Below are 72,089 nucleotides of genomic sequence, written 5' to 3' on the forward strand. Positions count from 1 at the left end.
CTATGCGACGCGGACGCTATGTGCGTGCCTTGAGTGACGTTGACGTGGTGGGCGGGGTCTGTGCTGGACACCGGGAAGCCGTACACAGATACATTGGTAGAACCAATCCCGGTTCGCCGGCTCCATCTACTGGTCAATATGCGGTATAGCATTCTGAAATACCTTCCTGAGATAAATTACCGCATTTTGGCCACTAGATGGAGATAAGCACAGGGATTGTATATACACCAATGTGTTGGCCATTCAGGCAAAGAAAGCTTTCTAAATAGATCCCATAGTGAGGGAGGATGGCGGCCCATAGAGATTCATATAGAGTCCATAGTATGGAAGGTGGGAGGGGAGGCTATGCACAGTGATGGAACTACCAGGGTTGAACTTGTGTGTCTACAGAATAAGACCTGTTTGGAGAACAGGTCCAGATGCAATGACCTCCAACTATACGTGATCCTGAAACACATTAAATAATTCTGACAAATACAGTTGCTCCCAACCTAATGTAAATTGATAAGCAGAACTTCTCTCCTCTTTTTTCGGCAACTCAACCTTTTTCCAGTCAGAGTGCCCTTGAAAAGCATTTTCACTCACGAGGCATTCCTGTCCAAGGCTTGATTCATTTTACTCTCTGTTGTGGAAAACACACGCAAAATCACGCTCATTCCTGACACGCAGACAAATGCTCTGCGCCTTGGGGGTACCCCCATACATTGGCAAACACAGGTGTATTTCCTGTAGTGCAATTTTTAAAAAAAAAAGTGCCAGGATCAACTTTCCCTGCATTTCTACAGGTGAGGCAGACTATTGAAATGAAGGGGCTGCTCTATACACAGCCACTCAGATGTGAACCAAGGGCTTGTTCACCTGCAAGGTTGGAGGGCGGTACAATCACACCACTAAGCTGCTTTTACCACCCCAAATGCTCCTCCTTTAGCTGCAGAAGGTGTGAACATAGCTTGAAGTACACCTTCAGATGAATGGGGTTGAACTACAACCACTTCGCAATTGTGTGCACATTGCACACGGGTGTGGTGATGCTGCTTTTTACAGGGTTAAACCAGGTAGCGAGGAGGCAACATATTGCCTCTTTTCTTTACCACCTGTCAAATGCTTTTGAAAAGCAGTCTGAGCATGGAATGCTTTTCAGAGGAGCAGCAGTCCTTCCTGCAAATATGAACTCCTCCTAAAAAAGCAGTTCTGAAAGGACAGGAAAAGGGAGATGATGAACATACATGCACGCACCCCAAAAAAAAAGTTACAGTACATTGCCTCCCCCTAGAGTGCAGTACCAGGCTGTGTGAGGGAAGGTAGAGAGCACAGAAGACACCCCCCCTCCCTTTGCTCAGCAGGCTGATGGGTCCAAGTGCCAACGTACAGTGCGGCTGGGGATTTGGAGCTTGGGCTCAACCGACAGCCTTTCTCTACCAGAATGCCACAGCACCCCGGGTGAGAAAGGCTGGGTAATTAATGTGTTTCTTATTTTAATAAAAATAGTACTTGGAAAGTACGTTTCTGTGCACTATTCATCAAAGTGGTTCAGACACAGAAAAAAAACCCATAGCCAAACACTAGTAATTAATTCAAGTGAGATTTTTACCCAAACAGGACCCAGAATAATAAAGGTTCCCATAAGTCATAAAATATTGCTCTTGCTACAGGGTGAATAAACTCACTAGAACAGATTACTGGAGTTGTGATGTCACTTCATGCCTGGATTGCTTTGAAAAACTAAAGTGAACCCGTGCTCAGATTATGCACAATAAATGAACATATTCTGAACAAGCAGTAAAAGCACAATAAAAGAAGCCCTCATTCACTACTATAACTACAAGCATTGTGGAGAAATTACAAAGAGTTTACAACAAAGGAACTAAAATCAGTTTCATTACACTTTATTTTCCTTTGGTGTATAATCTTGCCAGCTTTGTAGTAATGAACACCAGGTGCCTGTAAACTGCTAGAAACCAAAAGGGGGGGGGGCAATTTGGGGTGTAACCCTACCTGCCCTTTCCATGCTTATTCCCTACTCTCCCTAACCCTCACCTGCTTGCTATACTCCTAAATCCCTTTTTCTTCCCCTTCTTTCTCTGGTGTTTCCCCTCAATACTTTGGGATACCCCAATAAAGAGATGTTCTTTATCAGCACCAAGTATACTAACAGGGCTCAAAGCAGCAGATAGGATGAGGGAGATTAATATTGGGGTGCTGATGTTCATCTTAAAGGATAAGTTCACCTTTGGGAACGTTACATGTTCCACCCACTTTTGGGGGGGGGGGGCATGCAACAAGTGACCACTCCTGCAGCCTCTCGCCGATAAACCCCCCCCCCCTCTCCAATTGTGACAGCGAGTCAGGGATCTTCTCCCTGCACGCGCTGTCACAATTTGAAAAGGCCTCTGCCCACATGGCCACGTCATGGATTCACAGAGATCAGTACCAACAGCCTTCAAGGCTGATGGCTTGTAATTCCCAAAGAACTACCAGGGTGCTAGTTAGCACTCTAGGCACTTCAAGTCTTTAGTGCCTTTATTATTTTTTTTATTTTATAAAGGTGAACTTAGCCTAGAAGTGCTTCAATGCTTAACATGATATCCCCAGTGTATCCTATAATGCCCATTCACACCTGAGGGCTGTAATGCTGCTTGTTGTGGCATTTAATCTTCAATAGTGCACCACAAGAGTACTAATAAAAAAAAAAAAAACCAACACACAAGTTTTCAGAAACAAGGATTCATGGTGAAAATATGCATTTTGCACACCTAGCATACATTTCTTAGTGCTTTCCTGCGCTAAGGCAGGAAGTGAATGGCTGTATGCAGCTGTTCTCTTGTAAAGGCTGATGCTTATGTGCCTCCAATGTATTTCTGGAATGCAGAAATAAATCTAGTTTTTGGAAAATACTCGAGACACGCAAGTGCAGGTAAACGCTGAGGAAGCATCAGCATTTACAAGAATATAGCTCTACACAGCCATTTACTTGTATGACAGACTGCACGTGGCACCTGCAGCTCCCTGGGTGCAGGAAAGTACTAGGAAATTTCTAAATTATATATAAAATGCCTATAAATGTCAGTGTGCATAACCCACAAAGCCTGGTTACATGAACATACAATGGACATGGACACAAGGTCTCTGCCAAAAGGAGAAAGGGAGATTACAATTCGGCATAGAACAAAAATGCTCAGTTCTGCCTCAATAATGATCTGCCCTTCTCACAGATACCATATGGCAAATATATATATTTTTTTTCCTTTTTTTTGTGTGAAATATCCTACAGACTTTGTTTACTTTAAGACAATAAGTTCACTTCCAACAGTGGTAAAGCAATTCCAATTTAATAAGTTTGAGATGGAAACCACGTTGGACTGATTAAAACAGTCACTGGTAATTATTAAGTGGCTCTGTAGGTTAGTGGTGGTGCTCTTTGTGGGATTTGGCTGCTACCACACTGGTATGACAAAGTCATTGCTTCAGCAGACATTACTTGAATGAAGGAGGAGCGCCAGCTGTCAGAAATACTGGGACTCTTAAGAGAATATGATTGCTTATTGAAAGTATAAAAACATATAGATCAAGCCCCTGCATCACACAAGCTGGCATTTGCCACTGCAAGAAAGTTCAGGTACCACACCTTGGAACCTACCAATCTATCAGCGATTGCACCCATGATAAAAGGGAAGGCAATTGCCCCGTAATGCATTGGCTTGACCTGTACTTCTTTATACTTTAAATAAGCAATCATATTCTCACATCAAGATTCGCAACATTCCGGACACTGGGTACTCCCCACTTTCTCATTCAAGTATGATAATAAGTGTGTTTTTTTTTTTTTTTTAAAGGCTCTGGGGTTACACAATATTGTCACAGTGTATAATGAAAAGCATGGTAGTCCAAGAGACAAAACAATGACAATAGGTTGGCATTTAAGATAACTATTTTCTCATATGCAGCTTCAACTACATTCTGAATACATGTTTTTTTTTTTAATCACAGATTGCAAGGTGCTTGAGGTTGCTGCTTCCAAACAAAATTGCAGAGAAAGTCAAAAACAACATACATCGTATTCATAAAACTGAAAGAAAGGCCAAAAAAAAATATCAGTCCATCTCATGGTAACGAGTACTTCTCCTCCCATGTCCTTGGAAAAGTGCGAGAAATCCCTACCAGTTATTCTTACACACAGAAAATAAAAAGCTAAAAAGGAACTACATGTCCACTGCGGTCACTCTTCGTCTGAAGAACTCTGGTCAAGAGTGTAAACCATAAACAGAACTTCTGGACGTGCTGGTACGCAGGGATGCCCAGGACGCACAATCTCAAAGCCCAAAAAGCTGAATGTCTTCAGAAGTGGACCTATGAAAAGAACAGAAAGTACAATGAGAAATAATGACGAGAAAGACCCCTAACATTACCCCTGCACTCTGTTAAATTCTCAACCCTTGAAGGGTTCAGAGTCTGCAGTACAGTACACAAGGAAATTATCAGGTGGCTCTTCAGTCACCCAAATCACTCACAAAAAAAAAAAAAAAAAAAAAAAGCTGGCAGCTAGAATTAAATTGGGTAAACAAACTCCACACTGCTATAGTGGCTGGGGTTCTGGTTACATGCCAGTGCTCCTGCCATTGTTACCACTATATTGGCATCAGCAATGGGGTTAAAATTACCAGGTAACAAACAAACAAAACTGCGCTTAAAGGAACGTGCCAAAGAATACAATTGGTGCTCAAATCATTGCTGCCACTTCTAATAAATCAATGTGACCAAAAAGGAATAACTTAGTAGTTCAGTAGCGCAAAATATCATAAAGTGAATGAAACAATAAAACTAAATATCAAAATATGACTTTTGATGTGAAAAAGTCCAAAATAAAGTCCTTAATAAACCCACAAAATCTTCAAGTTCTCCAAGAAAGTTCACCATGTGTACAAAATGAAATGTGCATTCACCAAATGAGTATGCCCCCCACTCTCATGGTTGGCCAAATCGCTTAAAGAAAACAATCACCATCTCCAATACACCAATGTCACTCTTCAAGATGCACAGGTATCATTCCATGATATCTACGTCCGCCGAGTGTCACAAAATGGCACCAATCACGTCACTTCCAGTTGCGGCACAGTCCTCACCCTATGAGGAAGTGGGAAGTGACGAAACACGTCAAGGCAGGACTGAGGGGCAACCGGAAGTGGCGGAACTGGAAGTGACATGATTGGTGCCACTTTGTGATACTCGGCGGTGATGAGAGCACTGCAGGGCTTCACATGGTTCAGTTGCACTATCTGCAGCATTTTTGAACTTGAATTTCTTTTAATTCTTGTAAGTGGCTATCTATTTGAGCCAATAAAGAAGGCATTTTGTACTGCACCATTTGGGTTTCTCTTTTGGGTTTTTCACTTACATGACCATTTGGGAGGTGATCACAGAGGAGGAAGAAGGGTGGCTGTGACCATTTTCAATGTCTTTATACCTATTACCAACCAATCCATGGAATACCTATGCATCCTAAACAGCGTGACATCTTGGTGTATGGGAGATGGTGATGGTTTTCTTTAAGCGATTTGGCCAACCATGAGAGTGGGGGGCATACTCATTTGGTGAGTGCACACCCGAAAGGGGGGACATTTCATTTTGAACACGTGCTGAACTTTCTTGGAGAACTTGAAGATTTTGTGGGTTTAAGGACTTTTTCACATCAAAAGTCATGTTTTGATATTTAGTTTTATTGTTTCATTCACTTTATATTTTGCGCTACTGAACCACTTTAAGTTGTTCCATTTTTGGTAAATTTACCAGGTATCCATCTTCATTTTCATTATTTTGCACAAACTGGCCTGATAACAGTCATTCAAAATGTACTGATTTTGTTTTGTTTGTTTTTTTCATGTACGGATATTATTATACAGGATTTATATAGCACCAACAGCTTGCTCAGCGCTTTACAAAATAAAGGAAGACAATACAGCAACCATACAGTTCAATACCAGAGGGTTAGGAGGGCCCTGCTCCTTGGAGCTTACAATCTAAGAGATAGAGTAGGGAGGGGATAAAACCCCAAAAGTATATTTTTTCCTGTGTCCTGTTGCAGAGATTTATGGTCAGTTCCTGTCCTGGAGAAGCACATTTTGGCTACACATACAAGATGAAATGAATACAAAATCTGAAGGTTTGCCATGTTAGAGAATATTTGGAAATGTTCTCTGAACATCTTTAGGTCTATAATTCTTCCTAAAATAATAGCAGTGCACTTTCTGGTATATGAGGGAGTCTAGTTACACCCCTGTCTACAGTGCTGCCGTCCGGCCGTTTATGTACATGGGCCGGACGGAAAGTGGTTAAAAAGAGTCCGGTACGGTTTTCACCTGTTTCAGGTGAGACTTCAAGTGTCATATACCTTGAAAATTCCACTCTGAAACGCACCTGAACCAGTAAACAAAACTGCACTGGACTCCATTGAAAAAATGTACTAAAACCAGCCCCACAAGTGAACCCAGTCTCAGTGTTGAGATTTCAAAGTACAAAACTAGAGTGTGACCCCTGCATGTCCAGATAAACCTGATGATATTAAAGTACACAAGAGAATTACTTTCAGAGGTAAGCCATCAAATCCCAAGGGTATTTATAGTCAATCAATTCCTGTAGCTGTACCCAGGTCATGGCATGTCAAGAGACTGTCAGATTAATTTACTATAAATGACAACAACCCATGTCTATAGGACTTTCATGTCATTCATGTCCAGCAGGTATGTCTTAAACACCATCACATTTCATTCATGTCAGCTTCACTAGTGATGCTGTACTGCAAAGCATATACGTACATGAAGTTCTTAAGGAGGACAAAAGTGTCTGCATATTAAAGTGGATCTTCACCCATTACAAGGAGCTTTTCTCTTTTAGTTCCTTCCCCCTCCCCATTACAAAACTGGAAAAATGTTTTTTATTATTATTCGTAAAGTACAGTGCAGTTTTTGTGCTGCAAGGCACCAATTCCTGCTTTCTCGCCTAGGTGAGGATTACATACATATCCCCACTGCCCCCTGGGATTGCCACATCATACATTCCCAGGAGGCAGTTTTACCGAGGGGGCATGCATGCTGCGAGATTCTGCACATGCACAAATACAACTGTGCTTTGTCAGGTATTGAGGACCCAGCAGAGCCCTGCGGTACCTCTCTGCATGCAGAGGGATTCTCACACACTTGTGCAGATTCCCTGCTTCTCTGCCATGTTCCAGACACCAGACATTAGTGGCATCTGTGCGTATGCGTAGTAATCCTGGCACATAGGTAGATGTAAACAGAAACAACCCCTGCGCTCCACGACTCAGCAAGGGTGGAAGGATGGAAAAGGAACTTGAGAAAATTCGACACAATTCGACCACCAATGCATAGAAGGTTGTGCGGCTCTAAACAAGGCTGGGGAAGCCCAACCAGTACTGTGAAGTGAAACAAAAAAAAAAAAAAAAAAAAACAAAAAGAAAAAGCGCACCAACCTTCGCATTACTCTCAGTAAATTGTGATTTTATTAAATAGAGAATAACAACAAAGCATAACAAGCATGTAAGGTCCACAAAGCAACCTGGGAGTATAGAGCCAATGCGAGTCACATCACGAGGCTAGACTCGTAAAGTAAAGGCTGACGCGTTTCGAAAGGGGTCCCTTCTGCATCAGAGCTCTGATGGAGGGACCCCCTTCGAAACGTGTCAGCCTTACTTTGAGAGTCTACCCTCGTGATGTGACTGCAGCACAAAAACTGTAGACTGTTAAAGTAATAAAATTACATTTTACTGAGGTAATGCGCAAGGTTGGTGCGCTTTTTCTTTTTGTTTCACATAGGTAGATGTGCAGCGGGGCTCTGCCAGGTCCTGAATACTTGTCAGACTCTGCGCATGCTTTTGATTTTTAAAAATGGCAGCATGGAAGAGTGGCAGGTGGAGGGTAACAAAGCGGGGTAAAGTTCTGCTTTAAAGACCTTTCCAGCTAAGCGACATCAACTTTCCCAGCTAGATGTCAAAGTAATAGCAAAAATATGCATGTCTATCACTTGCACTGGGGAAAGTTTATGAATTGAAGCTCCAAATAACGGAAGGTAGGAACAAAACAAAGTCTATACATTTGCCTGATACCTCTCAAGAACAGCAAAATTACTTGCAATGAACAAAAAAGGCAAACAGTCTCTGCTTTGCTTTATCGGAGAGAATGTAGGATGAATTATACCAAGCCGTAATATTGATACTTGGTCACCCCATTAAAACTAAAAAAGTGGAAAATGCTGCAATCCATTCCTTGGCGTAAACCTATTACAATAGAAATAAAATAGAAGCCAGTGTGTACCATTGATTTAATTTGGTCCCTGCAGGTTCCTTGTTTAAGAAAAGTAGCTAAATAACCACTAGAGAGTATGATTTCTTTGCAGAGTTCACTACACATACCTCTGTCTTCCCGAGTCTTTCTGAAGCAGATAAAGACGTATCTGACTTTTATCTTTTCTTCTGCATACTCAAGAAGAGCCAGCAACCTGGAGACAGCAGACATTTCACTGATCAGTACTGACCAAGAAACACATGTTGCTGAAGAAAACAAAAGCCCTGCCACACGGGCCCTTACCTTTTGTTAAATAATCCTTTCATGGCGTATCAATATTTTAAAACATTTCTTTCTGTACATAAAATGTAATAAGATTTGTACATGGGGCAGCCATACAAACTCATTATATATGCAGTCTCTGCTTCCTGTTTAGTTGTACTGCACAAGTGTGTTTCAATGGTAATCTCAATAGAAGTCTATAGGTCAGGCTAGAACTCATTGTATATGTTTGACCACTAGAGGGCACAACTCTAATATACACTGATCAGCCATAACATTATGACCACTCACCAAAACCTGTCTAGGTATGGACTCCACTAGACCTCTGAAGGAATGCTGTGATATCTGGCAGCAGCAGATCCTTTAAAAGATCAGTTCACCTTTGGAATAGGTTACATGTTCCACCCATTTTTAGGGTGAAACGTAACATGTCCCCATAGCTGCAGCTGTGCCCGCTGCCCCCGTCTCTCTGACAGATAGCTAGTACAGGGAAACTTCTCCACATACTATTTGTCAAATTTGAAAACAGCGTGGCCATGTGGGGCTTCACCCACACGGCCACGTCATTCATTCACGGACTGAACTGCGAGTCCCAGCAGCCTTAGCGGCTGAGGGCTTGTAGTTTTCAATTAATTATCACAGTGCTGTGGACCACCGTGGTAGTTCATTGAAGCTTCCTGTTAGAACATCTGCTTGATCATACATCCCGTACAGCAAGCAGAAACTCTGACAGGTCTGCAGGAGACCTGCATGGCATCAGTGATCTACTGATTGCTGGTACAATGCCTTCCAGGCTCCTTTGGACAAAAATAATAAATGCACATTTGTTTACCTGCAAAAAAAAGTGCATAAATTATTTTTATCCAAAAGTTGTGTCGAGGTGAGACAGTCCAATCAAGCACCCTACAGAAATCTGGAAAATTGGTGGCCAAGTCCGCACCTCAAGCTTATTTTGGCATTCCTTAAACCATTCTTGAATTCACCAGACCACCTTCTTCCATGGCTTAGTGGTCCAGTTCTGATGCTCGTGCCCATTGTAGGACTACACGGCCAGCCTTCAATCCCCACAGGCATCAATGAACCTTGGCCATGCATAACGCTCTCGCCAATTTTCCTTCCTTGGACCACTTCTGGTAGGTCCTGACCACTGCAGAGTGGGAACATCCCATAAGAATGAGTTTTGGAGATGCTCTAACACAGTTATCTAGCCATTACAACTTGGCCCATGTCAACACCACTCAAGTCCTTACACTTGCCAATTTTTCTGCTTTCAACACATCAACTTAATGGAAAAAGCATTCTCTTGCTGCCTATATACCACTTTCAGATGTCATTGTAACAAGATAATCAATGTTATTCACTCTACCGGTCAGTGGTCATAATAAATTGGCTGATCAGTGTATATTTCCAGGTAGAAACTACATTTATTTGAAATGTGTGGTCAACCAAAATGCACTACAGCTTTATTTAGTGTATAATACATAACATACTGATAAAATCCTGTATGTAAATAATAAAATGTGTTTTCAGGAGCAGCTTATGAGCAGAACAGGGGAGAAAACACTTGAGAGAGTGTCCCTAATCCGCCATCCAATACATCAAGCTGCCAAAACAGCATAGCCTATGTACCCCATAGTATGGGAAACGTTAACCACTTGCCTACCGGGAACTTTTAGCTCCTTCCTGCCCCAACCAATTTTCCCGCTTTCAGCACTTTCAACTTTGAACGACAATTGCGCGGTCATGCAACAAGGTACCTATATGAAATTTGTCTTTTTTGAGACAGAGCTTTCTTTTGGTGGTATTTAATCACCACTGGGTTTTTAATTTTTTGCTAAACGAAAAAGACTGAAAAGTTGAAAAAAAATATTGGTTATAAAATGCAAATAAACGGTGTCCTGACAGGCTTGCCAGTTAACAGCTCTCCTGTCCTCCAACAGACAATGTGGGAGGAAAGAAATGCCGATAACCAGCAATCTGTTTACGGACACCACTCACACGGTAAAGGGATGCTGTGATTGGCCCTTTACCCCGATCAGTGGTCACAGAGCACGCCTGATGCACGTTGCAGGAGAAGCGTGATGGGGGCGGGGGGGGTGGTAAATGGGGATTTGGGCGGGGTCTATATGGATGCCCTCCCAGAACTGAATGACCATGCGGTAGCCATCTTTCGGCTGTAGCACCACAGTCAGCAAGTGGTTAAAAGCAGTTAAAGGATAAGTGCACCTTTTGGGAAAAAATTATAAATGCACGTATTTTTTCGGGGGGAAAAAAAAAAAATGTGCAATTATAATTTTTTCCCTGGAAAGCATTGCATCAGGGGTGCAATGCCAGACTTCTGCAGACAAACCCTGCAGATTTCAGCCGTACCTTCATATAGTCTGACCATTTAAAAGTTGCAGGGCTTGTGAATGAACTAGGAGGCCACTCATCTGCAACCTCGCAGTCCATTCAGAAGTACAAGCTATCAGCCACCATAGCTGATGTTAGTTGTATCTTCTGCATTCATACAGTAAGTTGTGAATGAATGAATGACATGGCCGTGAAGGCGGAGCCATGCACGGCTGCATTATTTTCAAATAGTGACAGCGGGCGCTGGGAGAAGATCCCCTATCGCTGTCGCTGGGATGTGGGGATTGGGGGGAGAGAAGGTTACAAGTTCCACCCTAAATACCAGTGGAACATGTAAAATGGTACAAAAGATGAACTTATCCTTTAGGTTAGCATAAGGTTTTGTTTTTCCCCTGGCTCAGACCTATAAAGCAAATTAGTGGTAGGGTCACACACAGGACTAGAATTCCAAATATCTGGTGAGAGGCAAAGTACAACAATCTTCAGCTTTTAATAACAGAGTTGCTGCGTTTCTAATATTAGAATGAAGTTACGTGACCATTTTAAAATAATGTTAGAAGGAACAGCAAATTCTCCTTTTTCTCTGATTAGGTTACATAAACGAGAACATGGGTGATCTGACAGACTGCAGCACGTTACACGGTCAGAGCTATACAGTCATGCGCTGCGGTTTTGTGGAAAACACTAAAGGCAACAATACTAAATGTATTTCCACTTTTGCACTCAAATTTGAGAAAACCTCACAATGTTCCCATTCACACAGCATACCTAAAAAACAATTTTATAAAAACATAGATGTTTTACTTTTCTAGGAGTTTGGTTACTCTGAACAATCTGAAATTTGAGTTTTCCCTCATTAAAGCAGACCTTACCCTCACAAAAATGTACAGCATGTGCAGCTTTGCATGCACATGCAAAAACATCCTACAATATCCCAACATATTAAAAAAATAAATAAAAATAAAACATACCTTTTCCTGACACTTCTTGGTTTCCCTGAGACATCAGTGACATAGTCAGGGCTTCACCAACACACCCAGGCAAGGCCATGTCTCCAGTGACTCCCAGGGAGATCTCACCTGATCTTGTGCATGCACTGTTCACAACCTGTCAGTCATATTGTTCAATAAGCAACCAACGTAGATTTTGCACATGCATCATTTGGAATGTCTCTGTTCTTGAACAATAAGATCCACACATATTGAGTTTGGTGCATGAGCAACATCTGGTGTATACTTTATTGGTGGGCAGACACAGGGAACCAGGATGAAAAAGATGGCTGTCAACTTTTTTTTTTTTTTTTTTTATGGTGGCACAGGAGGGGGCACAGGCAGAACAGACATGAAGGGACTTTGGCAAGAGTTGAAAACAAAAAGAAGTGATAACATATGTAAGTGGAATGGTTTACCTAAACAATTGAGCATAGCTTTGACTGTTTAAGAATCTACTTTAACACATATTGAAGAATCCCAGCATCTAGATCTTTAACTACCTGGATACCAGGCACATTTACCCCCTTCCTGCCCAGTCCAATTTTCATCTTTTGGCGCTGTCGCACTTTGAATGTAATTGTGCAGTCATGCAACACTACATACAAATAGATTTTTTTATGGAATTTGATCACCACTAGGTTTTTTATTTGTTGCGCTATAAATGAGAGAAAAAACCCCAAAAAAGACCAAAAATTTTGGGGGGAAAAAATGCGTTTTTCTTCTTTTCTGATACAAAAGTTTGCAAACAACCTTTCTACACAAATGTAGGTCAAAATGTATTCTGCTACATTTCTTTGTTGAAAATAACCCAAATCTGTTTATTATTTAGTTGGCAGGAAAGTTTTTGAGTCCACAAACTATGGTATATAACTAAAAATAAATAAATCCTAATGTACTGAAGGCCTATCTCATTTCTTGAGGCCCAAAAACACCAGGATGGTACAAATACCCCCAAATGACTGCTTTTAGAAAGTAGATAGTCTGAGGTATTTAGTAAGAGGCATGGCGAGTCTCTTCAAGTTGTCAGTTTTTGTCATAATTTTGTGGAAAATGAAGACAAGAAAAAAAAAAAAAAATACAATTTTTTTTTCCATACTGTCACTAATGCAGTAGAGCATTAACATATAAATGGCACGGTGGTGATCAGGGATACTGACTGGCGACAGTATGTAAAAAAAAAAATTTAAAATGAATTATTACTTTTTAATTTTTTAATGATTTTTATGTTACCACAGTAGCTTTGTACTATTCTGGACAAGTGATCAGGATGAATTTTTTTTTCTACACCACATTATGATTGCTTATTATACCAATGAATTTCATTGGTATAAGCTAGCATTTATACTGGATGAAACTGATTCATTCAGTAGCTTTTGTTGTGATTAGCTGTAATTGGCCACTGCTGATCACATGCTACAGATAGGCTGCGATTGGCCCAGTCTGTACATGTAACCAATCACAGCTAGCAGCACAGTTGTAAACAATGAATGGGCCAGTGTAGTGATCTGTCATTGGCTGTGTTCGGTGGACACAGCCAGTGACAGATTGTGCCACAGCGCAGCCCATGGAGCCCGCTCCTGTGAGGACATCTTATGACGTCCTCCCAGGATAATACAGATCCCACTTAGCCGTCATGTTACAATAGGCCGGGCATGAAGGAATTAAAGTGAAACTAAACTCTACTTAAAAATAAATACACACACATATATTATATATACATACACACTTTTTTTTTTGCTGCTGTGATATGGCTTCCTGTTCTAGGGTGGTTACATGCATTCTCAGTGGTCCCACTGTAAATAGGAACATAGCCACTCTCTATTGCTAGCTCCCCAGATGTACTAGGGACTATGAATTACGGACTATGAGATGTGTAGTTGGCATAGAGTAGTGCACATGACCGCAACTAATATGTACCGCTCATTCCTAACAAAAAAGCAGCAAGGGGAAAAGAGGTTCAGGAGCACACAGAGGACATTACAAGGAGGCAAAAAAAAAAAAACCACGGTAAGAATCAATTTCCTGAAAAATATATTAAGTTACATCATCCAGTGGCACCCAATGAAGATGCCTGAAGTCTAGCACCCAGAGAGAAGAGGTCGGCAAGGAGCCCCTTGCAGACTTCGGGCCATTAAAAAAAGAAGTGAAAAGTATAGTGACTTTAGTTCTGGCTTAACTCATAAAAGTACATTCTTTGCTCTCTGAATTTCCAAGATATCTTTTTTTTTTTTAGCTGCTGACTACTGTTTAGACTTCTGTTGGGTGAGGGTGGCTACTTTGTTCTCCATGGCCCGCTGTATGTAGAAACGTAGCAACCCTGCTCACTCCTGTGGACTAGAGACTATGAATAATGAGCTATGGCATTTGTAGTGTTCATGGAGCAGTGTACATGGCTGCAACTATCATGCACCGCTTGTTAGAAGAAAAAAAAAACAAAAACAAACAAACAGATGACCTACACAGTAAGAAAATTTTATGAAAGCTAGATCACAGGGACATTCAATAGTGGACGTGTATGTATTATTTTTGGAGAATAAGGATATTTTTTTAGGGTTACTTTTTCAAATCTAATTCAGACAAGATTAATTTTTGTAAACATCAAGATCCCATCATCCCATGCATAGCAGAGGAAAATTTCAGGTTGGCAGTTTTCAGAAAAGATAAAATAATTGTTTCAAGTTATGCTGTGTGAATAAGAACATATAACAAATATAAAGTACGTGTCATCAGGATTTGGCTGCAAAAGTGGAAATAGACTTTAAGGCTTACAACGGTACTCCAATTGAAGTGCTTCTGTTGCATCCCCATTGTGCAGACAACTAAAACAACAACAAAAAAGTGTGACAATTGTAAAAGCTTAGGCTCACTGCTTACCCCTCTTTGCTTCCATCAGCTAGAATGCCCTCAGGAATTTCCACAAAGAGGCTCTGGTTTGACAGCATGGCCTTCCATGACGATTCTTTCACCTCGGTGACCTTATAATGAAAGTGGATAAGGTGGGGCTTCCCATCATTCCCCGGGAGATCCTGAGAAACTGTAAGCTTCTCATCCTGCAAACAAAGTGTAGAGAAAGAAAGTAAAAACGGATGCCATGCAATATAAATCAGATAACCAATGACAGCTTACAAAGCCATCCACAACACTGCCCCTAGCTACTTCGCCAACCTCATCCGCAGATATCGCCCACTCCACTCCTCCCAATATATCTTCCTCTCTAGCTCCCTCATTATCTCCTCCCACGCTCTCCTCCAGGACTTCTCCAAAGCTTCTCCCATTCTCTGGAACTCCCTACCACAGTATGTCTGGTCAGCCCCCACCCTGTCTGCCTTTAGGCAATCTTTGAAAAAACTCACTTCTTCAGGGAAGCCTACCCCACCTCCACCTAAGAACTGTACTTGAATCACCTTCACCAGATCATCCCCCGCAGCCATCACCTTTTGTATCTCCCCCTTCCTTAGATTGTAAGCTCCACGAGCAGGGCCCTCATGTTCCTTCTGTACTGAAATGTATTGTAATTGTACTGTCTCCCTTATATTGTACAGCGCTGCGCAAACTGTTGGCGCTATATAAATCCTGTGTAATAATAATATCTTGCTGATCCATAACAAGTTGTTACTAAAAATCATAGACTACGGTCAATAACTCAGCCACCCTATAGAAGGCGCTTATGTTACATACTTACAATAGGTATTTAGCAAACGCCAACAGGATGATGCAAGTATACTGTAATTAAGTGAACAGCAGATATGTGCCAATACACAAACAGAGATGTAAACCTGAAAACAAAACATCTTAGGCACCAAGCTCCATCACACTTCACATATATCAACCTTCAGGCATGACTCTGAGCTAGCAGCCTCCAGCTTAACCACCAGGCCAGTTTTTACCATACCTTGCAATTTATCAAGCTCTGTTACCTTGCTTACCCTGATACCTGAAAAAAATAACAGTGTGCTATAATTGCGCAAGTGGATGTTTAGACATAAGAAACAAGTGGGAAATCCAACGGTTGCTTTGACACCATCTATGCGAAAAGACAAGAGTGCTGCTTCAGCCATAGATGTGTGTGTGTTAAATATACTCCATGACAGAGAGCCATAGCCTGAAAAACGTATTCCAAGCCCCAGCACCAGCCCTGAGCGGGTACATGGCAATAGCTCTCTGCCAATCCCTCCACTGGCTTCCCATTGCCCAACGAATAAAATTAAAAACATTAACAATCACATATAAAACCATTTATAACTCTGCCCCAAATTACATCACCAATCTTGTCTCCAAATATCACCCAAACCGTCCTCTCCGCTCCTTCCACGACCTCCTGCTCTCTAGCTCCCTTGTCTCCTCCTCCTATGTTCGTCCCCAGGACTTCTCCAGAGCCTCCCCCATCCTCTGGAACACTCTACCTCAATCTATCACCCACTCTGCCCACTTTTAGGTGATCTCTGAAAACCTCTCTTCAGGGAAGCCTATCCTGCCTTCAGCTAATAACGGAATCTTCTATTCCTTCTACCAGTCCATCCCCCACAGTTATTACCTTTTGTACCACCAGCCCCTTCCTCTTAGATTGTAAGCTCCAAGGAGCAGGGCTCTCCTAACCCTCTTGTATTGAACTGTATTGTTGCAAACTGTTGCAGCTATATACAACCTGTATAACAACAACAGCAACAGCAACAGCAGCAGCAGCAGCGATATCAGAACCGATTTTAGATTATTAGGTTAATTACACATAGCAGAACTACTCAAATGTTTTTATTTCATGTTTATTCTCATGGTTACTGTGAAATTGTGTGAATGCATCAATGCAGTGCATGTTATCTCAGCTTGCAGAGCATGGATTCATTGAATGAATGGGTTTACCAAAAGTGTAAATATTGCAGAATATACAGCCTCATGCTACATAACGAAGCCCCATTTCATGCTGAATAAACTAAATTATTCATGTAGCTTAACTAGAAAACTATCTTCAGATAGATTTTTACTTCAAAACCATTTTAATAAAAAATTTTTTTTTTTTTTTTAGTAAATCATTGATTTTTATCCACCCTGTGGCCAGTTTATGCAAGTTTAACTTTATTTAGTCCGAGAAGGATTGAGGAAGGGTTAGAATAAATTTGCATCTAAACCCTAAATTAAAAGTGTAATATATTGCAGCTTATCGGTCCTTTGATGTGGTGACTTTTTTAATTGTCGACTAAGAACATTTTCAGCAAGTACAGAAAATACAGTACTTTATTTTGCCAGAAAAGCAATGCACTTGTCACTGTCATTGAGCTTAAGAGAAAGCAAAATATTGTGTAAACTACTAATCCCATCAATGCACCATGTAATGGAGATGAAAAAAAGGCAGATATGTTTAAAGTCCAGCCTGTGTGACAACCATGACTGTTCCCATTGAGTCGAGAAATTAGAGTAGACATGAAAGAACAGGAAGTGTTTTATTTGCAGGATTACTAGGTGGAAACTAAAATGAACAAAAAGAATGCCAATGCAGCCACTACAGTTAACCACTTATCTACAGGGCACTTTTATCCCCTTCCTGCCCAGGCCAAATTTCAGCTTTCAGCATTGCAATGACAATTGAAATACCCATATGAAATTTGTATAATTTTTTTCACACAAATAGATCTCTTTCTTTTGGTGCTATTTAATCGCCACTTTTTTTTATTTTTTGCACTATAAAACAGAAAAAAAAAACAAATTGGAAAAAAAAATACTTTTTTCTTTGTTCATATTATAAAATTTTGCAAAACAGGTAAATTTTCACGTACACTGATCTGTGTTGATGAGGCTACACTGATAGGCTGCACTGGTGGGAATTGACGAGGAGGCACCGATAATGCTGCTGCACTGATGGGCACCGATAAACAGCACTGATGGGCACCACTGCTGGGCACTTTTGGGGCTGCGCTGATGATCAGGGCCCTGATTATCAGTGCAGTTGTCCTCTAACACTTGCTGGTTATCAGCAGTACTTTCCTCATGCTTTGACAGTGTTAGGAAAGTGCTGCCGATAACCAGCAACTGTATTTACTTTGTGATCAGCTGTGTCATTGGACACAGCTGATCATGTGGTAAAAGGTCGCTGTGAATGGCCTTTTACCTTGTCATGTGATCAGCTGTATCCGTAGGACACAGCTATCAGACAGCGCCGGGTGCGCGCCGCTGGGGGTGCATTTTGGGAGGACGTCATATGACACCCTCCCAAAACTAGACAACTGCGCTGTAGTCGTCATTTGGCTATAGCGCGGTTGTAAAGTGGTTAAGGATTGGGAAGCTCCAATATACAAGATTTATGTTAGTAGGTTAAATATGCTTTGAAGGTGACAGAAAATAAATCCAGCAGACTGTACTTCCTATTGTCTATCAGCACCCAAGCACTTCATTTTCCAGTTTCCAACTGGCTGTGCAAAGGCAGAGAACATCTTTTAGAAAAATTAACAGTATTTTTTTTCAACATGTTATACCCACCTGCTCTGGTCCCTGTTTGCCACTACAGGAAGCCGCTTCCTACAGGGGTGCATCTGCAGGTTTGGTCCTAAGCCGGGCTGTGTGCATTTATTGTTCCTCAATGAACTCCCAAGAAAAGGATTACACGGAGAGTACACAAATCCTCTGGTTTTTCGTCCATTGAGGGACACAAAGTCTCTCACATTCTGGACATGCAAAAGCAGTTCAATAGAGGAGTGAGCAACACAGCAAAGAAATACTAGGAAGAATGCCAAGAAAACAGAGAACTAGGAGCTTGAGTATCTCCTGGTGCTCAGCCGGACCTGCTTACGCATGGCTTTACCAGAACAGTTCAGAAAGCTGCACCAGCCTGAGCATGGCGCTACCAAGGAGTTGGTGTAGGAGCTCTGCATGCCTGCCTGTGAGAGACGACATGAAAGAGACCCTGGAGTAGCAACACCACCCTGTCCTATCTTACTTCGCTCAAGCGAGTGCTTATTTCCTGGAGCCTCTGGAAGGGGCGGCCTTGGAGGAGATAGGGGACAGCTTTCTCCCCTGGGCGGCAGTGGACAACATCCGGGTCTGTGAGGAGCGAACGACCACGTGACCGCTACAAGGAATCCTGGGAGCAGAGGGGGAAGGAGTAGATAGCGCCATGGAGCAGCGGCCAGAGAAAGGTGCCGCCGGTGAGAGATCCAGATCCAGGGAGACCTAGAGGTCTAGCTGCCTGGAGAGCCATGGTGGGTAACCCCACTCTGGGCAGGTAGCAACGTCGAAGCCACCCTAAACCCTACAGTCGCTTGGGAAGTCGAATCCTGGAGGTGGGGAGTTCTGAAACACACTTGTGATATGTTTACTAAGATGTTGAAAGGTGTAGGAAAAGACTCTCTAATGGGCCAAGCGTGAAAAGGAAAAAAAGGAGGGGGGGGGGTGAGGAAAAAAGGAAGGAGGAGGAAGAGGAAAAACAGGAAAGAAAGAAACAAGCAGTTCAGAGGAGAAGGCTAAAGAAAAAAAGATTAGGGGGTCACCCCGTGGCTATAAAAAGAAGAGGAGGTTATTTAAGCATATAGTTGACCTCATCTCAAAAATATATCAGGTAAATTACATCCCATTAATAAATGAGATAAAGAACGAGCTGAGGGGAAGCTCAAGATGATCACTCTCCCAGATAGAAAAAATAAACTTTGTGAAAATGGTGATAAAACCAAAAATCTTCTATAAATGTAATATGCTCCCAATATATATACACCAATAGACATATTTTGGGACCCTAAAAAAAAAAAAATTAAAAAATTAAAAAAAATTGATATATATGGGCAGGTAAAAAAAACGAGCGAAAAATATGATTTTAAGAGATACTATTATTCGGTAATACCAACACAGGTGGTTGATTGGGTATATATGAGAGAAAAGTTGGGTAAAAAATAGAAAGTACACTTAGTGAGGCACCGTTAGATAAAATTATTTGGATTCCACAACAGTTTCGGATGATTTCTAATAACACTAGCACATTAACACAGAATGATGTCCTAGTAACAACACCCAGTAGCACTGGAGGGAGATCATTGGATTCCAGACCCTGCCCTGACCAGCTGATGACCTCAAGGGAAAAATATATATATATAAACGCTCATTAAACTGTGCGTTCTGGTGAGTGTGCATTTCTTCTGCACTATATCGCACAGCACCTTGTTACCTGGAGGATAGGAATAGATGAGAGCACCTGAAGTCACCTTGATATCATTATATGAACTGCTTGTTTTACATTTATCTACTTATTTATATACTTATGGTATTTCTTGTCCAGCGCTGCATCTTCTGATTTATATTATTGTTTTATAAGGTTTATGGTTACCTGATGCACAGCTGCTACATTGCATTTGTAGGTGCGCTCGTACACATTATCTTCATTACTTATTAACACAGAATGTGTTTAGGGTATGGGATGTAATTCACGGACAAATGGGATGGGAGTATAATTCACTGTTAATTCCACTTGTAGGAACAAGTTTTTTTGCACCGGGGAAAGAGAAAATATCAGGAAAATGGAAAAAGGATGGAAACGCACAGTTAAAGGATATTATGAAGAAGGGGAAAATATGTTCTTTTCAAGAATTGAAAACACAAAAAAAAATATTTTTTATGTATTAGATGAGTGGCGATATTTTCAATTAAGACACTTTGTAATGGCACTTCCACAACCAGTAAGAGTTGTAGAGGACCTACATCCATTTGAACAGATGTTGAATTCAGGTATTATACAGAAACATAGTACATTGTGTAGATACAAAATATTCACTAAAATGTCCAGACCTCTGTTGTTTTTGGAGAGAAAGAAGGAAAATATTTAATTTAGCACACAGGGCCATGGATATGAAAATTGTAGGAAATAATTATAAATGCTTGGCAACAGCAACCAGAGAATTCACCACTTTGTTGGGAGAGAATGTGGAATAAAGGGAACTATGGCACACATATGGTGGGAATGCCATAGAATACAGGATTATTTGCAGGACCTAGTACAACAAATACAAGAGATCTCGGGCGGTAAAATCTTAAAGGACCCATGGGTCTGTTTATTCCATAATACTAAGTTAACAGTGAAACAGTATAAGAATATGATGATTTTTCATTTTTTTAATGCGGCAAAGGGATTGATCCCAACGTTTTGATGGGTTCAGGAGATACCAAGAGTAAAGGGTTGGATACTCAGGGTAGAATATATTTATAGGTTGAAGGACTTATACCATAGCGAAGAGGATAAAATGGAAACATTTTAAGAACCTGGAAGGGATGGAGTGAATTTAAAACCTCCAAAATATATGTAGAGCTGATTGGAGAGTAAACAGAGAGTAAAATAAATTGGGAGACGAAGTTGTGAAGGGAAGAGGGAAAGAAGAATAAGAAGAGAAGAGAGTGAGAATATATGTAGCTTAGAAGAATCTAAGGAGAAAAAGAAGATAAGAGGGTAATGCGAGAGGAGGTGGGGAGGGGGATTGGAGGAGGGACTAAGGGGAAAAAAAAGGAAAGGGGAAAAAGGGAATTGTTGAATGTTATATTATGTAAGGATTTTTAAATATTTGTATGTAAATGAAACTAATAAAATAAAAAAGAAGAAAGCTGCACCAAGTTCCTGAAGGAAACTTCCAGGCTATCCTCGCAGTGCCCAGTCCAGTGGGATCCAGACACGGCACTCCGCAGCTATCTGACGTGGCTTTAGTAATGATTAGAGAAGAGTCTTGATTGAAGAAAACATTTGGAAAAAGGGAAAAGGTGTTAGTTTTTTGCTAGTGTCCTAAGAGGATGGATGTCTTCAGCTCTGCTGAAGAAAAGACATCCATCCTTCTACTGAGGCATGCTAGTAGTAGGAGAGGTTATACTGGTAACATCTACAGTTTCTTGTTCAATTCTCCTGAAGGGAACAGTATAATTCAAAGGTGAAACACTTCTTGTGTTTCTGAATGAACAAGAAGGTCCCCCCCCCACACCACAACTTTTCTTTCCCCAAATGTTTTAACCACTTCCAGTCCCGACACTTTTACCCCCTTCCTGACCAGGGCAATTTTCAGCTTTCAGCGCTATCACACTTTGAATGACAATTGCGCGGTCATGCAACACTGTACCCATATGAAATTTTTAGCATTTGTGACAGATAGAGCTTTCTTTTGGTGGTATTTAATCATCTCTGGGTTTTTTATTTTTTCTTAAACAAACCAAAAACCACTGAAAATGTTGGAAAAAAAAAAGTTTTTTCTTAAGTTTTTGTTATAAAATTTTGTAAATAAGTGATTTTTCTCCTTCACTGATGTACGCTAATGAGGCTGTAGTGATGGGCACTGATAAGATGCACTGATGGACACTGATAGGTGGCACTGATGGGCATTGACAGGCATCACTGATGGGCACTGAAAGGCAGCACTGATATATGGCACTGACTGGCACAGTTAGGCAGCACTGAAGGGCAGCTCAGGTGGGCACTGATATGTGGCATTGTGGCACTGATGGGCACTGGCACGTGGCACTGTTCAGCTGGCACTGATGGACTCTGACAGGTGGCACTTCTGGGGCCACACTGATCTTCAGTGCCCTAATAATCAGTGTACATCCCCTCCACGAAAAGCCGATTACTGGCTCTCCTCTCCTCACGAGCTGTCAGCGTGACAGCTCGAGAGGAGAGAAATGCCGATAACTGGCATTTCCCTGTTTACATGTGATCAGCTGTGATTGGACACAGCTGATCACATGACCGAGCCGACATCTTCGGCTCTTTCCATGATCGGTGATCCCCTGTGTCCGAGGGACACAGAGCATCGCTGATCACCGCACTGCGCGCTCCCTGAGCTGCGCATGCGCGGTGAGAATGGCAGGACGTCAAATGATGTCCTATCAGAACGAGAGAACCACCTTGCGCCTGTGATTGGACTATATGGCAGGCGGGAGGTGGTTAACGTGTATGTACAGTTGTGCTCAAAAGTTTACATACCCTGGCAGAAATTGTGACATTTTGGCTTTGATGTTGAAAATATGACTGATCATGCCAAAAAATGCTCTTTTATTGAAGGATGATGATCATATGAAGCCATTTATTATCAAATTTTTTTTTGCTCCTTTTTAAAATCATAACAGAAATCACCCAAATGGCCATAATCAATAGTTTACATACCCTGGAATGTTTGGCCTTGGTACAGACACACAAGGTGACACACACACACACACACACACACACACACACACACACACACACACACGAGTTAAAATGCCAATTAGAGGTTAATGTCCCACATCTGTGGCTTTTTAAATTGCAATTAGTGTCAGTGTATAAATAGTCAATGAGTTTGTTAGCTCTTACGTGGAAGCACTGACTAGGCTAGATACTGAGCCATGGGGAAAAGAACTGTCAAAAGTCCTGCGTAACAAGGTAATGAAACTTTATAAAGATGGAAAAGGACATAAAAATATGTCCAAAGCCTTGACTATGCCAATCAGTATTGTTAAATCACCTATTAAGAAGTGGAAAGTTCGGGGATCTCTTGATACTAAGCCAAGGTCAGGTAGACCAAGAAAGATTGCAGAGCATTTTTTGGCATGATCAGTCATATTTTCAATATCAATGCCAAAATGTCACAATTTCTGCCAGGGTATGCAAACTTGAGCACAACTGTATAGCGAAAACTTTGAAGGAAAGTACATTTCCACATCACTCAATTTTTTCACCAGGACAAAAGCAAACAATCTGTCTAGCAACACATATAATACAAACTAGACAGGGGCTCGGATCCATCCAAATAAAGTTTTTGCTATACATACACTTTAATCCAGGTACAGCTGCTCCTTGCCATAGGTTGCCCTTTCATGTACAACAGAGGAAAGGTGAATCAGAATCCACTTCTTCTCACAGTATTGCCTTTGAACCTAGGTATACTCAAAATATCCTGTTTCCATGTATGTAAGCCAAGGTTCACACTATATGCTGGTACGAATAAGAGCACACATTCCCCCCCAAAGATGCGCTGCTGTTAGACACGCAGGGGTGGAATTCATTCTTAATGGCACCCCCATACACTAGAAACTGCAGCACATTTTCCCATGTTGGGAACCGCATACCCACAGGTGTAGCTTGAAGCTTGTGGTCCCCCCCATGCAAAAGTTGATCTGAACCCCCCTCCACTACAACCTGAAGCTTCCACCATCCGCCAAGATACTCTAAGTGGATAAAGAGTTATTTCAGATCTTTATTTACATATATTTATTTCCAATGAAAATATTATTAGCGAGCACAAAACACATAACTTCCTGCTAAACCTAAAACTGTATTGAGGTAATAACTAAAACTTGGTATGTGAATGAGGTCTTGGGGCTCATTCACATGAGCACTGTGTCCTGTCCAACGCAAACCAGATTTTTTTTTTATGTGGCTGGAGCTGTGTGCAGGCAGCCTGTGTTACACTATGAGGACACAGCAACTGTATGAACACAGCCGCAGGTCCTAATTTGACAGGCGTGTTGATGTAGGTGTACAACCCCAATCACAGACAGTGTGCATTTGGAGCTACTCACCCACACCTGTCAAATTAGGACATGAGGTTTGTACAGCTGCTGCATCCCCATAGACTAACAGGTGGCTCCAGCTCCCAGCAACAGACACACAATCAGTGCAAAGAGCACAAAGAGGGTGATCGGTGCTGTGGGGGGCAATTACAGGAACCAAACTCCTATATGCAGCAGCTGAAAGGAGTGGAATATAGAGGAGAAGCTGTCTTTCAGTTGCTGTGTGCAGGGGATAATTTCCTCTAATTGCCCACCCCGCCGTAAAACAAAGTAACAAGGAGATGGCGCCCCTGTAGCGTGGGCTGGGTTGCGACCCCCTATTCTATGCCAGTGCTCATGGTGCTAGGTGTTGTACCTGTAAATGCAATTGTGGAAAAGGTGTAGGACCTTTTCTCTGCATTTTTCATAGTGCAGCACTGCATTTGAATGAATAGGCTGCAGTGCCCATGCAAAGCAGGGTGGATAAAAATCGATTTGTTTTAAAAAAATACTGTTTTTGGATTTAAATCTGATTTTTAATCAAATTTTAATAAAATGCTTTTGGAGTAAAAGATAGTTTTCTAGTTAAGATACAATAATAATTTAGTTTATTCAGCATGAAATGGAGCTTAGCTATGTAGCATGAGGCTGTAAATTCTGCAGTATTTTCCTTTTTTGGTAAACTCATTCAATGAATCCAAGCTCTGCAAGCTGAGATAACATACACTGCATTGATGCATTCACACAATTTCACAGTAACCATGAGAATAAACATGAAATAAAAGAACAAGGCTATTCCCAACAGCCTTGTACCATGTGACAAGCTGTGACCAATCACAGCTCTCAAAGTATTTCTCAATGGCTACAAGTATTCAGCCAGAGAGAATGAGAAATTATTCCTTTTACAGCCTTTATGGGTATAAAAGCAATCAGTGTAAAAAAAAAAAAAAATCTTCATCACCCCCCACAAGCAGTAGTGTCACTATGGTGACACTGTACTGCTAGGGTGACAGTATGTTTAAAAAAAAACAAATATAAAAGAAATTAAATAAAAAAAGTAAAAAATGTTTTTAAAAATTATACATTTTTGGTTATAAATTAATTTGGGTTATTTGTTTTTTTTTTTACTAAAAAGATAGATGAATACATTTTGGCCAAGATTTATGAAGAAATATTATTTGCAAAATTTTATAAGAAAAACACTTTCCAAAATGTTTGGATTTTTTCATTTATATAGCAAAAAAAATAAAAATCCCAGTGGTAAATAAATACCACCAAAATAAAGTTTTATCTGTCTCAAAAAAAAATGCTAAACAATTAATATGGGTACAGTGTTGCATGACCGCTCAATTGTCATTCAAAGTGTGATAGTACTGAAAGCTGAAAATTTGCCTGGACAGGAAGGGGGTGAAAGGGTCTGGACAGGAAGTGGTTAAATCAAATCCACCCTGATGCAAAAGCAGCCATATTTGAGCAAACAGTTATTATAACTTAGAGTACAATTTTATTAGAGTTTTTAAGAAGTTTGAAATAGGCTGATGATCATCAAGTTCAACATCTCATCACTGTATTAGACTTTGGTAGAGAGGAAAGCAACTGTGAATCTCAATTTTGCCAACAATTGGAAAATCTCCTGCATGATCTCCCTCCACAACTGCCCCAAGGTCATTCAGCTTTAAAAAAAAAAAAAAAAGAGAAGTATGGCCAATACTCTTTTGGCTATACTTCCCTTTTGGATCAGAAGGGTACATCTGCTAATGTTCTTCTGTGTCGGCCAATAGCTATCAGCTGACATGGCTGAGCCAAGGTGTGAACAGGATCCTAACTAAAGTCGCGGGATCCACCTGGCTCATTGATTTGCTGCTGGCTCTTGGCCAGCTGTGTCCACCTTCTTCCCAGCCTGGGATATACTAAAGACAAAACACAATCTCTTTTTTGGGCTTTTTGCACCTTTATCTCTATATGATTTGTGACAGATTTTTGCTTGAAAATGCTTTAAAAAATCCTACTTCCTACTCTCCCACTGCAGTGCTGGCAAGCTGAGTAACAGTCATATTCTTCAGTAGTGTCATCCAACAGACTTGTATGACAGATGGAGGAGGAGTGTTTCAGACCAGCTCTGTTACTGAGTTCTGATTACAGAGTGCAGAGGGCCTATCTCTGCTGTAACAAGAAAGCAGAAAGGAGACTATGCATATCATTTCTGCGATTCCAATTTTGCTTTAATTAACAAATAGCCATACTCCCCAGATAGACAGTGCCACAACTGGGAGCTGAGGTGAGGGGTGGATGCAGTGTACTTCTGGTCAAAAAGAAGTCACACAAGACACATGGGGCGTTATTTACTAGAACTGGAGAGTGCAAAATATTGTAGCTCTGCACAGAAACCAATCAACTTCCAGGTTTTATTGCCAAAGCTTAAAGTGTTACTAAACCCAGGACCCTGCATTCACTATATCCGTTTCTCCACAGTACACAGAACATGGAAGTGCAATTATTTTAGTAAATATAAACTGCTAAATACCTTTTCTCATCAGCAGTTAGAGCAGCCGTGTAACTTCCATCAGTGTCCAGGTGAGCACTGGTTAAAGCTTGTAGGAGGAGTTTTCATTTTGCTCTAGGAGGATGCAGAACCCCTGACCTCTGTCTAGACAGTGCTGACTGGCCCTGTGCTGATCACAGCTCTCTAGCAATACACACCAAACGGAGCATGAGCAGAGTGACTCCACACAATATGTCTTATCAGGAAAGAAGAGGAGAATCAAAGGAGTCAGAATCAAACAGTGTTTTTACACAATGCAAATAATTGACCCCTTAGGTTCCACAGTGAGTATAACAAGCATGCTTTACTGCATATACAGACTGATTTTACTGTTGTGGGTTTAGTAACACTTTTATTGAACAAGCTGACATTAGAAGCAGATTAGCTACCTGCACAGCTGCACCAGTTTTAGTCAATCTACCCCAGTGGGACAGATGGCAGCAGCAGAGGAAAAAAAAAAAAAAATTAATATTCTTACATAGGATCTAGTTTTCTAAGCAGTATATTTTTTAAATAGTTATGTACTGTGGGAATATTAGTATATGGGCAAACGTTTCCTCAATAACAATTAAATCTGGTAACAACCTGTTCTCTTAGAAGTTAGTGAAAAGCTGGTATCAGTGTTTCTCCTGCAAAATAGAGTAGGTCACAACTGTCCAAAATGGATCAACGCTGACCTGCACACCATCAGTGTTCTACAAGTACAGCTTCACAGCTCTATACCAGTAAAAAACAAAAAAAAACAAAACTGAAAGCAGCTAACAGAAACATACGGAGTTGTTGTGTTGTCACATTCCAGATGAGCTATTTTTAATGCAGTCTGAAAGTGTTGACCTCCAAAAGACGGATGATAGAGACTAACTCTTCACAGAACATTTTACATGGTACTTTCTGCAGTAAGTATAATATTATTACAATTACAAACCTTCATAAGAGGCATAAAAAAAAAAAAAAATACAACACTTGTGATCACTGAAGTTGTCAGAAAATACAGCTATAGGGCTCTTGCACACTGGTGCCTACAACACAGCATTTACAGGTACACATGCTGTATTTTTTATAGATGTACTGTAAATGCAGACCATTGTTTTCAATGTGCCTCTATAATGTGTATGAAATACAGAAATCTGCTTTGCCGTTCAGTATTTTGCACCCGTAAAATGTGAATTTGAAGATATTAGAATTGCATTCTGGAAGCTAGAATTTATTTTATGCCTGTACATGCATAATAAATGCAAGAAATTTCTGCCAGAAATACTGGTTTTCAAACATCAGTAATGTGTGCAAGTATCCTTATGCTGTAATGAGGGAGCTGCACAACTAAATTCAGCATAACAGTATTCTCAACCTAAATTTACCCATTTGCCATATATTTACCTCCCAGCACAAGACTGGTCCCGGCACCCCTGCGCTCCAGCAGTCTTGAGTTGTGGACGTTTCTGATGTCATTAAGCCCAGAGCAGGCTCCACAGACCAGGAACAGTCCACAGCAGGACCACAGGGGAGCGCTGTTTTCTGGTAGGATAAAGGATCAGGTGAGTAAAGGCTTTTTCCTCACCCCTGGACTAAACAAACAAGCAGTTGACCCTTGCAGTGCATATACAGCTCAAATGCATGGGAATTTTTTTTTTGCTCCGAGTTGGGCTATAAATACGCCTGTAAGTACCTTTAAAAGATACCGCAGAAATGAGATCTTATACCAGGCAAAAGCTCAAGCACAAGCATTGTAAACTGTACTTGGAAATCTCTGTATGATCTGTGCAAGCACATAGTTCAACAAATGTTCCATCTCTTCCCCACTATATAAACAGAAATGTTTCTGCTACTCTCTCGTTACAATGTTTTAATTATAGACACATATAAAACTGTGTACATATTAACACCCTGCACAGACCCTGTAAACAGCTATAAATACCCTCATAGCAAAGAGAAAAGTGTGAAGATTGAACTTAGACCACAACGGATCCTACCAAGTCAGCTCTATTGCACAGTAATTTTGCCTTTTTAACTGAAATAATCACCTCAATGGAATACACTGTTTATGTTCACTAGTGCAGCTTCTATAACCTCAGTCCTTGCAAGGGCCCCTCGCACATCTCTCACTGGAAAATGTGGTCCCCATTTAGCTCGCTCATGAGATGCCAATGTGTCAGACTGCATTGTGTTGAGACATGCTGATGCCAAGTCAAATTCAGCAACATACTTTTAGATAAAAATTGAAAAAAAAACAAAAGCACCTGATCGCACGCACACCTATAAATGGGGAGGAGAGAGACCACTCACGGTAGTGTTCTCCCTAGGCCCTTCTTCGCAGGTGATCCTTGTTCAGCTGAGGTCATCTGCAGCCTCCATACTGACTCCAACAATGTATGTATACACAGAGTGTACTTGCTTATTAAAACTAGTTGTTCAGCCCAGGTGATCACAGGATGAAGGAACTGATCTAGATTTCTCCAGAGGTCCTTCACTGCCAAAAGCAATCCTCTCACCATGCATTGGGTTCTCTGCTGAAATCAATCCTCTCACCATGCATTGGGTTCTGTGCTGAAATCAATCCTCTCACCATGCATTGGGTTCTGTGCTGATTAGGAGTGTACGTTCTCTCTCAGCATCTACATAATAGTATAGCTATGCAAGGAACACTGTAACCTTGTTAATATTGACCATTTTAAAGCAGTTGTAAAGGCTCAAGGTTTTTTTACCTTCATGCATGAAGTCAAAAAAACTTCTGTGTGCAGCAGCCCCCCTAATACTTACCCAAGCCCCATCTCGATCCAGCAATGTACACGAGAGCAGCAGCTCTCCCGGGTCTCTTCCACCTCATTGGCCGAGACAGCAGCAGGAGCCATTGACTCCTGCTAATGTCAATCACAGCCAGTGAGCCAAGGAGGAGAGCGGTGAGCAGGCCAAACCACGCTTAGTCTGTAAATGGACACACACAGCTGTGTCTCGGGAGCAAGCCTGCTCAGGTGCTGCCATAGCAAGCTGCTTGCTATTGGGGCACCCAGCAGGAGGCAGGGGCCCGAAGCGCTGGCAGGGGGACCCGAGAAGAGGAGGATCAGGGCTGCTCTGTGCAAAACCAATGCACAGAACAGGTAAGAACAACATGTTTTTTTTTTTATCTGCCTTTAATATCACTTTAAATTGGGTATTTGACTTTTGGAAATTTAAATTTCCTTCTGGCATAATGTGCTATATACTTTTTTTTTATGTACATTTTGACTTGTTAAGTGGTACATGCATCCACACATCAGAGGAGGCAGGATAAAAATGTTCCACATAGGATTGTTAGGTTTTATCCTTCTGTTACATGCCAACAACTCAAATCTGACCTATACTTTTCAGCTTATTAATAAACAAAAAACCTTTGTGATGGAAAACAATTTGCATTGCATGACACAAGACCTACTGGTGGTGGAGTGTTACCTTTGTGATTAAGTGCAGTTGCTCAACAGTCCCTGGTGGAATTTTGCCAAATGGGAATACCCTGTTTATTCAAGCATCCCAGCAGCAGAGCACATTTAAGACTTTGTGTGCCATACCTCAGGTGTCCCTGAGGAAGGACAGTCAAAGCCTGAAATGTTTTTTGGCTGTGTTGCTTAAAAAAAAAAAAAAAAAAAAAAAAAGTAATTCCAGACTTTTTCGCACTAACATTGTTAAAGGGTAACGCCACTTTCAAGGGAAAAATTATATATATATATATATATATATATATATATATATATATATATATATATATATATATATATATTATACATTATACAATTGCAACAAAAGTCATATTGTAATTGAATGTTTTTAAAAAAGACCTTTCCTTTTCAATCTGCAGCGATGCAATTCAATATGGCAACCTGGAGGAGTTTTGTACAGAGATGGTGTACAGAACACCACCCAGAAATGTCATTTCCAGCTTGTATGATTGGCTTGCTGATTTTTCCAGACGTCTGCACTAGATGCAAGATTTTGGGCATCCCCTGCAACAAAAATCAAATTTTTGGTGCGATACTCCCAAAGAGAAAACAGGTCTACAGGGATGCAGACCCTGCCACTATCCTCATTAGCCCTGCAGGTGCAGCAGCTAATTGATAATTATAAAATCACGCTCATACAGATTCACTCTGCTCATGGACACAGGCAAACACCTCTATCGTCAGAATAACAAAAAGGTAGGAATCCGCAAGTTTCTTAATTCACCCAAAAGGGGAATGTTTTTTTTCCTCAAGAAAAGTGGAGTTAGTGTTCAATGAGAAAGATGTCCTTTTTATTTACAAGCAGAACATATAATGTTCTATGACAGGGCTTGATAAATTTGCTTTGAATCTAGGAGCCAGCTAAAAAGGTTAAAAGCCAGTTTGTTTGTTTTTTGGTGTTTATTTTAAACTAACAAAGCTTTATATTTTATTATAATTTTAATGACAAAACCCTCTTATGTAGAGCTGATGTTTATCTTTACAGATGCACAACATAGGTTTACACAAGGAGAATACATGGAGGTGCCAGTATGTGAAAAAAAAAAAAAAATAGCCCTGCTGCAGGTAAGTTCTTCTTATTTTGTTTTTAGATGTTAAAACTTGCCTACCAGGCACTTTCACCCCATCCTGCCCAGAACAATTTTCAGCTTTCAGTGCGGTCACATTGAATTACAATTATGCGGTCATGCAACACTGTACCCAAATAAAATTTTATCACTGTTTTGAGAGAGAAAGTTTTCATTTGGTGGTATTTAATCAACACTGGTAAACAAACAAACAAAAAAAAAAAAAAAGACTGAACATTTTGAACACAAAATGTTTTCTTAGTTTGTTAGAAAATTTAGCAAATAAGTAATTTTTCTTCTTCACTGATGTGCACTGATGGGGACTGATAGGCTGCACTGGTAATCAAGGCACTGATGCTCAGTGTCCTGATTATCAGTGTAACTGTGCCTTTCAGAATTTCAGGTTACCGGCTCTCTTTTCCTCACATTTGGGCAGCATGAGGAAAGGACTGCTGATAACCGGCAAGTCTGTTTACAATGTGATCAACTGTGATTGGACACAGCTGATCACATGGTAAAGGGCCAGAGTGATTGGCCCTTTACCTAAATCTGTGATCAGCTGTGTCTGCTAGTGGGGTCGGCAACTAAGTAACTGGGAATGAGCTGACAAAAGCCCAGGCGCCAGGATGCAATTTCTAGTTGCCATGGCGACCTGGCACCTGGGATTTGTCAAGCCCTGTTTCATGAAATATGCTAGTCTGGGTTAACGAACTGGAAACTGAAAACAAGGTAGTTTATTTCACAATGAAGAAAAACATTTTTTTAAGTGGGTATGTAATGCTGTACAAGACACTTCCTTGCATTTATTCTGCACTACCATCCAACAAGATGCAAACACATTTCCAGCCAGCAGACAAACTTGTTTAAATAAGTTTCCAAATTGAAGCCCTATACAAATAATGTATTACCATACCACTCACAGTCTACCCGTATAAATACTGGTACATCAGTGGTAGGCTGAAATGCTTCAAGTAAGCTATAAAATACTGTAAGGGATTCTAAGCTATCCCATTACTCGGAATGTGATAGTCCTAAGGTAGCGTCTTCTGTAATAACATATAAAAAAAATGCTTCCAACAGAAATAATTAAATTGTCCCGTTGTTTACACTGTAATTTCACACCAGTTGTCCTGATCATATAACCATAATTAGCAACTTGGCAATGGCCCAATACCCAAGGTATAACTAGACACTGATGCAAACAAAGCAAGCTACTGCGTCATTAGATCCTTGTGCAGCAGAGCTGCTCACCAACAGCCTTGTTTTGGTTTGAAGAAAAAGTAGCCAACGAAACCTGCAAAAATCAGAAAAACTCAGGAGGTGTCTGCTATTGATATACACATTTTATGTCCAGTGCCTTGAAAAAGTATTCATACCCTTTGAAATTTTCCACATTTTGTCATGTTATAACCAAAAACGTAAATGTGTTTTATTGAGATTTTATGTAATAGACCAACACAAAGTGGCACATAATTGTGAAATGAAAGGAACATGATAAATGGTTTTCAAAATGTTTTACAAATAAATATTTTAAAAGTGTGGCGTGCATTTGTATTCAGCCACACCTGAGGCAATACTTTGTAGAACCACCTTTCACTGCAGTTACAGCTGCAAGTCTTTTTGGGGATGTCTCTACCAGCTTTGCACATCTAGAGTGACATTTTTGCCCATTATTCTTTACAAAATAGCTCAACCTCTATCAGACTGAATGGAGAGCATCTGCACAGCAATTGTCAAGTCTTGCCACAGATTCTCAACTGGATTTAGCTCTGGACTTTGACTGGGCCATTCTAACAAATGAATATGTTTTGATCGAAACCATTCCACTGTAGCTCTGGCTGGATGTTTAGGGTCGTTGTCCTGCTGGAGGGTGAACCTTCACCCCAGTCTCAAGTCTTTTGCAGACTCTTAACAGGTTATCTTCTGATTGCCCTATATTTGGCTCCATCCATCTTCCCATCAACTTAGACCAGCTTCCCTGTCCCTACTGAAAAAAAGCATCCCCACAACATGATGCTGCCACCACCATGTTTCACAGTGGGGATGGTGTGCTCAGGGTGATGTGCAGTATTATTTTTCCGCCACACAGAGTTTTGCTTTTAAATTTTCGTCTCATCTGACCAGAGCACCTTCTTCCACATGTTTGCGGTGTCCACCACATGGCTTCTCGTAAGCTGCAAGCGGGATTTATTATGGCTTTCTTCTTACCACGCTTCCATAAAGGTAAGATTTGTGGAGTGCACAATAGTTGTCCTGTGGACAGATTCCCCCACCTGAGCTGATGATCTCTGCAGCTCCTCCAGAGTTACCATGGGAATCTTGGCTGCTTCTCTGATTAATGCTCTCCTTGCCCAGCCTGTCAGTTTAGGTGGACAGCCATGTCTTGGTAGTTTGGCAGTTGTGCCATACTCGTTCCATTTTTGGATGATGGATTGAACAGTGTTCCATGAGATGTTCAAATCTTGGGATGTGTTTTTTTTTTTTTAAACAACCTAACCCTGCTTTAAACTACTCCTCAACTTCGTCCCTGACCTGTCTGGTGTGTTCCTTTGCCTTCATGATGCTGTTCGTTCACGAATGTTCTCTAACAAACCTCTGAGGGCTTCACAGAATAGCTGTATTTATACTGAGTAAATAGAGTCCGCTTGTGTGTAATTTAATCCAATTAGGTGACTTCTGAAGGCAATTGGCTCCACTAGATTTTAGTTAGGGGTATCAGAGTAAAGGAGGCTGAATACAAATGCATGCCACACTTTTCAGATATTTGAAAAAAAATTTGAAAACCATATATCATTTTCCTTCCACTTCACAGTTATATGCCACCTTGTGTTGGCCTATCACATAAAATACCAATAAAATGCATTTACATTTTTGGTTGGAACATGACAATGTGAAAAATTTCAAGGGGTATGAATACTTTTTCAAGGCACTGTAGATGGAAACTGCTGCGTTCAGAGTTAGAGTTCTATTCTCTGGTACTCTGCAGACTGGTCATATTCGTATGATTCCAACAACCATCTAATATCAGTCTTTACTTTGCAGTGAACTGGACAGGATAGAGATATGGGAGCTTCCACTACCAACTTGTTGAGAGTGCATATTGTGGATGTCACTTATTTCTCTACTACAACATGCATTGTAGATGTCCCAAAACCATTCCTGTTCTAGTCAAGTGATTCAATAGATAGTGGGGGAAAGATACAGATGAACGTCCTGGAGAATGCATTTTAAAAAACTTTCATTCAATGGCAGCTCTCCTACTTTTTATCCTGTCTGGTCCTTTTTAAAAGATTAAACCAGAAATAAAAACTCTCTCAATCAACATTAAAGATGAACTTTACCCAAAAAGGGGAAGTTCCGTTTTGTGCCCTCTCCCCCCAGCACAACTGGCACATTATTTTTTTTTTAGCGGGAGGTGCATGTACCTGGTGTTGACCGGTACCCACTCCCACTTCTGCTTGGATCACCTAGGCTGAGCGCAATTTCCCCCCCCATTTGCCAGCAGCCTTCGGAGACACATCACAGATCCCAGGATCCACTGGGACCATTCACAAAGCGCAGCGGGAAGCCAGCTATGGAGTCAGAGGAAGTCACAGACAGCTTCCCACAGAAGACATGCTGGCGCCAAAGACCAACGAAGAATCGGCCCAGGTAAGGATGGCGCTGGATCCTTAGACAGGCAAGTGCCTCTTACTACAAGTCAGCAGCTACAGTACTTGTACCTGCTGCCTTTTTTTCCCCTTTCTAGGGTGAAGACCCACTTTAACTAGTTTAAGCCTTATACTGACATTAGTACAATAATAGCAAGATGATATTTACTTGTTTGTTATTTACTTCTTACCATTTCTTCAGTTGCTTACTGGTTTCTGACCTAGGCTAAAATGATGCCATGCATCTCAGGAGTCTTCAGGAGGGGCTTTCGCAGCTAAGCACACCCTCCTATCTGCATGCCAAGAGCTAAGAGCAGATGGATTCAAGGAAGTAAATACTATATGAATTATCTGCCCTTACACAAGCTTGCAAAGGCTAGAAATGCTAGAGAGGTTTTTTAAAATTATTTCTTAAAATAAAGCATTGGAGGCATGGATGGAGGGGTGAGTTTGGTTTGAATATAAAAAATGAATTAAACAGTGTTTTCAGTTGGTGGCGCTCAGATACAGTTCAATTCTGCAAAGCTTACACTGTGGTTATAAATAAATGTAGATGGCCTGAAATACCTGCTGGCTTCATATATCCTTTGAAGAACCAAATGGAAAAACTGATCCCTGTCAGAGATGCCATGCCAGCATCCACCTTCCCCATGAAGACACAAACCTTCTGCTAAATTACTCAGAGTATTACACCCCGTTCACTTCACTTGCAGTGAAGTTGTACGATTTAAAAATTGAGTGACCTGCCAATTTCCTTGCGATTTGCAAGACATCTGTGACAGATGTCTATGCAAATTGCAACAAAAGTAGTGCATGCAATACTTTTGAAATCGGTGCGGCTCCGACCAAGTCGGAGCCACAGCGATATGACCACTCTGATAGCGGACAATAGGGTGCGACTTGGCATACGATTTGCAAGTTGCCTGGTATGCAAATCACATGCCAAATCGCATCCGATGTAACAGGGGGCTTAACGATCTCCCAAAACAGTCACATTCCAGGCATGCCATGAATGATAGCTGTCAAGTACTTGTTCCAACCGAACGGCCAAGCCATCAAGTGACAGGTGTCATAACAGATCACATGTGCAGCACCGCGTTAACTTCAGATCAAACAAAGGCTAGGATAGCAGCTTCCTTGGCTGTAAAGGATACGAGGGTTTGGTTCCACTTTAAAGCAGTCATTAGAATAACACAACCCTCAGTCATAACTGTCTTAGGGGTGGGTATTAATTTCCTCCTATGTAGTAGGGTTAGCAGCAGATGCCCTGGGGTCGGTCCTCTGTTTATCTGGACAAAACTAAAGGACTTGTGAACTTGACAAATAGGATCATTTTTTCAAGGTTATTAGCTATCTGAAGTGTTGAAATATACCAGTGTACCTTATTTCCCCAACATAAACAAATGCCACCCTGAAACTTTAAAACACACAGCATTGGTATGGCTACTATACAGGTCCAAATATATAGAGAATTAGTCTTACCTTATAAATCACAGCTGGGAGTGCAGGATCCCTGCTGTCCCCTCGCCCACCGGGGATCTTCGACAGTGGGTGAGGGGCATCAGGAGCACCACAGAGGCCCGGGAATGAGGTGCCTGCAGCACTGGAGTTGGGGACTGCTACTCAAAGGCAAGATACTACTGTAAGACAAAAAGAACAAAATGTCAAATTATACATTCAGCAAAATTCAAAATTCTTGAGCAGATACTAAATCTTAATCTGGATAATCATTTTATTTCTTTATACACTCACACTCACACTCACACTCACACTCACACTCACACTCACACTCACACTCACGGCCCCTTTATTAGGTACACCTCTTCAATTGCTCTTCAACTGGAGAAACGTTGCCTGGTCTGATGAGTCTCGATTTCCCAAGAGATGGTTGTGCTTGAAAATCCCAGTAAAGCAGCAAAACTCAGACCAGCTGGTCTGGCACCAACAACCATGTCGTTTTCAAAATCACTTAAACCCCCTTTCTTGCCCATTCTGATGCTCAGTTTGAACTTCAAGTCGTCTTCATCACATTTAGATGCCTAAATCCATTGAGTTGCTGCCCTGTGATTGGCTGATTAGCAATTTGTGTTACCAAGCAATTGAACATGTGTACCTAATAAAGTGGCTGGCGAGTAAATAGCAAACATTCTGCGACCCCAGTGTTGCTTAGAGTATACAATGTGGCAGAGTACAAAAACTTTCCTGTGACAGCAAAGTACCTAAAATAAAATACAAGGAAGGCCAAGCTGCTGGCACAGTGAATAGTCCAGTAAGTCATCACAAGCAAAGCATTTTAGATCATTTCAGATTACTGTGTTAAAGTACTTTTGCTTCAGCTCAAGCTGATAGGTTCACAGCTCCATTGTTATTAGTGGGCCTGTGGATATCTTTTAGTGCACTTTTCTGTGTGTATTAAGGCAAAGAAAAACACAGAAGTGTGAACCTTTCTAATCTAATGCTGCAGAATCCACAGGAAAAAAAAAAAAAAAAAAAGATCAACATGCGACAATGAATGTCAAGTCAGCAGTTTCCACGAAAAGCACGCATGAAAAAAATCTGCACTGCTCACCACACTTACATGCTTCTTTTTACTGTGTGCTGGAAGAATGCCACTTAGAACACAAAAAAAGTAATCTTTTTTATATATGCTTTAAAGCTGAACAAACGAGAATGTACATAAGGAATTTGTTTTACCTGCCAAATTGTTCACATTTCTGACTATAAAGTCCTGAAAATTACACAACTTAGCCAGGTGTATGACACCTCTTACAGCAGATGTTTAATATATATTTTTTTTCTTGTGCAAGAGATGGGCAAGCATAAAGATTAGAGAGACTTTGACAAGAGCCAAATTGTAATGGCTACAAGACTGGGTCAGAACTCCAAACTGTAGCTCGTGGGATGTTGCCAATCCAATCGGGCATCGGTGGGATCCGCTGGAAAAAGGCCAATCAATGGAGGCCCCACCACACAATTTACAGGACTTAAAGCCCTGCTGCCCAACCTGTGGCCCGAGAGCTGCATGCAGCCCTTTGATATAGGATGTGCAGCCTAGGACCCCAGCAGTCTGTAGTGGAAACAATGTTTAGGGTAATATCACTGATCTTTACTAGCCTCATGTAACATACTCCCAGTTTTATATAGCCATCTGCAGCATATCCTGAACCAAAACCGTAGTATGTCCATACTATCTAACCCTCATTTCCCCTATTAAGTCGTGTGTGTCAGTGTGTATTATATTTCTAGTCTGCGATATAGGGAATAAGTAGGAATTTACCAAGGTCCTGTGTAGGGATTACACGCATGTGTTCACAGTTAAACGTCTCCCACACCAGTGCACTCATTGTTTTGCTGACTTGCACCTTCTGTTCATCCGGTTATAACTTACTGATGTTTTCATGTAATATTTTTTTAACCTCTACCCACTTTGGAAACAGTATTCTTTGATGCAAACACATTTGTTCTAATATTCACGTTACTGAAGCCAGGAGATATAGGTCTGCAAATGTACCTGAAAAATTAGGCAGGCCATAGACGGGTCGTTCGGCCGATAAACGAAAAATCGGCCGGCGCCGTTGCCAATGCTGCCAGCCTGCCACCATCGTCCACGTTAGTCGGCAGTTTTTCATGGACTTTCCAACATGACCGATAAAAGTAAACGAGACGATACACTAAAAACGGCCGACGGGCGGGCCCCACTAACAGTGTGAATATCAGATGATTTTTCGTGCGGACGAAAAATCGGCCAATAAATGACCCGTCTATGGCCTGCATTAGAAAGATGTTAAATGATTTAAAAAGATGAAGCTGATAACTAACTAGAGAGCAATAAAGCAGACTGACAGTTAAATGAACCCCTACCTTCCCTAATTCTGAAAATCAAACCAAGTCCTTTCTATATAGTAAATGGTAAAACAAAAACGCCTCTTTTCTGCGGAATACATAAGGTTCTAGCTGACCTCAGCTGAAGGGCCTTCCATAACTGACCTGACATTCTGGAATAGGATTTTCTTTCACTGACAACAGCCAGGGACAAAGACAGCAACAGAAACCAGACAGGTGTTCCAATTCCTCCCTACTCTATCCAAAACTAAAAAAGAAAAAAAAGTTTTGCTTTTGTTTATACTTTAAAATAGAGCTAAACCCAAACCTTTATATACATGTTGGATAAAGGAGGGTTATAACTCCTGGCAGTTTTGGTTTTTTTATCTGGCCCATTGGGGGTAATTCTCTTTGCTTCCTGTTCCATAGTCAAAAGAGGAAGCGAGGAAATCCTTCTAAAGCAACAAGATACATTTTCCATAACACTTTTACAATGGTTTCTGAAGCTGAAACTCCTATGTGGTAAGCAAATATTCAACTTTTTGAAAAGCTCTACAGAATTCCTAAGCCAGCCATTGACAGTTTGAATCCCAGCTCAGCAGGCGTTGGCCGACATTCGATCCATCTATGGGCAGGCTGGTTGTACGGAAGTTGATCCATCGACTGACTTATCGTAAACCAATCTGTTGCATATTTTGCTCGTGCAATCACTGCTAGCGGCAATAGCCAGCAACAGTGATCATTGTGTTCTGCCGGTAGGGAAGGCTCCCAAGTGACAGAAAAGAATATCACTGCGGAAGGGATTCCCCCCATCAACACTGCTTAAAGTGATATTAAAAAGGTTAGCTTTTTTTTTTTTCTTTAAAATAACAAACATGTTATACTTGGCTGCTCTGTGCAGTGGTTTTGCACAGAGCAGCCCCGATCTTCCTCTCATCAGGTCCCCCGCTTGTGCTCCTTGCCCTTTCATACTGCTGAGTGCCCCAATAGCAAACAGCTTGCTATCAGGGCACCCGAGCAGACTCACTCCAGAGCCACTGCTGTGTGTGTCCATACACACACGGAATGCGACGCGGACCTGCTCCCTCCTCATTGGCTCACTGGCTGTGATTGACAGTAGCAGGGAACCAATGGCTTCCACTGTTGTATCAGCCAATGAGGAGGATCAGACCCGGGAGAGTCTCAGCTCTTGTGCACATCGCTGGATCAAGATGGAGCTCAGGTAAGCATTAGGGGGGCTGCTGCACACAGGAGGTTGTTATACCTTCATGCATGAAGGTAAAAAATCCTTGAGCCTTTCCTTAATGTATGGCCTGCCCTAAAAGACTGGCGGCTGGCACGTGAGGAAATTCATTCAGTGAAGACTAACAGCTTATATGCTTTATTCATGATTGTTATCTCTTGCAATATGAACGTCACATGTTAATCTGAACAGTTCTGCTGGTTAATACAGAAGAAAGATTAGGGAAAGGATTATTATATTCTGACCCTGATAACACCAGAAGGATATAAGCGCTAAATTGAAAATGTTAATAGCTTTGTTTCAAATACCCTGAGTAGTAAAGAAAGCGCTCATGACAGTAACATGGGCGATGTGATAGGCTTCATTCTTCTGGAAATGCTAGTTGACTGGCCACTATGTTGAACTACCATCTTTAAAGGACAGGTATACTTTTTGGAACATGTTACACCCATATTTAGGGCAGAGGTTCTTCTCCACTGCACTCGTCACATTGAAAATCGGGTCATTCGTTCACAGCAACCTTTGAATGAATAAGGCTCCATGCACACTGGGCGTTTTAATAACGCTGGTAACGTTAGCTGTGCAAGTCACGTTAAAAACGTGCCCTTTTCAATGTTTTTGTATTAGCGTTTAGCCTCTTTTTTCATTTATTGCTTTATATAATTTTGTATACATTGTTATGCTTTATCTGTACTTTCATTGTTAATTGGTTATATATTTCTGATTCCACTGTAGGCATTGCTGCTCAGTTTTTCCACTTTCCCTGAAGAAGTGGGTCACATCCCACGAAATGCATTTGAGCATTTGGTTATCAAATTCTTGATTCAATTTTATGGAAAAGCATTTTTGGTTTCTAATGGAACTGCCACCCTTCTCAAATTACACCCAATGGTTTATCATTTGGGTAGTCTACATGAATTTAGATATTTCCACTAATTACCAACATTTTTCATACCTTTCATGTCTGTAATCGCTTCACCAGTTTGATGATGATCAATTCTTTTGATGATATCAATAGGGTTTTAGGACTCCTGCCCATGATGTTCTAACATCCCGAGCCAGAGTCTTTGCCCATTATTATTTCTTGATATTTTTGTTAACTCATTATGTATGTGCCTACACTGGCATTTGTCTTTCTTACCACTCTGTGTGGTTTTTTTATAATGTCATAATAAAATATGCTCTATTTTATCCAATATTGTTTATGATTATGCATCTTTATACGCATAATGGTATGGTACCTTAAAAGCCCCATTATTTTCTCCTACTAGGGTTTATTTTTTTCGGAGTTTAAAACCAAGTAGCACCAGATGCACCCAGAACAGGACAGCAATGACTGTATGTAGCACAGATTAGTACAGTTAATTTCAGCATCCCCAGCGGTCCTCTGAATGTAAAACATGGATAATTCCATGTAACCAAGCTGGTCAAATGCAAGTTTAAAAAATAATAATAATTCCTGGAATTAAGCTTTAAATTTTAACTCCTGAAACTTTATTAAAAGAGTAATTCCATGTTTGTTGAGAAAAAAAAAACCCTTCTCTGGGAAGGCATTACTGCAGAGTCCTACCTTATGTTATTCTGAAGAAAGAGCTGTTTGTCTGTGTCTGTGTGGAAAGTGAATCTAATAGGAGAGGATTCATAATTCACAATCAGCTGATGCACCTGCAGGGCTCCAATAAAGGAAACTTGCAGGGTCAGCACCCCTTTAAATGTGATTTCCTATTGGGAGTATCTCACAAGAAAATTACATTTTTATTGCAGGGGATGCCCAAAATCTGACTTGTATCTTAGTGCCAACTTCTGGAAAAATCAGTAAACCAATCACACAAGCAGGAGATGTTGCTGGAGGTTGTTCTGAACACCTCCAGGTAGCCATATTGCATTGCATTTTACGGAAAATTACAGTGCTGCAGACTGAAATGGAAAGGTTATTTTTAATAACATTCAATCACAAAATGACTTGTGTTGCAATTGTTATATGCTATATATATTTTTATTTGCCATTTCTTCCCACAAAAGTGGAGATACCCTTTAAGGTAAACAGGCATTAAAAAGGGGGTGCATTGCATGGGTTTCTAATACCTGCTAATGCACTTCTATTTCTTAGGGCAAGGGGGTATATGGAGGTGGGCAGCTCCGTACACGTCAGCATTCAGTGGAGCACCAGCTTTGTGCAGTGTGTTGCTGGCTCATGAGCCAAGTTCCCTCACAGTGAGCAAGCATTTGGAATCATGGTGGAACTCTGCAAAAAGTGCCTTCATGATTTTGGACAGAGCTGTGAAGAATGCCTTATAAAGCACCATACTAAAAGCTCCTAATTAGGCAGCACAATTATTTCTTAAGGAGACAAACACTGCCAGCGAACATATTAAAGAAACATAGCTGCAACAAAATACAGGTCAGGGTGTTCAGGAAAATGTGTCAAGCAGAAAGTGATACTGGAAGATTACATTTCAGGTCGACAACCTTAAAATTCCATCCCCTGTGGCCTTTTATATCTGTACTGTCCTGTAACATTCAGTGCAGAGGACATTGCTTAAGTGCATCAAGATTTTATTAAGCAAATATTAATGAATTAATTACAAAGGAATCTGGACATTATTTTGAAAGCAAGAGCTTAAAGCGGAGTTCCACTCACTCTGTAAAAAAAAAAAAAAAAGTCAGCAGCTACAAAAACTGTAGCTGCTGACTTTTAAAAAAAACAGCCACTCACCTGTCCCACGATCCTGTGTTGCCCCTGCTGCAGCCCGTTTCACCGGCCGTTCTGTATTCCAGGAGGCTGGCATCTTCAGTGTGGGCCCCTGACTGACAGCTTGCGGCTTCACAGCCTGGTGCCAACTGAATGGCCCTGTCGGCTTCTGGGACCTGTCACGTTTCCCACAAGACTTCGAGGGAGGGCGGGTAGGAGGACAACTTCCGTTTCCGATCGCCTAGGCCGGGTGTCGGCAACCCGCGGCTCCAGAGCCGCATGCAGCTCTTTTTCACCTTTCCTGCGGCTCCGGAGCACACTGCCCACCAGGTGACAGGCAATAGGGTCGGCAAGCCGCGGCTCTTTTAATGCAGCTCTTCTGTGTGCCGGGCGCCCGCTGGCAAACATTGGCTGTCAGGATGTAGGCGGGGCAGCGTGACGAACGCCTCTCCTCTCACAGTCCGCCCTGAAGACCAGAACGGCGCGGGAACACAGTGAGAGGAACGCGCGGAGCAAAGGTAAGTAAATTGACACAATATGGGGAATGAATTACTATAGGGGGGATGAATTACTATATGGGGGATGAATTACTATATGGGGGATGAATTTTCAGTTTTAAAAATGTTTCTCTCAAATTAAATTTCAATCGTGGTTTTGGCGAGATTTGGCTCAGTTGAAAAAAAAGGTTGCCCACCACTGACCTAAGGCTATGATTGTGATTAACCCTTTGCTTACTGGGCCCTTAAACCCCCTTCATGACCAGAGCGCTTTTTGCAATATATGCACTGTCGGATTTGTTTTAAATGTTGCAATGGTTTTGCGGCTCCCAGTCTTTTTTTCCCTCTCGGAAACGGGTCCAAGTGGCTCTTTATGTCTTAAAGGTTGCAGACCCCTGGCCTAGGCAATCGCAGCAGAAGTGGGAGCGGGTACCTGTCGTCCCCCCCCCCCACTCCCCAAAGGTGCCAATCCTTAATGGGGAGCAGGGGACCAATCTCTAAAGCAGAACTTCCCCTTTTGGGTGGAACGCCGCTTTAGGTAAAGAGCATATTTGCGCTTTTAAATCATGCATCCAGCCTCAGTGCCCCAAGACCAAAAACATGCAGCCAACTTTTGCTGAAGGCAGCCATATTTGCAAAGAGAGACAAGATATTGCAGTCCTTTCTAGGTAAAGAAGAGCAAAAAGAGGCAATGACCCAAGAAGAAATGATTTCTAGTAAAGTGTTGGAACACAACAAATACTCTAGCATATTTCAGGTCAGCAACTCACCAAGTAGTGAAGAATTACAGTACATTCGCACAGATGCTTGCAGACAAGGGAACTACGGGTGCTTTCCCACACCCGGTGAACTACAGGTAGATGGTACAGCTGGCCATAGCAGTGCATGGCTGTACAAGCTTGTAAACACTAATGCTCTTTTGTATCCGTATTTACCCAGACATGTGCACATGACATTTCCTGAACACGGACGTTTCATGTTCAGGAAAAGATATATGTACATACAGTATGCAGGGAAATGGCAACACAAAGGAGCACTGTTACATGAGTACAAGCATATACAACCATGCATTTCTATGGCTGGCTATACACACACCCAGCTACCTGTGCATGGGCAAAAGCTGGGGGTTTTACACTGGAGGTCCCATTCATCTGCAAACATCAGTGCGCCTGTACCATTAGGTCCCTTTCACACAGGGCGGAATCCGCTCGCTCAGCGGGAGATCTGTCTGCTGATCCCTGGCTGAGTAGAACAGATGAAAGGTCCAAGTTCGCTCAACTGATGTGGAGCAGACATGGACACAGCCTGTTCTGCTCTATGAGCATTCAGATGTAAATGGATGGGCAGTCAGGTGTAAATTAACTGGCTGTCCATTTACACCTGATTGCCTTCCAACCCAATGAGACAGAGGGGACCGAATCACCTTCCATTTGTTTTTAGGGGATCAGACTGCAGGTAGGTGGATGTAAATGGACACAAGTACATTTACATGCACCGCTCCATAGAGCTGAATGGAGGGTCCAACCCGGTCCACCTAAAAAACAGACAGGGGAATCCAATCGGAGTGATGATGTGAAAGGAGCCTTAGAGTGAAAGCCCTGGTGAGTCACTAACCTGTACCATATACTGTATGTGCTTATAGGGGGTCCCAAAACTTCACTAGCTGCTTACATATTTTCTGTGCAAAAAAAAAAAAAATCACTAAGTAATGGCAGTCCTCAGATTTCTATACTAACATGTCTGCTCTAACCATAAAATGTTTTGTTCTCCAATGGGTCTGTATGGAAAAAAAAAAAAAAGCAAAGTTCTCCATAGAAGTGGTGAACATCCACAAAATGGCCTGCTGGTCCTAGTTTCATTATCCCAGAAAAAAGAAAAGTTATTGGGACAAAATACCAATTTTAGAAGATAAATTGTTTCCTAGTTTGTATTTCAAAAAAAAAAAAAAAAATGGTTACCAACATGAAAAGTAGTGTTATCTTTATAATAATATCCAGTTCTATTCTGTGTCCGTGCTCACCATGTTTTAAGATCACTCAGTAAGAAGTATGTCATTATCGCAAGATTTTAATTTAATAAAAAGAGAAAAAATATTATAGTGCAAGCACATTAAACTATTTTTGTATTTTGCAATGACCTTTTTTGTGAGTAGGTCAACATTACAAAAGGTCATTAACTTTTAAAGAAGCAATTGCCTGAGTAGAGTGTGAGACTAATTACTGTGATAGAGAGCTCTACAAGTCCCATCACCCAACCTCTGAAGGCACCCAGCACATTTGTTTGAGGAAGCTAATCAAAGCTTGCACAAGCTCTAGAAAGCCCGATTCCGGTTTTACGAAGATTGTTCTCAGAGGAGGAAGCTTTATAGAAGCATCAACTTACAAAAACATGGCAGTGAACTGTAGTTTCCTTACTTTATGAGCTCAGTTACCAATTTTATTAAGAAGTAAAAGTACAAGATAGGCTGCAAAAGTAGTTTTAAGTGGCTGTAAAGGCTGAAGGGTTTTTACCTTCATGCAATCAATGCAAGAAGGTTAAATACCTTCAGTGTTCAACTACCTCTTCAGCACCCCCCTTACTCACCTGAGCCCATCATAGTCCAGTGTTGTGCATGAGAGCACCAGCTCTACCGGGTCTCTCCCTCCTCATTGGCTGATACACCGCAGTAAGGAGCCATTGGCTCCCGTTGCTGTCAATCATAGCTAGTTAGGAATAAGTGGGGGGCAGGGCTGAGCCGCACACAGCGGTGGCTCAAAAGCAAGGACTCACAAGTGTCCCCAAAGCAAGAAACTTGTTGTGGGGGTGCTCAGCATGGGGGAGGGGCCATAAGTGCCAGCAGACAACCTGAGAAGAGGAGGATCGAGCTGCTCTGTGCAAAACCATTGCACAGAGCAGGAAAGTATGACATTTGTTGTTTAAAAAAAAAAAAAAAAAAAAAAAATGTGTACCTTTAGTATCACTTCAAGGATTAGCAGTAAACCAGCAGATTGATCATGAAGTCTGACAAGCTTGCAAAGCTGAAGCAACTGCAATGGTTGCTCCACCTCGGGACACCATCACTATCTATTCTGAAGTGGTAACAAAAAAAATGATATTAACACACACAGATTTCGGTGTGTGTGTGTGTATGTATATATATATATATATATATATATATATATATATATATATATTACACATACACACACACACACACTTACGAATGAAATCCATTGAACATAATGCCTTGGTTTACGAAATGTTTGCAATACGAAGTTTCCGCAGGATGCATTGCACCTGGGAGGTTTATAGCACCGGCCTCGTACCTTTAAAGAGCACTTTATAAAGAGTTTTGAACAAATAAGACTTTTTTTTAACTTTTTTCTGACCTCCGGAAAGGACTAATTAGTTTTCAATGCATTCCTATGGGAAACCGCGTTTTGGTTTACAAATTTTTCGCAATACGAAACACCACGGAGAACACATTAAAATTAGTAAACCAAGGTACTCCTGTATATATATTTATTTATAATACACACACACTACATATACAGGTGAAGCATATCATGGTACTATTGCTAGGAGGTGGCACTAGGCACTCGCTAGCAAAGCATCTGTCACCTTGCTAGCTGTGGTGTCCGGCGGCTGTGTGCCAAGGGGGATAGATGTCCTTAATCTCAGTAAATATTACAGGTCACCTAGGAATATGGTACAAAGTACTGCATTTACTGTACTTTGTATCACTGGGAACTGAAAAAAGTGTGTCATATCCCATATTGTGAATTTTATTATATTTCGATGTATATATTGTATATACAGCTGCTGTATAATAATCAGGGCACATTAGGTGATACTAATTAGCACAGAGTATTTTGCTCAAGCATTATACTACTGAATAAACCCTGCTATCAGGCTTAATTGCGTGCTTTACTTTTGGTAATACTTTCATTATGTGCTATAAAAAGAAGTGCGCACATCTCTTAGCTGTCCTTTCAAGAAGGATCAATTTATTACCTCTGGACTTAAGTTGGATGGTAATCTCTCTTTCCATGAAACACTTATGGTGGCTGAACACTGGCATGTAAAGATTGCATAAAGAACTCTGTGGATCAGATATCATCAAACAGTGTTGGACATGTCAAAACATCAGCAGCAATGATATGCAATGTGTACCAATACAAAGTAACCAACAAAAGTTATTTTCCCAAGGATCCCAGGGAAAGTTAGAACAAGACCATATTTTTACATGTACTGCTTTATGTTCCAGTACTTACAATGCTCTTGTGCCACCTCTACATAAAACTTATCTTCACAAATAAGGGATTTTTGGAGACATTCATGTGGGATACAGATGATCTCCAAATATAGACATTTTAAAGCATGCTAACTATACACCAGTCCAAAACATGACTAAGTGGTTGTATTCTATGCATGAAGGCAAACAAGCTTCCCCCCCATATTTACCTGAGCCCGATCTCAATCAAGCAATGTGAACAAGAACACTGGCTTTCCTGGGTTTCTCCCTCCTCATTGGCTGAGACACACAGAGAGGGCTTGCTCTGGGGGCACTCGTCATGGCGGAGGAGCCAGGAACGCTGGCAAGGGACCCAAGAAGAGGAGGACTGAGACTGCTCTGTTCAAAACCACTGCACAGAGCAGGTAAGTAGGACAGGTTTGTTATTTAAAAAAAATAAATGAAAACAAGTGGGTGAAGTTCCACTTTAGGAACCGTGACAGCCACACCGCCCTCCCTCTCCACCTAATCCAATCAGAGAATGCCTTAGATTCATCATGAAAAATAGAAGGCATACCAGGAATTGTGGTGGTACCTAGGTGCTAACTGAACGATCCCCTGTGGTCTGTATGCAGTGGGACAGCAGTTTGATGCAGGACCAGCAGGATCAAAATGATCACTGTAGTAGTGCCGATTACTCCTGTGATTGTCAGCTTCTACAGTGGTCACTCAGGGATGAGATATGCTGAACCAATAGAAGTATGCAATTAAGATCTGACCTAGAATTCAGATTTCACTTTTGGGATATCCAAAAGTAGTTCAACTAAAGGGTAGATAACACAGAAAACAGATTTGAACAGACCCACAATAAATAAACAAAAACTAAGAACTGGGGACCGCCTGCAGTTCAAAAATCACCTCAAGGATCTCACAATGGAAGCCTGAATCAGATAAGGCCTGAACATCAACCTGGTAGAACTTGTGATAACATTTGAACAGAAGACCAGCTAACAAACTTGCAAATCTAGGAAACAATAGCTTCTAAGGACCAAGTCCCCTCCTAGGACACTAGCAAAAATCTGAGCTATGCTGGTATTAGAAGAGGTTATCCTCGGCTGGTCCTATAGTTTAATAGGGTCTAATCCTACTGTAAGCAGCATATAACCTGAAAGTGAATGGACAAGGAAGATGATCTTTTTGCTGTATATAGAAAACAAAATGATCTGCAACGCAAATTCATCTCAGTAGGACCTACTGCATCCAAAGAACTGCAAAGTTCAGGTAAAATGCAGCCAACGGTCATCCATGTTTGCACAAGTAATGGAAATCTCTTGACCTATATTTGATGTGCATTTTGAACACAAGAAAACATTACCTGTCTAGACAAGCCCTTAGGTGACTATCAGCTCCAAATCAGATCCCTGCTCCACCTACATCAATTCAGCTTTGACACATCTTGAGTGACGTCTGAGGTCACAGCACTGCAACATGGCATACCATAGCTAATGTTAGTGGGGCAGAGCTCACACAGGCTGTTGGAAGAGTGCACCTAGCTCTAGATCAGTGTTTCTCAACCTTTTTTCAGTCAAGACACCCTTTAAAATCCTACACAATCTCAAGGCACCCCAAATGTAAAAAAACTATTCTACACACATGTAGGACACCCAACGTTAGAGGTTATTTATTCTTCCAAAGCAAATACACCTTTGCACACTGGTACTGAATAGTATTCCAGTATGTCTCTCTCATTTTCTCTCCGTCACTTTGCTAATATGACCCCAGTGCTGATGGAGAGGGACAGGGGAAGGATTATGTGCATGCACCCAACGTACTCCTTATCAACTGATGTCATTGGTTGTTAGGATGCTGGAAGCTAGAAGGTCATAAAAGTGAACAATGAAAACCTATGGCTTTGTGTACTAAAAGGCAGGATTGATCCACCTGCTGGCTTGTATACAATTTGTCGGCATTTTGTCAAGGCACCCCTGAAGAAGCCTGAAGGCACCCTTGAAGAAGCCTGAAGGCACCCCTGAAGAAGCCTGAAGGCACCCTTGAAGAAGCCTGAAGGCACCCTGGTTGAGAAAGGCTACTCTAGAAGACTGACGCACACAGAAGAAGCTCTGCAAAAAGTAAAAAGGTACATGCAGCCACTTTGGACCACAGACCACTACATCTGATGCCTATAATGTAGGCAGCACTACACCTTAAACTACGGGTGTCAAACTGGCTGCCTTCCAGCTGTTGCCAAACTACAAGATCCATGAGGCATTGCAAGATTGACAGTTACAAGCATGACTCCAAAAAACAGAGGCATGATGGGACTTGTAGTTTCGCAACAGCTGGAGAACTGCCAGTTTGACACCTCTGCCTTAAACCTTTACAAAATGCTACACAGGCAACAGAGATCTACATGACACTTCATTCTGAATAGTCAGACTTCAAACTTTGGTTAGGCCTCATTTACACCAAGAGTCCATGAATGGGCCATGTCAGAGGCTGCAGCTGTCAGATGCTGTGTGGAGGCAGCCCATTCCTGTCTATGAGACTGAATGCAGCAACTGCATAGACACAGCTGCTCATCCCAATTTGACAGATCTGCGGGTGAGTGGCCCCTAATACACAATTTCTGCATTTAGGGACCGCTCACCCGCATGGCTGTCAAATTGGGTCAATGCAGCTGCTGCATTTTCACAGACATGAACTGGCTGCCTGCACACTACACCAGACACTACCAGCTCCTTTAAAGACATGGCCCATTCACAAACTTCAGGTGTAAGTACCTGTGTGATTGAGGCCTATTATATCTATAAGGCCCATTACACAAGGAGCGTCTAGGTTCTGTGCATCCCTCCCTGCTGCCTGCAGCCTGTAAATGTCTATGGCACACTGCAGCTGGAAAGAGCCGAATAGTGTACCTAGTAGTACTCACGTTTAGAGCTTTATGCGTTTAGGGACAAATGTCCAGAACACAGAAGACCAGCATTCTGGGCATTCAACCCTACACTTGATTACCACCAGGTACAGTGTTCAGTCCAATCCAGCTACCACCTACCATAGACTGACAGGCTGCAGGCACCAGGGCTGGATGCTACACGTCCTCTAGATGCCTCAGTGTGTAAGGGTCCTATAAGGAATCAAAGCAGCTGCCATTGCTATACTCATTCTGAAAACACCTGGTCTTTGTGTGGATCCTGGTTTCAATACCTTTTGCCCTAAAAGTAGTAAGGGTGCAGTCAGAATGCTTTTTTTTTTTTTAAACATCTAAAGCTACAGGACCCGCATGACACACATGGAACTAACATTTTCAGGAGACGTAAACTGGCAGCCTCCAGATTTCTCCCACTGCAGGCCACATTTAAAGCTGTATTAAACCCTAAAGCAAACATTTATTATATTGCACCTTACTAGCTCTTAGGTGTGCTGGCTGCATTAGTTTTCTTTTTTAGGCTCTTTCCTTTTAAACCTTTAGTTCTAAAACAAAAAGATTATTGTTGTAACTACGTAAAAAAAGGTTAGCTGGAGTTTGGCTTCAATTTGTTACTGTATCTAAATCTGCTAGTATCCAACACATGGATCCTCTTAAACTGACAATGCTGCGGTCCAAACAAAGGAGTCTCTGTTGCTCCTTCATCCAGAGTGGGGGCACTCCAATACAGGAAGTGTGCTACTGGTCATATCACCAGGTAAAAACACAGGGGAAAACCCTAAAAAGAAAACTAAACGCAGTCACCACATTTAAAGCAGAACTCCACCCAAAAGGGGAAGTCTAGCTTTAAGGCCTCATTTCCCACTCACTGTTAAGGATTGGCACCTTTGGGTAGGGGGTACCCGATTTTGACAGGTACCTGTTTCCACTTCCACTGCAGCTGCCTAGGCGATCAGAAGCAGAGGTTGTCCTCCCTTCCTGTAGTCTTCTGGGACACGAGACAGGTCCCAGAAGACAATAGGACCATTCACAAGGTGCAGCGCTACCTGTGGATGCGCAGTGGGCACCCAGCTGTGAAGCAGCAAACCATCGCAGCCAGGTACCCACATTTAAAATGCCAGTGCTGGGAAGAGAGGTCAGCAGGGCGGTGAGCACACCTCTGGATCGAGGGACAGGTGAGTGTTTTTTTTTTAAAGTTAGCAGCTAGTTTTTGTAGCTGCTGACTTAATTTTTTTTACATTTTTGACTGGACCTCCACTTTAAGGATTGAAAAGCTGCGATGTTTTAAATTTTTGGTTTGAGATTTAAAGTGGAAGTAAAGTTCATTGCTTACCCACAGGTAACCCTAAAATAAGGCTTACCTGTAGGTACAGTAAATATCTCCTAAACATGCACCGTTTAGGAGATATTTACTATAGTAGCAGCCAGTACTGGCGCATGCGCACTGATCTCTCAATGGACAGCGTGCTGCAGCTCAGACAAACAGCTGAAACCCAGAAGGAAGACTAAGTGAAGATGGAAGTGCCTACATGTGTGACAGCGCACCGCTGGAGTGCTTCGATTTCAGGCAAGTCTTTCATAATGTGCGATCATGCGATGCATACTAGAACATTATGCTATTATTTTGCACTAAACTTTTCTTTGAATTTCATTTTTGAGGTTTACTACCGCTTTTAAACCCAGCATGGTTTGGTAAACCTGGTTAAACATTCTAATGTTTAGTAGATACATTCTTGAATCTAATGTAAAATACGCAGCTAGAAAATGATATTCAAGTAAGGCAACCTCAAAGAAAGAAAGAAAAAAAAAAAAAAAAAAAAAAAAAAAAAAAAAAAAAGGTCACGAAAAACACATCTGATCACAAACACAAAAAATAAACAGGTTTTACTAGCATAACTGGTTTAAGAGTATCTTCATAACATATATTAAAGGCCAGTACACAAACAATGATCCAACGTCCCTCCTCTTCAAGCAAACCTACACCACCATAAACATTTCACATCAAGGCTTTGTGTTTTTAAAACTTTACAGTGTTGCAAAATAATCTGCATTTTATGGTGCACTTTTGTAACTCTGCCAACATATGTGTCAATCCCTAATGATTTCTTCACTCCTTACAGGCAGCAGAACTCCTTTACGCCCCGGTCACATCAAACTCTACTTTGAAATCGTGAGAATTACAGTGAAGTCACACGATTTCAAAGCTGGATAACATGCCGAATTTAGGTGTGATTTGCAAGAAATCTGATACAGATGTCTATGCAAATTGCACCAAAAGTAGTACATGTACTACTTTAGAAAACAGTGCGGCTCCAACCAAGTCAGAACCACATGGATATGACCGCTCTAACTGCGGACAATAGGCTGCATTTTGGCATGCGATTTGCAAGTCGCATGGAATGCAAATCGCATCCAGTGTGACCGGGGTCTTAAATAATATTTTGCACCATCCTATGTCTCATATTACAACTTTCCATTGCTTACAGAGCTGACTTTTGCCCAGGGAACCTTCCTGTGTATATTTTCTGTTCTTGCATTAAAAAAATAAAAATGTAAACAATGCTTCTGGTAGTTAACGTAGAGCAAGTGTAACCCTATACACAGGGGAAAAAATCCAATCAAGAAAGACCACTGGCTCAGTACTCGCATGCATTTCAGAAGCACAATTTGGGGAAAGTGGGAGGGTTTAATAAAAAATGTCAAATTCTAGATCAACTGGTACTGTTGCCCATAGCAACCAATCAGCTGTCTTTCATTTTTCCCCACACAGCTTGGAAAATGAAAATGTAAAAGCTGATTGGCTCTCCTCCAGCTAAGACACTTTTATTACTTCCTCCAAATATGTCAAGTTGAGGTCCCAACACACTCGTCACAAGGCTCAACTGCAGGTTCATAGCAGACACCAAGACAGACTATGATCTGCTACATAACCAGGGTGGATTTCTACACTGGCCACATCATCTTAGCAGATTCCAGCAGATGATACATGAAAGGCAAGATCTGATTGGCTGCTCTGAGCAATGGCTGCGCTCTTCACATAACGTCCCCAATAACCCTTTATAGATTCCAGACTGGCCTTCCTCCATCATACCATTCCCTGGTGTGTAGATCAACAAGTATTGTATGAGGGTCTTCAATGGCACATCTAATGCAATCTATTAGCATTGTGCTAGAAGGTAGTTTGTTGACGATACCCTATAGTAATTCCTTACTCTGGTCCTATAGGGTAGTGGTCCCCAGCCTCAGTCCTTCCAACAGATTATGTTTTCAGGATTTCTTTCTCCTTCTTGAACAGGTGCTTTAAATAAATGTCAATGACTTGGTAGTTATGACAGCTATCTTACTAAGGGAAATTCCCAAAACATGGTCCGTAGGGAGTACTTGTGGAATTAGATGGGAAACTGCTATGGGACAACCTTACCGGCGGAGTCCTACCAGGCAACCTTACCAGTGGAGAATGACGGGGCAACCTTACCGGCGGCGTCCTACCAGGCAACCTTACAAGCGGAGAATGACAGGGCAACCTTAATGGCAGCGTCCTACCAGGCAACCTTACAAGCGGAGAATGACGGGGCAACCTTACCGGCGGCGTCCTACCAGGCAACCTTACCAGCGGAGAATGACAGGGCAACCTTAATGGCAGCGTCCTGCAGGGCGATTACCGGCGGCGTACTATAAAATAAAGCAATGTCCACCACACATTGCAAAGCTGTAAATATAAAAAAAAACTAATAGCTGGACACATTCCAGCAAGAATAACACCAGGTCAGTGATCAGTAGATCTCCTATAGGATTAGTACTAGTTGGGGATTAGAAGTGATCCCTGGAGCCCTTCCTAGGCATTAATTCTAAGCAGCCTCAGCCGGCCTCCTGTGCCCTCATACACTACAGATCGGAGCCCAATTACCGGGATGGTGTTGTGGAGGATCTGTCAGTCTAAGTGTCACCGTTGCCCAGAGCAGCCAATCACCTGCAGCCCCTGTCCGGTCGGAGTAGCTGTGTGCGGGCTGTGCAGACAATGACCTCCCCTCCAGTAGACGGAGCTCTCCCCTCCAGGCCACACATGACACCCCTGCGCCCGCACCTGTCCTGCGGGTCTATCATTGTCCCCGCGCCGTGCTCCGCTCTCCTCTATGGACTGTTCGGTATGGCTGGGCCCGGGTTCTCCGCTCCTTCCCTATAGCCGTCCCGCTCTCGGGTGTAGATAAGTGAGTCTCTGGTCGATATGTACGTGTTCTTCTGGTTGTCCTGGTCACACAGATCACCCGCATCCGGCCCCCCTCGGTGTTCTCCGGTGCTGCTGGTCCTTCTCTGCTGACCTACACCAACTCTGCACCGTAACTGAGCTTTCCCCGCCCTCCGTGCTCCAGAACCTTCCCAAATCACGCCCACTTCTGGCGTAAGTTTCATTGGCCCCAGCGGCAAGCCCCGCCCATCCTAGATAGAGTTGCTATGGGCGTGTGGCGGCGCGGTTCCGCCTTCTTCTTGTTGTGGGGTAGTGGGCGGGGAGGACGTCCTAAACCACGCCCGCCCGCTGGGACATAAACATAGAGAGGGGCGGGGTCGTCGGGGAGCTGTGACAGGGGTCAATGTCATGGTGTTGTGGCTGCGTGTGTCAGGCCATGTAGTTCTGTCATACAGGATTATGTAACATCCCCACAGCCATGATGAGGAGCAGGCTTTACACTGCACAAGTCATCTCTGGTACTGAACAACCAGATGGCACTCCAGAGGAGCAACTGCTCTGTGTCTGTTATATAACAAGCAGGCTGCACTGACACTGGGACATATGTCGATTCTTAAATGAAATAATAAACCATTTAATGGGAGATTTTGCAGGCATAAATATATAGATAACTGATACACGTGTAATAGGGCCCTATAGGGGCCCCAATGTACAGCATAACGTTTGCGTTGCCTTGCGCTGTATTGTAGATTTGTGTTTCTGACCAATCCTTGTCGCCCTGATAACAGTCCTAGCTCCAGCAAGTGGTGTATGGCTCATCAAAGCAGCCAGACTTAGCCAAGGTGCACACTATGAATCGCCTATGAGTCGCACAGAAACACACATCGCATTCCTGTGCAATTCAGTGAGGTGCGTTCTGAGCTCATTCAGCCCCGCTTCACACTAGAAGGCAGAGCAGGAAAAACTGTGATCCGCGTGCGTTTCCCAGTTGCAGGTCGAAAATGCATTGCGTTGCCGACACCGGATCACATGGAATAGAGCAGAGGTCTCAAAACTTTCTAAACAAAGGGCCAGTTTACTGTCCTTCAGTCTTTAGGGGGGCCAGACTGTGGCCAATAGAAGTAGAAATTGTCCTGCTATCAGTGGGAGTAAGAAATGCTTCTTTGATATAGGGGGAGGAAAAGCACTCCGTCATTGGTGTCATTGGGAGGAATAGTGCTCCATCATTGGTGTCAGTGAGAACAATAGTACCTCATCATTGGTGTCAGTGGAAGGAATAGTGCCCGATCATTGGTATCAGTGGGAGGAATAGTACCCCGTCATTAGTGTTGGTGGGAGGAATAGTACCCCATCATTGGTATCAGTGGGAGGAATAGTGCCCCATCGTTGGCGTCAGTGGGAGGAATTGTGTCCCATCGTTGGCGTCAGTGGGAGGAATTGTGTCCCATCGTTGGTGTCAGTGGGAGGAATTGTGTCCCATCGTTGGTGTCAGTGGGAGGAATTGTGTCCCATCATTGGTGTCAGTGGGAGGAATTGTGTCCCATCATTGGTGTCAGTGGGAGGAATTGTGTCCCATCATTGGTGTCAGTGGGAGGAATACTGTCCCGTCATTGGTGTCAGTGGGAGGACTAGTGTCCCATCATTGGTGTCAGTGGGAGGACTAGTGCTCCATCATTGATATCAGTGGGAGGAATAGTGCTCCATCATTGATATCAGTGGGAGGAATAGTGCCCCATCATTGGTGTCAGTGGGAGCAATAGTACCCCATCATTGGTATCAGTGAGAGGAATAGTGCTCCATCATTGGTATCAGTGGGAGGAATAGTGCTCCATCATTGGTATCAGTGAGAAGAATAGTGCCCCATCATTGGTGTCAGTGGGAGGAATAGTACTCCATCATTGGTATCAGTAGGAGGAATAGTGCCCCATCATTGGTATCAGTGGGAGGAATAGTGCCCCGTCATTGGTATCAGTGGCAGGGATAGTGCCCCATCATTGGTGTCAGTGGGAGGAATAGTACCCCGTCACTGGTATCAGTGGGAGGGATAGTGTCCCATCATTGGTGTCAGTGGGAGGAATAGGACCCCGTCATTGGTATCAGTGGGAGGGATAGTGCCCCATCATTGGTGTCAGTGGGAGGAATAGGACCCTGTCATTGGTATCAGTGGGAGGAATAGTGCCCCATCATTGGTGTCAGTGGGAGGAATAGTACCCTGTCATTGGTATCATTGGGAGGAATAGTGCCCCATTGTTGGTGTTGGTGGGAGGAATAGTGGAAGGAATAGTACCCCGTCATTAGTATCAGTGGGAGGAATAGTGTCCCATCATTGGTGTCAGTGGGAGGAATAGTGCCCCATCATTGGTGTCAGTGGGAGGAATAGTGCCCCATCGTTGGTGTCAGTGGGAGGAATAGTGCCCCATTGTTGGTGACAGTGGGAGGAATTGTATCCCATCATTGGTGTCAGTGGGAGCAATACTGTCCCATCATTGGTGTCAGTGGGAGCAATACTGTCCCATCATTGGTGTCAGTGGGAGCAATACTGTCCCATCATTGGTGTCAGTGGGAGCAATACTGTCCCATCATTGGGATCAGTGGGAGGAATAGTGCCCCATCATTGGTATCAGTGGGAGGAATAGTGCCCCATTGTTGGTGACAGCAGGAGGAATTGTATCCCATCATTGGTGTCAGTAGGAGGAATACTGTCCCATCATTAGTGTCAGTGGGAGGACTAGCGTCCCATCATTAGTGTCAGTGGGAGGACTAGCGTCCCATCATTAGTGTCAGTGGGAGGAATAATGCTCCATCATTGGTGTCAGTGGGAGGAATAATGCTCCATCATTGGTGTCAGTGGGAGGAATAATGCTCCATCATTGGTGTCAGTGGGAGGAATAGTGCCCCATCATTGGTGTCAGTGGGAGGAATAGTGCCCCATCATTGGTGTCAGTGGGAGGAATAGTGCCCCATCATTGGTATCAGTGGGAGGAATAGTGCCCCATCATTGGTGTCAGTGGGAGGAACAGTGCCCCATCATTGGTGTCAGAGGAAGGAATAGTGTCCCATCGTTGGTGTCAGTGGCAGGAATGGTGCCCCATCAATAGTGTCAGTGGGAGAAATAGTGCTCCATTATTGGTGTCATTGGGAGGAATAGTACCCTATGCTTTGTAATAGTAGGAAGAACAGTGTCCCATCGTTGGTGTCAATAAGTGAAATAGAGCCTCATTGTTGATGTCAGTAGCAGGAATTATGCCCCATTGTTGGTGTCAGTGGGAGGTATAGTGTCTTGTATCTGTGAGTGAAGAAGTGCTCCAAGGGTCGGATAAAGACAAGCAAAGGGCCGCATCTGGCACCTGGGCCGCAGTTTGGAGATTACTGTAATAGAGGAACCCTTGATTTTCTGATCTCTGGGAATCCCTGCTAAAAATGACCATACTTACAGCTCACAGTACATTAGTGTAATGATAACGAGGAATAATGCTCCTTACATTGGAGAAGAAGAATCCACTTTAAAGTGTTACTATAGTGAAAATTTTTTTTTAAATAAAATAACAAACATGTTATACTCACCTGCTCAGTGTAGTGGTATTGCACCTAGCGGCCCCGATCCTTCTTTTCTCGGGTTCCCCCGGTAATCTTGGCTCCTCTTCTTTGTGTGTCCCCATAGCAAGCTGTTTGCTATGGAGGCACACAGTGTCTGCACACCCACGAGCTGTGCACCTATGAAGCTGCACTCCATTGACTTACACAGCAGGACTTAACCCCACTTCCTCCTCACTTCGTTTGATTGACAGCTTTAGTATCATTTTAAATATAGTTAAAACATATCATTGCTGTTACAGGATATTTATGTCACAAAAGATTTATAAAATTTTTGCAACAAATACAATGAACTATGTATGAGTGTTTAAAAATACCTATAACATAGCAGAAGCATGACAGTAATGAGGTGCAATTTCCAGTAGTTTAGCTATCAGGAAGAGTGATAATTCACAAAACATATAGTGCATCCAGAGGCATGAATTTTCTTTCATAATAGACATGAATGATGGATGTCCAGTTCTTTGGATGTTCCTCATGATCTGGTCAGTAAATAACTGCATGTAGTTGGGTGAAGAACATGCACAGTTAAAGTGTTACTGAACCCAGGACCCTGCATTCACTATATCTGGTCTCCCCCAGTACACAGAACATGGAAATGCAATTATTTTAGTAAATATAAACTACTAAATACCTTTTCTCATCAACAGTTAGAGCAGTCTTGTGACTTCTACCAGTGTCCAGCTGAGCACTGGTTAAGGCTTGAAGGAAGAGTTTTCATTCTGCTGTGACTGTCCTGTGAGGCTGCATAACCCCTGACTTTCTGACTGGACAGTGCTGATTGGCCCCGTGCTGATCACATGCACCCTCTCAAAGAAAAAAAACTCTCTAGCAATACACACTAAACTGGGCATGTGCAGAGTGTCTACTAGAGCTGTGTACTATCAGCAGATGAACTGGGGGCAGTAGACAAAGTGGAGGATCAGAGAAGACAGGATCAAACAGCTTTTTTACACAATGAGGAGGAAAAACCCTTTAGGTTTTACAGTGAGGATAACAAGCATGCTTTACTGCATATACAGACTGATTTTACTGTAGTGGGTTTAGTAACACTTTAATCTGTTCGTTGGTAAAAGAACAGCTACGGTGAAAAAAAAAAAAGAACGAAAAGATAGATAAGAGCAAGGAGAAGGAAAGGTGGGTTCTGAGAGGAGAGGGGCAGAGAGAGCAAGGGGGAAAAAGGGGGGTGGGAGTCAGGACCCCTGTGGGGCCCAACCTGCACTGCACTAACTTGGCTCCGTCAGTCAGTTATAGCGAGAGAAGAGCAATGTCTATGTGCAGGTGCCCATTACAGTCCAGTCATGGATCCCAAGTCTTCATGTAGTTAGCAGGAGTATCATTAAGTATGGAGGTTAGCTTTTCATGTGTCATTGTCCCCATGAGATGTGGCTTAACTTTGGTGAAGATTAGTGACGGGAGCTTCCAAGCTCTAGCTAGTCTGATTGGCTGCTAAAACACAACCCCACCAGCTTTTATTGGTGTTTATGCAGATGTGGCATTATGGAGAAGAGCTTCCCATGGGTTTCAGGTCGGGTTAATGTATAGAATTGGCCAAAGCATAGCGTAGACTCGCACCCAGAAGTGAGGTCCACCAAATATGAAGAAAGGTCCCTCAGTCGGCCCAACATTGGAAACAGCACAAAGAGCCTGCGGGGAGAATTTTAGCAATGCGGTCAGGTGTCATGTAAACAAGCGTGAAACAAAAAACAAGCGAAATCTAAACCTAGTAGCTCTCCCCCACTTTGTGTCGGTTTGCCCCGGGTTGGCATTGAGTCCACAGTAGCATTTGCATTGGTAGAGCAGACTAGGACTGGCCAGTGAGGGATTACTTTGACGCAGTTGGCCAGATTAAACATGTATTGCAATATGTGTGAACCAAGAATTCCCCACTTTTATTGCAAAGTTTGCTGAAACGAGTAATTATCAGTGTGCAGAGGGTGCCTCTGGATTTCTAATGTACCAGCATGAGACTACTTTGAGGACCAGCGTGAGACTACTTTTGGGAGCATTTGCAGATCGTTTGCCAGATGTTTTTCCAATTCGCCTGTTGCAGGGTGGTGCCCAGGTCTTTTCCCCACTGTTAGTGGTTATTTAGGCTCCATTCACACTTGTGCGGCTTCAAAATCATGCGAATTTCATTGAAACTTTACAATGTGACTTGATGCAACTTTGATGCATCTTTGGATGAGTGCGACTTTGGCTTTGACTTTTTATGATTGTGCTCTAAAAAGTCGCACACAAGTCACATGTATATTATGTAGGTGTGACTTTCATGCAACTTTGGAAGGTCTATGGCCCTCAAGTCACATGCACATCGGACCAAAGCAGTGCAGGAACTATTTTCAAGTCACTGCAATTTGAAGTCGCACAGGTATGAATGGTGCTCATTGGGAAACATGGGGTGTGACTTATCATGTCACTTTGCACCCCAAAGTCGCATGACAGCTTGCACAAGTGTGAATGGGCTCTTAGTCAGAAATTGTTCATTGCTCAAGGAACTCCTAACAACCTCTGGAGGAACCCAAGCTGAGAGAGGCTGTTTTAGACCCTCTAACAAGTTTTTATTGCTGTCTTTTTTTGCTATAAGGAATCCTATTTTAATATTCTGATTGGGCTAAACCAATGCATACTTAAATCTGATAGGTTGATATCCATTTCTGTACACCACTGAACTTTTCAAGCTTTGTTTATTTAACCTTTTAATCTGTATGTGTTGCCGTCAGGGGCGGACTGACCATTCAGGGCCCAGGGTCAGTAGGGGGCCCCATGAGATGCCCCTGGTACCTTTCTTGGGCGTGGTTTGAGTGTGGGCAAGGACACAGGGGCCCCATGATCCCCTATTGCCCGGGGGCCCCATGAGTTGTCAGTCTGCCCCTGGTTGCCGTCACACAAATGAGAATCTAAATGGGAATATAAATGCTGTTTTTTATTTTGACGTGTCACATTATTAGGGTTATATTTGAAAAACATGTGGCATTTGATAAGAGACCATATGACCTGTTTTATGCTTTGCTTCTGCTGATTAGCCCTTCCTGAGGTTTATCATAACCTTGCACAGTCCATATTTTTTTCTATTAGCATAATCTAGCAAATTTTTGGCAGGGTGATTTCCAGCCCTGCCCTATATCAAAATATTCATGTGAAATACAAAGCTTTTACTTTTTGCTTTTTTGCCCTCCGGAATTCTCCTTTTTTTTTTTCTTTATGTAGCTCTGTAAGAAAATGTTCTATACAAATGAGTTGCAGAAGCTGACCTCTAAATGTCTGTTATCATCCACACCTTAAATAATTGGAATTTTTTTTTATACTAGTGTTAGGTGTAGAAAAAGAAACGTCAGATACAGTAGTTGTGATTATGTTCCTGCTACTTTGAGACCCACACCCACCCCTCTGCCACAACCTATAAGGGCTCATTTGCAATTGTGTTTGGGAGTGGTAAAAACACACAGTTGAGCTGCATTTTTTTGGAATTTTGTTTATACTAGTGTTAGGTGTAGAAAAAGAGACGTCAGATACAGTAGTTGTGAATATGTTCCTGCTACTTTGAGACCCACACACACCCCTCTGCCACAACCTATAAGGCCATTTACAATTGTGTTTGGGAGTGGTAAAAACACACAGTTGAGCTGCATTTTACCCCCCCCCCCCAACTGCTTCTCCTTATGCTGCAAAGGCAGTGGAGGGGGGTATACACATGTCACGGCCATGATGCTTTCCATCACAGTTCAGAAAAAATGATTCCCTTCTCACTGAATGGGGCCTCGTCCTAGCCTTCCCGCAACTGCGTGCAATGCACAGTGGTACAGATTTCTAAGGGTTAAAGTAGGCAGTGAAGAGGTGACATAATGCCTCCTTACCACCTGGCAAACCCTCTGAAGAGTGATCCATAGCAGATTGCTTTTCAGAGGGCAACACTTGTGTAAGCTAGCCCTAACAGAACTTAATGCCTGCCTTTAACTCACTTTAAAGTGTTACTAAACCCAGGACCCTGCATTCACTATTTCTGGTCTCCCACATTACACAGAGCATGGAAATGCAATTATTTTAGTAAGTATAAACTGCTAAATACCTTTTCTCATCAGAAGTTAGAGCAGTCTTGTGACTTCAGCTGAGCACTGGTTAAAGCTTGTAGGAGGAGTTTTCTTTCTGCTCTAGGAGGATGCAAAACCCCTGACCTCTGTCTGGAAAGTGCTGATTGGCCCTGTGCTGATCACCTGCACTCTCCTATGCAAAAAAAAAACCTCTCTAGAAATAGACACCAAACTGAGCATGTGCAGAAGGACTACCTGTTCAGTCTTTCTTATCAAGAGATAAGATGTGGACATTTGAACAAGAGGAGGGGCAGAGAAATCAGATTCAAACATAATTTTAACACAATGCAGAGGATTAACCCCTTAGATTCCACATGTGAGTATAACAAGCATGCTTTACTGCATATATAGACTGATTTTACTGTTGTGGGTTTAGTAACACTTTAATGATGGTGATCCTTTGTACAGGCCAGGCTTTGCCTATTTTGTCCAACCACGTCACTCAACTATCTAAAAAATTTAACTCCTGAACATATTGAAATGATTACGTGACATCTGCTTTTACACAGAGCACCTTTTGTAGTGTTAAAAAATCAGACCCTTAAAATAAATAAACTTGCTGTTCACTTCTTTTATAATAAAGAATGAGGCTGATGAGTGTCGCTGGTTCTGTATGTGGATTCTTCAAATGATGATATGGAGAATGCATTCCTGACAGCTGAAGCAAATAATGCCCTTTCTGGTGGTCACTAAGGCAGAAAGTGAAATGGAAATCCCTAAATGAGACACAGCAGTAAAAACCTGACAGAGAATATAACCACTCATTGGTAAGGCCTCACCACAACCGTACTGCTGCACATTCATAATGCACAGGAATGTTGCACCTCCTATCGTGATCCTGTGCCAGGGGGCCTGTTGCAGATTGTACCCTGATTGGTTGGGTTACCTCTTCCTTATAGCTGTAATAATGCATGTTGCAACCTCTGTGGCCTGCCAGGTTGTGAAATGCCACGTGGCCCAAAACAGCAGCAACCTTAGAGTCCATGTGTGGTTTACTTGGTTCATCTGTACTACAGATACTTAATGATCACTATGCTTCCACAGGACTGTCTCACTCTCCTACACTCTAGGACAGCAGTGGAATCCTCAACACTCTGTCTGACACTCTGGGGGCCACAGGAAAAAGATACCTCTACACTTGTCCTCACTCTTCACACAACCCCACAAGCGTATGTAGACCCTTGAAACTATACTAGGTGTTTGAAACAGTGCAGGCCCCTGGAACACTAAGTCCAGCAACTGCTTAACCCTGCCAGGAACTCCTCATAGGTGGGCAGCAACCCCAGCTATACTCTGCAGCTGTCTAACCATGAGTAAACATAACCCTGATCTCTCCTTAGCTGAGAACCAATCCCAACAGAGTATGCTGTCCTGCAATTTCTGCTGAAAATCCACAGCCTAGACATGTGCCCCCTCATGTGCTCCATAGGGTCTTCTTCCTTCTCCACACCCTGGCTTGACTCTTTGAGATCCACATGGGAGAACTCAACCCATGCGAGATATTGTCCCACAGCCCTTCTGACTCCAGCGATTCAGGGCCAGGAGAGCATAAGGACTCCTAGGTTCAATGGCTTCCATTACTACTTTTCAGGCCAAAATAGCAGCAACTTCACAGTCCATGGATGGTTTACTTGGTTCATCTGCACCTCTACAGATATTGAATGTGCATTATGTTTCCACACGACACCCTCACTCTCTTACACTAAGACAGCAGCAGAATCCTCAGTGCTTTGCCTGACACCCTGAGGGACACAAGAAAAGACACCATTACACCCAGTTCACTGGTGTACCAACAAATGTATGTAGACCACAGGACCTACATACACTGTTCACAGGATCCACAAACACTATATCTCATCCTGCCCATTAACGGGCCCTGTCCAGATAGAAAACCTGCTTTTCTGCTTTCTTTATGAGATGGTAAAATGGCAGGGTCCAAATTATGGTATACCGTTCAAACGTTACATCTCTTCCATAGTGTCTCTGTCCTGCAATGGGATAAATGACCTCCAGTGATCTAAATGTGAGTCCTTAACCACAAGCTGTACTCACAGAGCTAAGCTGGTTCATTTCATGCCATGTGTGGCCACTGTGGTTGAACAGAAGTCAATCTACTGTTCAACTGTCCTGTTGGTATATTTTCACTTTATCAATACTGCATGCAATAGGCTGCAGCACTGATCTATGCAGTCTCCCCACTGTAAAAATACAATTCCAAAGCAGGGAGGATTCCTGCATCCACAGCAAATATGTGGATGGGATAATCGAGTTAGTTTTTTTGTTTTTAAAAAAAATGGACTCATGTAGGATCATCTTTACTCTCTCAAATAATTAGGTTAGACCATCATCTAGGGTCTGGTGAGGGGAGGACACATAGTTCTCTTACCACCACCTGATGGAGCTCTCAATGGTTCTTCTCCTCCACCACACTAGTAGCTACATACACAGTATACGTATATACCCAGCTAGGGGAAAGGAAGGCCAGCCCAGATTAGCTGGAGACAGAGCAGAGCCCCATCCTAAATGAGACACTAACCCTCTCCTATAAGGGTGTGCTTTACATACTGTATTAAGTACGTGGATGTGGACTCTGCAAAGCCTCATTCATTTTGATGGATTAAAAAAAGTGCTTGGAGGAGGAGAACCCTGACCCATCAAAGAACACAATGCTCTGAACAATATTGCAGGCCATCTTCCTTGCCCTACATTTTATGAATGGCGAGTAGACTTCAGGTGCAGTGTGGCATAAACACTGCAGTGTCCATTGGAGAGAGCATTATTCACAGATAGCATTATTCACTTGTAGGCAGGTGGCCTACTGTATTGTATGTTAATTATTTGACTGCCCAGGTCGGGGGGCTAAGGGGTTGTGGCAGTGCGGTATTCTGCCAGGGTCTAAATGAAGATTATAACCCAGGATTAAAATTATAACAAAATTGGTGCTGCGCTCCCACACTTGTACTTATATAAATAATTTAATCAAAATGAGGTTTCAATTACACCCCTAGCGAATCCTCCTGTGTATAATTATCACAAACTCAATTCTTCATATTGTTATACAATGTTATACAGTGATGTTTGATAAACAATATGAAATAAAATATAAATGTGCAAAATACATAAAAACACAATACATAAACCCTCTTGTGTCCCTAAACAGGGTGAAATCACAAACATGTACTAAACCACACGTGATACACTTAGCATAAATGAATGCCCAAAGGTGCAGTGGAAATAAACTGACAAATGGCACTATTGTGCCTATAGAAACAAACAATAGGACGGTCAGGATAAATTAACCCTGACTATAAAACAATCTACAAGGACTATAATGAATCCTTCAACATAAATGTGCGACCACCACTAAACAAGTGCCCACATGTAACAAAGTGTAAATTGCTGTTCTCTAGTCCCCAAACTTGGGACTATACTGCTATATAAATAAAATAAAATCAAATATTGAGTGAATCCACAAATGAAAATCCAGTGATACTCTATGATAAACACATAACTGAAATCAATTTATAAAAATGTCCACAAAAACACGTGCCACCAATTATTAATAAACAAAAAACAAATCATCCACGTGTGTAATCTTCAATATGGCTGGATATATAGAAACCTCCAGCAATAAATATAAATATGGCAGGTGAACAAAAAGTGTAATCCTTCACCGGTAAGATTGCCACCTCACCTTCATGAAGCGACCCCACAGGGTCAAAACGCTTTTTTGCTATTAAGCACAACCAACCGCTCAATCCTCCACGTCAGAGTCGGTATCACAAACAGTGGTGGTATCCCCCTTCAGAACTTACAGGTATCACCTCTCATGTGTTATGAGAAAAAAATGCTCACAGATCCTCATAGGAAGTCCTGGGTGTACTCCTATGGGTGTATCAAGATGGTGCTTCCACCAGAAGTGATATCACCACATCTCCGTCTCTCTCTCCATAGGGCAGTGTTTCTCAACTCCAGTCCTCATGGACCCCCAACAGGTCATGTTTTCAGGATTTCCATTATTTTGCACAGGTGATTTGATCAGTTTCACTGCCTTAGTAATTACCACAGCTGTTTCATCTGAGGGAAATCCTGAAAACATGACCTGTTGGGGGTCCATGAGGACTGGAGTTGAGAAACACTGCCATAGGGGTACACCCAGGAGTTCCTATGAGGATATGTGAGCATTTTTTTCTTGTGCAGGTCCACTGGGGCAGTCACAGTTAGGTGTAGTTAGGGAAATAACATATGTATATGTTGTGCCAAGTGTTTACTAAAAGTAATTTCATTGCTTTGAGCCTGATCTGAAGTTATTCATGAATTGCATGTTGGGTCTTGATGTATTCCTAAAAAAACGACGTCTGTCATAGCTCTATGGGGTATGTGTAACACCACTACAAAAAGGTTAACCTGCAAGGCTAAGATGCCATGGGTAACCCCAAAGAAGAACAGCTACCTCAACCAATCGTTGACATAGTACCTGGTTAGGTGACCTGTTCTTCAGTAGCAAGGGGTTTGCACTCTGACTCCCTCCCTAGCTGTCCATATCCTCCAGGCAGAAGGAGCAGACCAACTTTACGAAGATCTAGGGCTGATCACTAGGAATGGGAAAGAAAAGAGTTAATGTAAGCCATGTATCCCCAGGATACAGTGAAGTCACGAACGAGGAAAGCAACCCCAACACCAGCTTTTGTCAAAACAGAATTTTACTTAGATGTGGCAAATAAACAAAACCACAAATGCTGGAATATACAATAAATTTGCATACACCCAGCATAAAGGCTGAGACCCTTGTGCTGCACAGCACGGTGCCTTCTGATGGATGAAGGTAGAAAGTGAAGTAATTTACCTACTGGCGGGCACAACTAAGCTGCCACACCTTACCTGTTATTACCCTAAAAGAGCAGGAATCAGTGTATGGGTGTATGGTATGGGCTAGCCTACGGTGCAGCACAACAGCTTACAATCTTACACATATCTACAGTATTCCCCCTCCCATAACTGGTCCTGTAGCACGTGCCTGAGTATTCCTTCTGAGCAAAACGCCAGTCTGGCTTGAGTTTGTAGGATTTTATCAGCTCTCCAATGTGAAACGTCACTAAGTTATGGAGTCCTTCCAATGATCAGTAACAACACTTGTGCCCTGACACGAACAGAGACCCTAACTAAATAACTATAGGCCTGTCTCAGTCCTATAGGCACCAACACTGAAATGAGGTGCGTGCACGATCTTACCGGGTCTGCTTTTCATCCGCTGGTGACTCTGAACAGAACAAAATGTCTCTCCACGAAGCATGCGATATCACAGTATATATATTGCTTAGTTCCTCAGCTTCTTGGCTGCACTCTTCCTTTCTTTGAACAGTGTTAGCGTCTTGAACACCCTCAGCTTCACTCAACTGAATTTCTGATTACGGAGGGCTGTCCTCACATCTGGATGGCATCGGATTCTCAGATCACACAGCCCCCCTTCTCTCTCTTAAGCATGGCTGCTCTCCTCTCCTTTTCCTGTTCACTCTCCTAGTGTAAAACCCCACCACTTCATGAATATAGAAATCTCTATGCAGTCTGAGGCTGTGTTAGAAAAAACAGTGACATCTTGTGGCTAAACTGCAGAATGTCAGTCAGAACATTTTTAATTTACTTCAATCAGTGTTCAAACAATGAAAGCTGTTTCTCCATCTCGCATGCCACCCCACTAGAGGTTGTCATCCTCGGCAACCCTCCCCATACAAACTCATTCTGGGCATAACGCTGTGGGGGAACACTAGCATTGGGCCTTGTTGACCTTCGTAGAGTAACAGGCTCAGAAGCACTGGGGACGTCAGGCCCATTTAATGGGAGAGGAGCTGCTGACTGCTCAACACTTTCCCTTGGTGGCTAACTTGCTAAGGTTGGAGCCTCTGTGGGTACCAGGGCAGGGACAACCCACCATTCCTCAAGTTTCCTGCAAGTTTTGTGAGGCCCCCCCAGTCCCTATTGGCTCTACCTCATAGACCGGGATGGCAGGGTCTACCCTCCTCTTCACCGTGTATGGGACCGCCTCCCATCCAACTTTCCAGATGGCCGCTTGGCTTTGACTATCACCCGGGGCATACCCTTCCTTCTGCACTGGACTTGGATTGGGGTGTACCACTTGTCTAAGGCGCTCCCCCACAACCTTGCGGATCGCTCTCAGCCAGCGGCAGTGCTCTTGCGCCCAGGCGGTAGTATTTCTTGGTGGTGGCTCCATCGGATCGGGCATGTGGAGATCTTCAATCTCCCGTCCAGCTCTCTCAAACATAAGCATATGTGGGGAGTATCCGGTGGTACTGTGTACCCTGTTCTTATAGGCCCACATCAGTTCAGGTAGGTATTCGGGCCACCGAGCCTTTTGGCGGTGCTCCAGAGTCCGCAGCATCTGGAGCAAGGTGCGGTTGAACCCTCTCGCATGCCCCGTTTCCCTGGGGGTGATACGGGGTGGTGCGGGAACATTCGATCCCATACAGTTGGTACAACTCATTCATTAGAGTACCCTGAAAACATGCCCCCTGGTCCGAATGTATTCTCTGTGGACACCCGAACACCTGTATAAAGTGTTTGCAGACTGCTTCAGCGGCCGACTCTGCCGTCTGGTTTCTGGGGGGTACAGCCACTGCATACTTTGTGAAATGATCTGTCATGACTAGACAGTACGAGTGTCCCGAGGTAGAGTACCCAATCTGTACATAATCGATCATAAGGAGCTCTAGGGGTGCTGATGTCTGGATGGCCTGGACAGGAGCCCGCTGTTCAGTACTCTTACTCAGCCCGCAGGGCCGACACTTAAGGCATGCCTCGGCCACCATGTCTGCCAAATCTGGACAGTACACGAGCCGTTGGAGCCACTTGAACGTTTTATCGCTCCCAAAATGGGCACCCCTCTCATGGGCTACTCGGGCAGCCTCCGGTCCCAGTGACATGTGGATGACAATCTGTCGCCAGTACTGCAACTCTGACTGCAAGTATATGGTCCGACACAGGAGGCCCTGGGTAACAGTTAGCTTATCCCACTGCCTCAACAACTTTTGGCCCTCGGGAGTCAGACGAGCCCGCTCTTCTGACCGAGGTCAGATCTTGGTCCAGACCCATTCTTTCACTTTCCACAGGTCCGGGCAGCTATCCTGGACCCTCTCCCAATCAGCCAACGTCTTTCCCAGCACCATTGGCATCCCGGATGCCACCCCACTTGAATGTGGCATGTCCTGGAACATGGGTAATCGAACAAGGTCAGGAGTTTCAGTGTCCTCTAGCTCCTCACTTGGCACTCTGAGCCGACAACCCTACAGGGACTCGGGAGAGTGCGTCAGTGTTGCCGTTCTCTCTACCTGACCGGAACTTGATGCGGTATTGGTACTTAGAGAAGCGAGCCAACCACCTCTGCTCAATCGCACCGAGTTTGGCATTTTCCAGATGTGCTAACGGGTTGTTGTCAGTCATCACGGTCACCTCTGCACCGGTCAGGTACTCCGCAAACTTTTCGGTCATGGCCCACACCAGTGCCAGTAGTTCCAATTTAAAGGAGCTATAATTGTCAGGGTTGCGATCTGACTCCCTCAGAGCCCGGCTGCCATAGGCAATGACTCTCTCACGTCCATCCTGGACTTGGGATAACACAGCCCCCAGACCATGTAGACTTCCGTCAGTGTACAACAGGAATGGGATGTCGAACCATTGGATAAGCCAGAATCAAGGCACTAATCAGCGCCCCCTTCACTGCTTCATAGGCCCCTTGTTGCCGGGGTCCCCACTCGATGGGACGATTCTTCGGGCTCCCTGCAGTGCCCCTTAATAACTCGCTTAACGGGCCCACCAAACGGGCAAACTTGGGTATAAACCTCCTGTAGTAGCCGTCCAGTCCAATGAACGCCCGCACCTCTCGTAGTGTACTCGGCTGGGGCCACTTCTGGACGGCCTCCACCTTGTCAAGGGTTGGCTTTACCCCTCCTGGGTGACCAAATGTCCCAAATACTCTATCTGTTGTCGAAACAGTTGACACTTCTTGGGCTTGATTTTGAGCCGATGGTCTCGCAGCCGTCCTAAGACCTGTCGCAGTTTCTGGAGGTGATCCTCAAAAGAGGCCCCAAACACTTCTACATCGTCCAGGTAAATCAATACCGACTCGAAGTTGAGATCTCCCAGACAGTGCTCCATCAACCGCTGGAATGTTCCCGGGGCATTGGACAGGCCGAATGGCATCCTGTTGAACTCGTAGAGACCCATAGCTAGGATGAAGGCCGTCTTCGCTTTGTCCTTCTTGGCCATCGGTACCTGCCAATACCCACTGGACAGGTCAAGAGTCGAGAAGAACTTCGCATGACTCAGGGCGGTCAACGACTCCTCAATCCGTGGAAGGGGGTAGGCGTCCCGAACGGTCTGGGCATTCAGCTTCCGATAATCCACGCAGAAACGGAGACTCCCATCTTTCTTCCGCACCAAGACTGGAGCAGCCCAAGGACTTTGACTCTCCTGGATCACCTGGTTTTCCAACATGCTGGCCACCATATCCTTCACCTCCTGGTACATTTTAGGAAGGATTTGCCAATAACGTTCCCTGATCGGTGCAGCATTGCCGGTGGGGATTTTGTTTTCGATGGTGGAGGCACACCCGAAGTCCTCATCATGTCTCGAGAAGGCCTCCTGAAACTCCGAAAGGGTGTCTTCCAGCAACTTCTGTTGTCCTGGAGTCAGGATCTTGCAGTCCACCCCCATCCGGGCCATGATCACTCGACCGTTCCACTCCGCTGTCGGGGTCTCCCTTTGATGGACCTCTACAGCATAGGTCCAGGCTGATCTCCTATATGCTCATAGCGTGAAGCTCCTCCGTCGAGGAATATCCCATTCAGACACATAAACTTCGGCCAGCAAGGTATTCCCAGGGACGGTTAACTCACAGTCTTCAAAGTTGAGGCAGCGTACAGGCACACATCCATCCTTCACAATAGCGAAGGTCCGGGCTACCAGTGGATGAGTCTGCAATTCTTCTTGGTAAGCGGGAACGATCAGGACCTCCAGTCCATTCAGTCATCGTCCAGCCCCAACCGGCAGCATTAATATTCGCTAATGTCAAGGCGGGATCTTCACTGGGGTCCTCCGCGGCACCCTCACGTGTCCAATGGGCAAACCGGATATTTCACCCTTTCGCAGACTACAGCTCCTCACCATCTGCTGTAGAACCTTTTGGGTTGGCCGGTGTGTGGTGGCCCGCTGCCAATACCTCGTCCCTTCTTTGGCATAGAGTTGGTGGTCTAGGTCCCTCAGCACGTTCATACCTAGTGTCACGTCCATCCCTCTATTGGACGAATGATCCACCAGCATGACCCCCTTCTTGCTGACGTCTTGCCCACACAGCCGGACCCGCATAAAGACTATTCCTCAGACGTCCATCTCTCTGTTATTGGCAGCCGTCAGCTTGATGACACTCCCATCTTCTGGCTCCATCATATGTCCAAAGTGTCTTTCGAAGCATAAGGGTGCATTCCGACCCTGTATCAGCTAGGCAGCATACCTTCTGGCCTTCCAACTCTGCTTCCATAACGGGGCTGCTGGCATACAGGTCGTGTTCCTCATGCTTAGGGCTTAGCTTCTGGTGTACCGCCGCAGGACGCCCAGCTACTGCGGCGGTCGGAAGTTTAACGTTGGCTCGGACTTCATCTGTTCTGGGCACTCTCTGGCTATGTGGCCGTA

The 72,089-nt window shown here is 42.9% G+C and overlaps 1 protein-coding gene across 1 annotated transcript; it reads right to left on the reverse strand.

Moving 5' to 3' along the window:
- Positions 1-3,313: 3,313 nt before the first annotated feature.
- LOC149447510 (ornithine decarboxylase antizyme 2-like) lies at positions 3,314-54,884 on the reverse strand. The gene is made up of 5 exons (XM_089652363.1): positions 54,601-54,884; positions 36,606-36,763; positions 14,795-14,970; positions 8,423-8,508; positions 3,314-4,347 (listed from the first exon to the last, which is right to left on the reverse strand). Exons 3-5 carry the CDS (start codon positions 14,860-14,862, stop codon positions 4,217-4,219), a joined length of 285 nt encoding a protein of 94 aa, XP_089508489.1. The 5' UTR covers positions 14,863-14,970; positions 36,606-36,763; positions 54,601-54,884; the 3' UTR covers positions 3,314-4,216.
- Between the last annotated feature and the right edge of the window lie 17,205 nt (positions 54,885-72,089).

The sequence above is a fragment of the Staurois parvus genome, unplaced genomic scaffold (genome assembly GCF_062004578.1).
Source record: "Staurois parvus isolate SC_StPar_1 unplaced genomic scaffold, SC_StPar_1.0 ptg000682l, whole genome shotgun sequence".
Taxonomy (NCBI): domain Eukaryota; kingdom Metazoa; phylum Chordata; class Amphibia; order Anura; family Ranidae; genus Staurois; species Staurois parvus.

Bases quoted from the DNA above. Each gene is read 5' to 3' on its own strand.
- LOC149447510 (XM_089652363.1), bottom strand. From the start codon at position 14,862: ATGCTGTCAAACCAGAGCCTCTTTGTGGAAATTCCTGAGGGCATTCTA. The intron at 8,509-14,794 runs GTAAGCAGTGAG...TGCTGTCTCCAG, and splicing joins GCTGATGGAAGCAAAGAGGG to GTTGCTGGCTCTTCTTGAGT. The intron at 4,348-8,422 runs GTATGTGTAGTG...TTCTTTTCATAG, and splicing joins AAAGACTCGGGAAGACAGAG to GTCCACTTCTGAAGACATTC.